The 72089-nt window shown below is 38.4% G+C and overlaps 1 protein-coding gene across 1 annotated transcript; it reads left to right on the forward strand.

Annotated features, from left to right (window-relative positions):
• Window positions 1–14039: 14039 nt before the first annotated feature.
• On the forward strand, window positions 14040–34045 carry LOC116889597 (eukaryotic translation initiation factor 2 subunit 3, Y-linked). Its single transcript, XM_032890531.1, has 12 exons — window positions 14040–14131; window positions 14701–14764; window positions 15281–15408; window positions 15496–15617; window positions 16578–16672; window positions 17385–17543; window positions 18820–18954; window positions 19103–19197; window positions 19885–20029; window positions 22545–22714; window positions 30287–30459; window positions 33674–34045. The coding sequence occupies exons 1-12, from the start codon at window positions 14063–14065 to the stop codon at window positions 33735–33737; spliced, it is 1419 nt and encodes a 472-aa protein (XP_032746422.1). The 5' UTR covers window positions 14040–14062; the 3' UTR covers window positions 33738–34045.
• The last annotated feature ends 38044 nt before the right edge of the window (window positions 34046–72089 follow it).

Raw genomic sequence — 72089 nt, forward strand, 5'->3', positions numbered from 1 at the left:
GCTCTTTCATACCTTTTCTATACATCACTCAGACCTCACATCCATGATAGCGTCTTTTTTATATCGTTTTACTGTGCTCTCATTGTTTTGTTTCATTCTTTGAACAACCAAATCTTTACTTTGTGTTGCAGCCTGAGAAACATTTTCACAAATATCATCTCTTTGAACCAATTATTTATGCTATCTGTCAAAATACATTGAAGAACTATCAAGTTTTACTTTCACAGAAACACTTTGAAATCACTATCGTCATTGCTCCCAGCACAGTGTTTTGATCGAGTCAACTTTTCTCACTCTTTGAATATGTTGAGTAACAAGTCTGGTTCAGCAACAGAACAAAGAAAAAGTTAACATGTTACAGAATTTCAGATGTAAATAAACATTCTTCTGGTAGTCACTCATTCAAATAGAAATTAGTTCTCGAGATTTAGAATTTTCTGAATATTGAAGAGTTCTAACGTCAAAATACGGTACTATATTATTTTTATTTGAGACAATGTCTGTCTTTCAAATATTTTTTTCGAGTACAAATTTCATTTTATCTCAGCAGACATACGGTTTAAATAAAATAAGTACATTCAAAAAAACAAAATAAAATCAAAATTGCTTTCTTTTTGTCTTCTCCTTTCTCTCTTTTCCTGCATATAGCTATGTTGATCAGCGTTTCTTTTTTTCGAGTTGGGACTAGTCTGCGCTGCTGTATCAAGCGCCACACGAGTTCAACTCTGTTGTCGCCGTTCTTCGCGTTTCCTGGAGCCGGGGATCGGCCTGGAGCAGGCGCCATCGCTCACAGCTTTGTCTTTTTGGCTTGTAGTCAGTCATTTGCATGTCGACTAACCAGCAACCATTATTCCAGTTCTGACCTAGAACAACAATGAATGAATGTCCACACTTCACAAAATTCACGCACAGTTTCGACTACTTGGTCCAAAACAACAAAGAAGGCCTGAGCAAAATCAGCGATTGTTTCTACAGTTTGGTTCTGTCACTCATCATCTTGTTGTCAGAGCCTTCGTTCTTTCATCACACAGGCAGTGTCACAACTTTCAAATGCACATGTCAAAACTTCAAATTGTTCAGTGTTAACTGCCATACTTTTTCCCACTGTCTGATCACACTCTCCAGATAAGTGATCCCATGTTTTGAACCCAGAACATCCAAAATTTCAATCAAAAATTTTTCATAAAAGACTCAATTTAATCAGATCTCAAGAAGTTTGTTACAATTATTCAGTCTCATCAATAAATATCCATTTATTCAAATTTCAAAGACTCATCCATCTTTGTCTGGCTCAAATGCTCTGAAAACTTTCATCATGGTCAAAATCACTTAACTGACTTTATCCCATCTGCTCTCCAACACAGCCTCTAGTCGTTCAGAAACACAATTTTCAAGAAGTGTCTTTCAGGTTCTTTTCGAGCTGGGGGACTGATCCTGGCCTGCATTTTGCAGTCACTCTATTCAACTGCATTTGTTAGCTTGTGCAGCTAATTACTTTGTTTTGGTTTGCTTTTGCTGTATGCACACACAGGCAGCGATCCGAGCATGATTCCTTGAAGGTAGTCAGAGCCACCAGCAAACTACAGCCTCAGAATAGTAAGCATTCTAAACTATTTTTCCGGTTCTCACTTTGTTCAAACATTTAATGTTGGGGTGTCACTTTAAACATTTGTAATGTGTGTCCACATAAAAAGTATATGTAGGTAAATCATATCATTTGTGAAAGTTAGAAATAATTTGCAAAGTTGTTCCTTTTCTCCGGCAGTTTCTAGAGTCGAACTGTCAGCAATGGTTTATTCACTAAATATTTTGTTGCTTACTGCAGCCAACAAAGCAGTCCTTCACCAGTAAGTTTTGCACTGTCACCATCTTGTTCCCAGCACTCTGACGGGTCTCAGACTGCAGGACACTGCCACTGCAGTCCACCATGCCTGAACTGAACTGCACCTGACCTGTGACACGCCAATCAGCTCACACCTCACTCAAGAAAACACCTGCCTGTGCCTGCACTGTGGTTCAGGACCTTCCAGCCCGCCAGCTGAGAAAAACAACTTCTCAATTCCAAAACAAACAAATGTCTATCAGACCAGACTGTGATTTCACACCAGCCTTTTTTTCAAAGAAAAATAAACACACTACACAAGAAGGAAGAAATTTGTCAATGAGTCAGGCAACTCTTGAGTGCCTGAAACCAAAAATGGGAAATGCAACCATTGTTGGTAGTCCCACACGATCAACCATGTAGCAGCACCAGTGAAGCCTGTCCGGGCTGATGGGTCAACTTTGAAATGCCCAGTGGGTCCTGTCCCGATGAGCTCACTCCTGGCATCACCCCTTCTGAAAGCCACCTCTGCCTTCTTGCATCTCACCAAGTTTACCTCGTCAAGTAAATATATCAGTCAGCCTTTCTTCTCATTTGTTTTTAGTGTGTGTATGTTATGGGTAGTATATCGATACCTTTTTGCTTGGCTTGTCCTAGATCTGTGTCTAGCCTCAATATTGTACAATTTTAAACATCTTCAGAATCCTTTCATTTCAGTCAAACAGATTCAGTGGTTTCAGCCGTAAGCAATTTCATTTTAGAACCTATTTTAAACATGACAAAGTTGATTCATGTACTGTGTCTACTAAAAATACATGCAGAACATACTGTGTCTCCTTGTTCAAAAACTTAAATTATGTGTGTCATTTTTCCATTGCTATAAGATTATCAGAATAACTGATTTGCTTTATATCTCCATTTTAATCATTGAACTTTGTCCTTCTGCCTCACTGTTCCACCCCACACATGGCATCTCATTCAAATAAAACTACAGTCTGTGTCCTGATTCTCTGGCACTTCCCATACTTCAAACCAGTGACTCCACACATGCTGACTCAGCAGACGTCTGCACTTCCATCTCCTCACTCGGCTGTTCTGTCACACCACTAAACAACCATTCTCATGATCAAAGCAATTCAGCTCACTCTCAAGCACCAAATGTCAAACAGAATCACTGTCTCAGCCAAGCCACCGTCACACCTGTGTTTCGTCTAACCGCCCTCTGCATCCTATTTGGTTCACTTCAGATCTTTCTTCCAGTGCCTATAATTCAAGCCAGGCTCTCTCCTGTAGTCTCCACCACCTCCCACGATTTCATAGCCTCACATTCTCATGTGATGTAGTCCCATCCACATCTCAAAGAAAATTTTGATGACTGAAACAAATCACACATCAGTAAACCTTGTTCATAAAATTTTGTTTTATTAACTTTAAAAGCCCTCTGAGCTCTTCTCCAGATAGAAAGCTAACCAGGCTGGGATTTAGCTCAGTGGTAGCTCAGGAAGCTGCCCTGCCCGCCCCCAGCCCAAAGAACCAAAAAAAGAAATAACTACAAGCAGCAACAAAATCTCAATCAATTTCAGGTCTCAGATGTACCATATTCATTTGCATTTTTTAATGACAATCAATTTCACAAACACTGCTTGCTCCAGTGGTGGTTCAGCAAAATATCTTTGTGTTCTTCTCAAAACTATAGATGCACACAAAGTTTAGAATACCTTTGTAACACAGCCAAAAACAAACACGTACTACAATATACCTTAACTCCACTTGCATATTTTCACATTACTCTAATTTTCATCTTTAATAAATTTCACTGTATCTTAAACCTGATATGTGCCTCATCTGATTATAAAGAATCACATTGCATTTTGTATAATACCATTTAAATGTGTCCGTAAATCTTAAACTGATGATTTGATCAACATTTCAGAACAAGTCTGCAATGAACAATTTCAACAATTGTTTCACACCAGATCATATCTTGCCGTATTACCATTAGAATAACTGTTCATGCTCGGAAAATGATGATATGACTGTTTATGACGATTATTAGCATTTTGTTGAAATTTTAAGAGTTTCACACCCAGTCACGTTGCATCAAAGTCTTCCCAAATGGCCTCACTGACTCTTGTTCAAAATTTTGAATAAATCAATTTTTATTTGATTCAGCCTTGTTATCCAAGAGATAGTCACCTTTTTTTTTTCTGAGTTGGGATCTGTGTTGTAAGCACCTTTTCACCTTTTAACTTTCAAATTATATGGTAATTTACAATCAAAGCAACACGGGCACGTCAATTTCACCACAGTTTCATCGTATTGAAAAGTACTTTTATATTATTGGTTGCTCAATGGCTTAATCCGAAGAGTATGTTGCAGATTCGGCTTATTTCTCCGACCATCAAATTCAAAAGAAACCAAGAGACTTATTCCTTCATCAGTTCCTCAAAATATTCCGTTCAGATTGTTTCTATGTTTCATTATCGCACTTTCGATTGAGTATTTGAGTCGATAATAAACATCTGTCATAAAATCACACAACTCTCAGCATCATCCCTTCCCAAACAAATCATCCATTGCCTGATTCAGCTATAATGATTTCATAACTATTGGTCTGTTCAGCTGATAATTTTTCCTGAAAAAGTCATTAATTGACGTCATATGTGTTTTTGTAATAATTGATCTTCTGTGTGTTCTGCATTTTTGAAATGTGTCAGTCGTAATTTTCTTGGAAACAAGCATATCTGATGTAATCTCCTGTTCAAGATCTGCTCCTGCCACTCTTTCCTGCATGATGAATCGTGCTTCAGATCCCGCCTTCACGGCAAGGTTCTCGTTCAGATCAAGTCTTCTTCTCTGCCATATCATCTGCATTTCATTTTCTCTTCTCTATAGATGGCTCGGTCACCATGTCGTCTGTTTTTCTCTCAGCTTGATTCTGAAATGACGTTCTTTCTGTCCTTAACAAAATTTTTTTTTTTTTTTTTTTAAACCTTATTTTAAAATTTTTTTATTATTTTTTTTTTTTTTTTTTAAAAAATTTTATTTTTTGATAAATTTTCATTTTTTAATTTCAAACACAACAACCAGCAAATGAACAAAGTTTTATTCTTGTTTACCTTTGTCATTGACAACACCATTTTAATGTTCTAAAATCTTTTACTTGGCTCTGTTTTGTAATCCTACGATCGTTCAATCCCAGCAATCACGAACACAATTCAGATGCATGAAATCTTTCATTGACCTGTCCTTTCACCCCTGACTTGGAAACCCAAAATGATCATGCTACAAACACACTTTCATGCCCTGAAAATCTGTATCAACCACAATGCTCTTCTTCCATGTCCAGTTTGAACAGATCAGCTTGATACATCAGAGTTGAAATCAAGAAAATTTCCCACACAGTCCCTTCATGACAAAGTTCTGAGTTGTCAATTGTCTCATTACCAAACATAGTAAAAGTTGCAACAGTTCACTTCCCACACAAAGAAATCACAATTTCAAAATTTTTCATGCTTCCCAAATGATCTGAAGACTGAAATCATAAACCAGCAGTTGCCCACCAAGCCCAGCCTGGTCCCCACCAGATCTCCACTCTCATCCTGGCACCACTGTGGTCTTGAACACACCATCTTGCTGCCTGAAGTCAGTATCTGCTGCAGCTCAGATCTCAGCCTCTTCTCATTTCAAGTTTGATATGCTATTCATTCTTGAGATAATATCACAGCCCAAATTAAATGTTTTCAAGTTGGGCCTTGGTGCCTGTGATGCTGTGCCAAACATTTTTTATCTTTACACGGCCATTTCCTTATTTGCTTCGATTGTTATCTCCTGGCTCTGGGCCAATATCCCCACCTCCCTCCCTTCCTTGTTGGTGTCCTCCCTCACTCCTCCCCATTAAACAGCTTCTCCTCTGTCAGCCCACCATCAGTCCAGTCTTTAGGTAGCCTCGAGTTTCTTCCAGTTTTCTTTCATTCAGGAAGGGCTGGTCATATTTTCTGAAATGTCTTGCTCTCGCCATTCCCTGGCAGAAATACGGTGCAAAGTTTAAACAGAGGCAAAAAAGGAATACCCATTCAGAGACTGCCCTGCAAGGGCCCACATACAGCCACCCACCAGACAAGATGGGTGAAGCAGCAAGGGCAGGCTCAACAGGAGCTGTGATGTCGATCTCTCCTGAGAGACGACAGCCAGATACAGCAAACTACAGAGGCTAATGCCAGCAGTAAACCACTGAACTGAGAATAGACGCTGAAGCTGTGAACGGGAGAAAAGAACTGAAGAGCCTCAAGGGGCTCTAGGACCATATGTACAACAATGCCAAGCAACCAGCCTCGGTGGACTAAAGCCACTCACCTAAAGACTATACAGCATGGATCTGGACTCTGGACCCTGACCTCATAGGTAGCAACAACATCCTAGAAGGAAGCGCACCAGTGGAAGGGAAGCCCTTGGTCCTGCTAAGACTGAACCCCCAGTGAACTAGACTGTTAGGGGAGGGCGCATGTGGAGGTGAGGGGGACACCAAGGAAGGGAGGGGAGGGGTTAGGGATGTTGTCTTGAACCAGGAAAGGGAATAACAATCGAAATGTAAATAAGAAATAGCCAAGTTAATAAAGATAAAAAAAAATGTTTCTTTGCTTATCCACGACCAAGACAACTCTCATAAGGAGAACATTTAATTTGGGCTGGCTTACACATTCAGAGATTTAGTCCATTATCATCAAGGTGGGAATATGGCACTATCCAGGCAGGTATTGTATAGGAGGAGCTGAGAGTTCTACTTCTTCATCTGAAGGCTGCTAGCAGGATACTGACTTCCAGGCAGCTAGGATGAGTGTGTTAAGTCCACACCCACAGTAACACACCTATTCCAAAAGACCACAGTATTAGTGCCAAGCATATACAAACTCTCACACCATATGGTAACCATTGGTTAGTTACAGCTGATCCAGTTATCCTGACTCCATTGGTGACTAGGCTGCTTCCATGACCAAACAGAGATGCTTTCTGTCTGAGGGAGCAGAGTGTCCTGGAGGTGTGAGAACCTGGCCTGAGAAATATAGCAAGTCCTCATATTCATGAAGGAAAAGATCTTGGAATTATCCTCAGACATTAAGGTTACAGGATTGAGACTGTACAGCAGTGGAAGTCAGAGAGTGCTGATAAAGCAACATAATCTGACCTTGAGATATATAGACTTTTGATATATGTCTGTCATTTGTCCCTTAGGAGTGTTTTTATAGCATAGGAAGCTGTTGAAGTCAGATTTTGGTGGAGGGTGAGCTGGTTAGCTTCCCTTACTAGTATAGCATTTGCAGCTATGCTACACAATCAGGATGGCCAACTGAAGGTCACTGAACAGGTGCTATACACTATGACTGAGGCCTGTATGAGGATCTGAGCCAAAACCTCCTTTGCCACCATGTGTCATAAATGAGAAGTGGGAGGAGAGATGGTTTAGTAACATCTGGTAAGACCAAACTGGGGCTCCAGTTAGAGCCTGCTTTAATTACTGGATTTTTTTCTCCCCCTCAGTTTCAGTGCAGCATTCTCCCTCAGTGGGAAAAGTGGGACTGGGCTATTTCAACAAATACAGAAATCCACACTCTGCATTCCAGATCACTGGAATTTTCATACTTGGTTCTTGTTTTGGGAAGCATGGATGCTGAGGATGGATTATGTCTAGGCAGCTCTGTTAGGTCGAGCTTTTATGGCAGAAAGGAGTCTGCTGTTTGGGAAACCTAGGAAAAAAATTTTTTTTTGAAAAATACTACCCAAATGACTGGAGCAACTGGAAAAAGATATTTTTTTCCATCTTTATTAACTTGAGTATTTCTTTTCTTTTCTTTTTTTTCATCTTTATTAACTTGAATATTTCTTATTACATTTCAATTGTTATTCCTCCCAGTTTCCAGGCCAAATATACCCTAACATCCTTCCTTCTTTATGCGGGTGTTCCTCCTCATCTCCCCCATTACTTCATCTTTTCATCTTCTGAGTGTCTTCTAATTCTCTTTCTTCAGAGTCTGTTCTTATTGTACAAATTCCTTTTACTGCTTGGTTAAAGTCACACCGAGGTACTCTTTTTATATTATTTGCCTATTAAGAAGGGTGTCATTTCTAATTTCTTTCTCGCTTGTTTCTCTTTTGTGTAGAGGAAGGCAGGATTTATTTGAGTTAATTTTACTTACCCACCACTTTGCTGAATTTGTTTATCAGTTTTAGTAGTTCTCTGGTGGAACTTTTGGGATCACTTTGAACATACCATCACATCATCTGCAAATAGTGATATTTTTGACTTCTTCTTTTTCATCTGTATCCCTTGATCTCCTTTTTGTTGTCTGATTGCTCTGGCTAGAACTTCAAGAACTATATTGAATAAGTAGGAGAGAGGGTGCCTTCTCTTCAGTCCCCTGATTTTATTGGGGATTGTTTCAAATTTCTTCCATTTTAGTTTAATGTTAGCGACTGGTTTGCTGTATAAGCAGCTTTACTATGTTTAGGTATGGACCTTGAATTCTATTCTTTCCAGGACTTTTATCATGAAGGGGTGTTGAATTCTTGTCAAATGCTTTCTCAGCATCTAATGAAATGATCATGTGGTTTTGTTCTTTCAGTTTGTTTACATGGATTACTATGGTTTTCATATTAAACCATCCCTGCATGCCTGGGATGAAGTTTATTGACTGCTGTGGATGATTGTTTTGATGTGCTCTGATTCGGGTTTGCACAGAATTTTTATTGAGTATTTTTTGCGCCGATATTCATAAGGAAATTGGTCTGAAGTTCTCTTTTGTTGGGTCTTTGCGTGGTTTAGGTATAAGAGTTGTGGCTTCCATGAAGTCGTGAAAGTTCATCTGTTTCAATTTTGTGAAATAGTTTGAATAATATTGGTAACAGGTCTTCTATGATGTGATAGAATTCTGCACTAAACCCTGTCTGACCTGGGGCTCTTTTTTGGTTGGGGAGACTTAATGACTTTTCTATTTCCTTAGAGTTATGGGGTTGTTTAACTGGTTTATCTGTTCCTGATTTAACTTCGCAATTTTTGTATCTGTCTAGAAATTGTCCATTTCCTGCAGATTTCAAGTTTTGTTGAATATAGGCTTTTGTATAAAGATCTGATGATTTTTGAATTTCTGAATCTGTAGTTATGTCTCCTCATTTCTGATTTTGTTAATTTGACACACCTCTGTGTCCTCTTATTAGTCTGACTAAGGGTTTATCTATCTTGTTGATTTTCTCAAAGAACCAACTTTTGGTTCTGTTGATTCTTTCTATGGTCCTTTTTGTTTCTACTTGGTTGATTTCAGCTCTGAGTTTGACTATTTCCTGTCTTCTGCTCCTCCTGGATGTATTTGCTTCTTTTTGTTCTAGAGCTTTGAGGTGTGCTGTCAAGCTGCTGTTCCAGTCCTTTCTCTGATTCCTTCAACAGGGGTTTGCCTCTGGCATTCACCTATGTATTTGCTGTAGTCTGGCTGTGTCTCTCAGGAGAGATTTACATCCTGTTCCCGTCTGCACTTCTTTCCTTCAAACATCTTGTCTAATAGGGTGACTGTATATGTATGGACCACATGTGGGGCAGGTTCTGAATGGGTGGAACAAGATATTTTTGTCTTTCAAACTACTACTGAGGAAGAAAAGAAGCATTGTATGACACCCTGTATCCATTGTGAGTCAACCCACATTTGCTTTACAATGGAATATCTATGCCCTTTGAAATTAGCCAGCTCTCCTGGACAGGACTAGTTCTGTCTAGGATTCAAAATCTCCCTATATATTTCTTTGGAGGAAACATTACAAAAAGACTTGTCAAGATACAGAGTGTCATACAATGCTTCTTTTCTTCTTCAGTAGTAGTATGTTGATGTTCTTCATTGTCAGCAGCTAACACAGCTATTTGTTTGGGAATGGAGAAGAAAACATCCTTAAGGTTATTCTTCAGTCAGAGGGCAGTTAAAATGAATTGATATACAGATGTAAAAAAAACTTTAAATGTTTTGAGGAGTAAAGGTAATGGTAGTAACAAATTTTCAGACAAGATGTCTTCCCAGGGCATAAAGGGAAGTGTGGAATCACTACAAAACTGTTAGTATCCTGTTTATGGCCCAACATGACAATACTTTCAGATGTGAGGTGATGGTCTTAAAGTGTGTCCATGTCTCCCCAAAGTGGTGTCTCACATTTTTTGTAACTGGCCCTATTGTAGTTTTTAAAACATAAAGTTCAGCCTCTGTTTCTTCTAACAACCTAACCAGATAACCTCCTATTGACACAGGAATCATGGTTTCTTTCAAGGTCTAATATGTTGAAGCCCTACCCTCTTCTTTCTTATTTTCTATCCTTTTTTTTTTATGGTCAGAAGGGTCATTGCTTTTCTGGCTTTGGGATGATCTCACCATTCATTCCTTTAGTGTCTCTTTTTCTTAAAATAAACTCATTGGCCCCTTTCTAATTAAATAATTTCTTATGTAATGGTGTCTCCTCATATTATTAGAATAATAAGACTCCAGGGCTTAGTGGGGCAGAAATAAAAGCAGATAACAAGTATGAAGCAAATAAATATCATGAAAGAAATAAAAGTATTCTCATTCAGGAAAACTTGGAGAAATCTGGCAGAAAGTAGTAGGCATTATGACCCTGCAGAATTTACATCTCCAGCCTCCTGGCCAAGCAGGCTCATTTTTCTTTGTGTCCAACTGTTATATCTGCTCATTGTCTAACATCTTAAAATCTATTTTTTAGGTTCTCCTTAGGATCTATGATTTGACCTGGGGTTGATGCAAATTTGCAAGAGTTTTCCAGGCCTACTATTTCAAACTGTTAACTCTCTTTAGTAAATTCATTGGATATGCTAAGTAGGAATTTAGATAGAGAATCCAAAATTAGGGGTTAGGAAATAAGTATCGTGGTTGTTTAGCTTCAGTAATCTCAGCACTTAGAAGGTTGAGGCAGGATATTTGTCAGCACCATATAGTATACAACTTATAGATAATTTGGAGCTATAATACCAATATGCTGAGAGCCTGTTTGGACAAATAGATTTTCATGATTCGATAATATAATATAGTATAAATTCAATAATATAAAAAGATGTTCATAATGTTAGCGTATATACGTAAGAAAAAGTAGAAGGCATGAACTTTTTAAAGAAGATTTATTTATTTCATGTATATGAGTACACTGTCTCTGTCTTCAGGCACACCAAAAGAGGGCATCAGATCCTATTACAGATTGTTGTGAGCCACCATGTGGTTGCTGGGATTGAACTCAGAACCTCTGGAAGAGCAGTCAGTGCTCTTAACCACTGAGCCATCTCTCCAGCCCAAGGCATGAACTTTTATATATGTCAATATTAAACAATAATTTGGGGATTATAGTCTAAAACAAAAAGAAGAAAAAGTCAGCTTACAACCCCTAGATATTAAGAGCCAATATTCTAGAAGGTAAAAAGAGATTTTAAGTTATTTAGCTTAAGAACTATTAATTTAAAGGGCTGTTATCCATATGATTATAAAAATGTGGGTGATGCTTATTTGTCAATGACTAAAAGTGGACAAATTTAAACAAAATTATTTCTAGAAAATCAGAATAAAACTAAAATATACAAACTTTTTGTTCATTTTTTATAGTTGTTTTTTGTTTTGTTCTTGTTTTTGCTTTTCAGACAGCATCACTTTATATAGCACTGGTTTGTCTTAAATTCATAGATTATATGCACCTTCTGAGTGCTAGAATTAGAGGCACATAATACCTTGTCTGGCAAACAGTTTCAAACTTTTAAATGTTTGTGTCTAAGATGTGAGAGCTATTGTAGAAATTAAATGAAAAAATTTAGTAATTGTTACAAGGAAACTTGATGCTAAAGTAATGCATGATGGTACAGACCAAATTTAGCCTTTGTGATAAATTGTCTTAAAAACAATTGTGATTGATTAATATAAGAAACACATTCTCACCTTAAAGGAGATAAAAGATAGTTTATTCTGGAGTCAAATATTTTATGGGAATGGTGCGGGAAAGAAATCTCTGAGATAGCCACTCTGTGATTAGAGGAGAAGTTTTTTGTTAGGATAAGAAAGGGAGAACATCCACAGATTTCTAGGAGAAATCAAAGCTGAGAGAAAAAGAAGCAGACTAGACATGACCAGAGCCATCTATAAGAGAAGAGAAAATAGAATAACAGATGATAGCAATAATACCAGGAAAATAGTAGAAGACAGTCAGGGCAAGGGGAAACCTTGCCATTATAAAGAGAACGGGATCTAGAACGCCTGGGTTCTAGCATCATACAGGAAGAGTGGGAGAGATAGAAGGGCCAGGAGGCTACCCTGAGAGCTTTGAGATGTAATCATTAGTATGTCACGGAGAGCCATATCCTTTCTGTTAATCAAAAAAAAAAAAAAAAAAAAAAAAGACTCCCTTTTGGTAGATGGGAACTATTTGGTATTGGAATTGGATAAGCAATTGTTATGACCTTTTTCTGGGGAAGACTTTCTTTCCCTCTCAGCATCCCAAATTTGCTTGCAGTTCTTATGTAAAGTTTAGGCTTTATAAGCTTTCCCCCTCCTTGTTCAGGTCTTATTTGGGTACCTATATTGGGGAGATTACATGGGTCTCTTATCTGACATTTCCAAGAGAAACAATCTCATAGAAAATTCTGGTATAAAGCTCACCTGCTATAAGTTGACTCAGCTTTTGAGTTGGTAGACAATTGCTAACAGTTCTAAATATAAGAGTAGGTACATTTAGGTACATTTCAATAAGTCAAGTGACTTTGAATTCACACAAGATTGTTTTCATAGTTTATTAAAATGCTAACACATCTGAATCAATGCAGTACAATTCACCTGTATCTTAAAAAAATCTATGTGATTATATTACCAATATTTATAAATTATTGAATACCAGACACACAGAGGTCAGTTACATTTTTTATTTTAAAAAACACATATGTAAAATGCAAAAACATTGATTAGTAACACCATCAACAAGTGAGTTTCCCTCTTTTTCTTTTTCTTTTATGATGTCATATAGTCAAGGATGTCTCCATGTAACCACGTGTATTTACACTTCTGATTCTTCTGCCTCCAGTTTCTTGGTGTAACAGCACTAATGTTTGACCGCATACAGAGCAAAGCACTTTAATAACTGAGTTACACTTTTAGTTCTAAGAATCTTAAGTATATGTTTGCCTTGGTTTTTGTTTGCCTTTTTTTGTTGTTGTTTTGTTTTTTGAAAGCATGTCTATGAAGTTCATGTTGGCCTGAAACTTGCTATGTAGATCAGATATGCCATGAATAGATAATTTCCAGGACACTGTATTAGGATTACAGCCATCTTTACTTTTAAACAGAAAATTGTCTCCTAAATTATCTCACCAAAATTAAAGTATCAAATATGGATATATCAAATATATATATTTCCATTAAAGTGGTTTCTTTATTTGTAGTTTGTGCCACTCCCCGCCTTGACTCCTACCTCCCCCCTATCTTTTCCTCTCTTTTTGTTTTTCAAGACAGGGTTTCTCCGTAACCCTGGCCATCCTGCAACTATCTTCAGTGACTAAATTTGTTTCTTACTACGTAGTGTTGCAGGAATTAAGGATGCAACACACCGCTAGCTGGTTTTGGACTAGTTTTCACTAGTTCTTTTTGTTATAGTTGTTTGTCTTAAATGCTGTAAACAACTTCTACAGTGTTGCATATTAACAGGAAGTTCTCCAATTGGGTTTTTTCCCTCCTACGTCTTCCCCAAAAATCCATGGGCCTTCTTGAGTCCAGAAAGACCACAAAATTTATTAAAATAAATTATCAGCTGAGCTAATAAATCAGTAAGGTAAAAACTTCCTTTTTGATCTCTCATATCAGTTAAAATTCAAGAGCCTAAGTGACTAAGGACTCTAAGACAACAGGATACCTTTTGGAGGCTGGGATGGGGTGGGGCTTATACTGGGGCTGCCTTTGATATTGCCTGAACTAATAGTTATGAAATCCATTGCAAATAGCTGCTGAACCTTTGTATGTTGTTTTATTAGTAAGTTTCCTACAACTCAATGTACAAAGTCACCCTGAGTAACATCCTCGTACTGAGGCTACAACTTTGTTTACTGTCCGTTTTTCCAGGCCAGATCCTTAGTCAGCTTGCTATCCGCCATTCTACAGCCCCGCCCATAGTATTGTGCGTTCTGTGACGCGACCGCGCAGGCCACAGACACTTCCTTCTTTCGTGAGCAAGATGGCGGGCGGAGAAGCCGGAGTGACTCTCGGGCAGCCGCACCTTTCTCGTCAGGATCTTGCCACTTTGGTGAGATTTTGCTTCCTGAACTTTTAAGTAAAGCCCATAGTGGGGAAAGCGTTGGGATTAGGTTGTCTTGGCAGTTTTGGAGCTCGAGAAGGGATACATGAGTGATACCGACAGGTTTAGACAGTCCGTACAAAACCCTGCAATTTAGAGCCTGGCTTTGAGGCTTTATTATGGCTCGATTTTTTTTTTTAACCTCTGACGGTTTGAGAGGTGATCATATGACAAACAGGTTAAACGTTAATCTTTTCATAAATAGGCAAAAAACAGTTTTTACCTTCGCCGAAGTGCGCAAGGACTGATGTAGTGAAACAATTGCTTTTGTATTTTTAGTTTTCTCGACCGCTAAAAGCCTTTAAAAATTGCTATGAAAATGTACTTCCAGACCATCTATTTCTCCCCGTACTATTCAAAAAATACTTTTAAAAGGAAGATATAGACAGGGAAAACTCCTTTTCTTAAAATAGGAGCAGAAAGGAGTTGATGCAGAGTTGTGTATTGTAAATACATGGATCTTTGGAAAACGTTGGTTTGCCTTGAAAGGCAATGGACTTAAAAATGTTTCATTGCAGGATGTTACCAAGTTGACTCCGCTATCACATGAAATTATCAGCAGACAAGCCACAATTAATATAGGTAAGAATAACTGTTCTTTAGTAGTAGGAACTGTTCTGTTCTAATTTTGATTATGACAACAGATAATTCTGAATCTTCTTTGAAGTTATCAGACTCAAATTTCTCCAATCAGAATGCTACCGATTGTAAAAGTAGTTACATAAAGAGTTCCCATCAGATATTCCAAAAACCATAGGAAACCGACATCCTACAAACGTGGGTGTTTTTAAAGGGAACTATTAGAGGATAGGATAGGATCTCACTTTGTAGTCTTGTTCCTGGGGTTTCCTTTGTAGTTTAGATGAGTTTCTCAGGCTCATCGAGATCTGCCAGCTTATGCCTCAGAAGCTCGGATTAAATGGTTGCATTTAATTTTAACCAATAATATAAAAAGTACTTTTCAGTTACATTTCAGAACAGAATTTGTGAAAAGGTGAAATTGATAACATTGTACATTATATTTATATAAATGCTTAATATAAAGTCTCAAAGTAATTGGTGTAATTGTGTGCATAATAACTTTTTTGTTTTTTGAAGGCACAATTGGTCATGTTGCTCATGGGAAATCTACAGTTGTAAAAGCCATTTCTGGTGTTCATACTGTCCGATTCAAAAATGAACTGGAAAGGAATATTACCATAAAACTTGGATATGCTAATGCCAAGGTAATGTAATATACTGTGGAAGTAGGAACTATTCTAATTAGTGATTATAGCAACTGAAAAATTCAGTCTTTTCTTTGAAATTTTCAGATTTATAAGCTTGATGACTCAAGTTGTCCTCGACCAGAATGTTACAGATCTTGTGGGAGTAGTACACCTGATGAGTTTCCTTCAGATATCCCAGGGATCAAAGGAAACTTCAGACTAGTCAGGTAATTATTTCAGTGCTTAATGAAATAATTAGAATTATTAAGTAACTAATGAAAGCTCAGCTTGATGCAAATTTATATTTTAGTAAATTGTGGGTTAAAAAAAAAGATTTGACTTGGGTTGGGGATTTAGCTCAGTGGTAGTGCGCCTGCTAGCAAGCAAGGCCCCTGGGTTCGGGTCCCCAGCTCCAGGAAAAAAAAAAAAGATTTGACTATCTTTTTCTCTCTAGCAGATGACAGTTGCTTATTAGCCTAAAAATTTTTAAGGGCTGGAGATGTGTTTTTTTTTCAAACCACCTCAAAATAAAAAAAAAAATTACTCTTCGCTAAATATAATTTAATAACAGTTTATTCAAATCTAAAACTAGTTTGTACAAATCTTAAGATTTGCTATATAAGAATAAAGTAATTAGGTAAACTTTTTTTTTTGAGATATCTTATGTTTTCCCTCAAAATTGATAGATTTAACAGTAGACAACAAAACAAATCACAAAGTCAAGAATGAAAGTGAAAATTGGGGCCATGGTGTGGTTAAATGCTTTAATCCCGGTACTTGGGAGATAGTGGAAGGTAGCCTCTCTGAGTTTCAGGCCAGCCTGATCAACATACCTTTTATTAAATAGAAAGAAATAGAGAATTAGGGCCTCTCTGACCAGCGTTATACAATTAGTAAAAATAATACATCTATTCTTCAGGAAACTAAAACTGCCGAAGACTATACAATATGAAAAAAAATATGTTAGACCTGTAATTATTATATTAATTTGGCTGAACCTGGTACCTGAGCCTGCAATTTCCATTTTGGGGGAGTCTACTAGGAGGACCATAAGTTTAAGACCTTTGTAGGCATCTGAGATTACCACCTTGCAGCAGAATTATTCCCAGTATGACCTAAATCTTTGTGTGTATGTATATGATCTGTTTATTGGTTTCTTTGAAGACTGATGATTATTTCTCCAATAGACATGTTTCCTTTGTTGATTGTCCTGGTCATGATATTTTGATGGCAACTATGCTGAATGGTGCAGCAGTGATGGATGCAGCTCTTCTGTTGATAGGTAAAGTCAGAATTGGTTTGGTTAAGTCAGTGTAAAGTCTAAGAACTTTTAAAGCTCTTAAAGACTATAGGATGATATAAATGGAAAATTTCCAACGACTTAACCAAAAATACTAATATTAATCAGCTGTCATAAAAACAGATCATGAATACTCATCCATTTTTCCAGAAGCATGGAACTTGGTTATTCTAATAGCCAAATTAATATCACAGCTTAGGGAGTATGATCCTAATTGTGTAAAACAAATACTTCTTTATAGTTCATTGTTACATGTCTGTTGCTATGTTTAAGAAAGTACTTCAAATCAAAATTTATTAATTGGGACTATAAATATAAAGTTTCTTTTGTTCAGGTATTTGGCATCTTTGCCTTGTCTTTTTCAGGCTAAAGAACAGTATGAACACAAACTTAAATTTTTGTACAAGCTAAGAACCCTTAATACTTAAGAATGTTTGAATCACTTTGATAGACAGTAGATATACTTTAAATATGCTACCAAAGTTGCAGTTATCCTAAGATTTATGTGCTCCAGGGTAAGTTTTTAAGACCTTTTGGTTTTTGGTATCACCTCTGCTTCTAGTAAATTTAGTGTCTAGTGCTTCTGTCTTGAGGCATTATATCCAACATCATGAGTAAAACAATTTAAAGTTAGTTTTCATTAGGAAATTAAGTCTTAATACCTGATTTTAATTTTTCTTTTAAATCATTTTAGCTGGTAATGAATCTTGTCCTCAACCTCAGACTTCTGAACACCTGGCTGCCATTGAAATTATGAAGCTAAAACATATTTTGATTCTGCAAAATAAAATTGATTTGGTGAAAGAAAGTCAGGCTAAAGAACAGTATGAGCAGATACTTGCATTTGTACAGGGTAAGAACCCATAATACTTAAGAATGTTTGAGTCACTTTGATAGACATTTAATCTAATATCTTAATGTAGAAGATCATCTAAACACTGAATTTATTGTCAGTCTACTATCTTTTCATACTAACTAAAACTGTTATTTGTAGACTTATATAAAGTATTAAGTGTTTCTGAATTAGATACATTATACAAATATTTAGTCAAAACATTATATTCTAGAATCATCAGTTTTAAAAGATTTTAGTTTTGATTTTAAATGTGGAGAGGTGGTATATACCACAAAATACTTGTGAAACAAACTGATTCTTTTTCTCTCCATGGGGCTGTCCAAGGATTGAATGCATATCATCAGGTTTGGCAGCAAGTGCTCATACCCACTGAGCCTATTGACTGCATAAAAGCCAGAATATCTGTCTAAACTACCACCAAGAATACAGTGAATGAAAAAATATTGTCAGTATTTTTCTTCTATGTTTTGGAAGTTTCTATTCTTTTTCATTCCTTAAATACTTATCAACGTAGCACCCAACAATGTTTTTGTCTTTATAGAGTATAACAGGAATTACATTTTGGGGAGAAAAATGTTGCACTTTTATATATGAAATATGATTTCTTTCTCTTTTTTTGTTACTTAGTGGGAGGTTGGCTGCAAATCCTAATCCTGGCAAATAAAAGAATAAATTATGGTTCTCAAATCTCACTGTTTATATGTTCGCTGCAGGCCATTCATCAGTCAACTTAATGTTTAATTAATAAGAAGTAAATACTGCTAATAGTCCTTGATAAGTAATGCTTGTGACTTTTATCTTGACATTTACTAAATAGATTAATTGTGATTTTTGAAAGCTTTTACAATTACCAGTGTTTCTTTGCTTGCAATGGGTATATTTAATCACTTTTGTTGGTAGTAAATACTAACATATCTTAATAACATTTTCTCCTAAAAGGATTTATTATTTAAAGATGAAAATATCATAAAGAGTAATCATTTCTATTTGTTAGTTAAGGTGTGTGGGTTAGTATATTTAAGTTTTTAAAAAATTTTTTATTTTTATTTTATGTATATTGGTGTTTTGCCTGCATCCATTTCTGTGTGAAGGTATCAGATATTGGAGTTAAAGACAGTTATGAGCCCCATGTAGATGCTGGGAATTAAACCCAGGTTCTCCGGCAGCTCAGTCAGTGCGCTTAACCCCTGAGCCATTCTCCTTCCAGTCATCTCTCCTACCCTATTTACTTGTTTTATGAAGCACCTAAACATGTGTGAATTTTGCCATGTAGGTACAGTAGCTGAAGGAGCTCCTATTATTCCAATTTCTGCTCAGTTAAAATACAATATTGAAGTTGTTTGTGAGTATATAGTAAAGAAAATACCAGTACCTCTAAGAGACTTTACTTCAGAACCCCGACTTATTGGTAAGGACTTCACCTTTTGGCCCTTGATTGTGTTTTTTATTGTTTTGTTGTTGTTGTTTTGTTTTGTTTTGTTTTTCTTAATACATTCATTTTTCTTCATTGGTATTTGTTGTTTGTTTGAGGACTAATTCTCCTCTTGCTTTGCCAGTTATTCGATCTTTTGATGTTAACAAACCTGGCTGTGAAGTTGATGATCTTAAAGGGGGTGTAGCTGGTGGTAGTATTTTAAAAGGAGTATTAAAGGTAAATTGTATTCTAAACTTTTTATTGTAACTCCTATTTCCCATAAAGTAGGTTAAAATCTATAGTTTTTTAAAGGAAAATTTTATTGTGTATTGTGGTTTTTATATTTAATAATTTTTAAAGGATATTTTTGTATTTATAAGTGTATGTATATGAATATATGTATACCATACATGTACTTGGTGCCAGAAGAGAAGTGTTGGATCCCTCTGGAATTTGAGTTAGTCTATTATAAGCTGTCATGTAAATTGTGGGAACCAAATCTAGTCATCTGTAATAACAGTAAAAACTTCTGTTTTCTGAGATAGGATTTCTGTGTAGCCCTGGTTGTCTTGGAACCCACAGAGACCTGCCTATCCCTACCTCTCAAATTTTGGAATTAAAGGCTTGTACCACTAATATTACCACTAGGCAAGCAGTGAGCACTTTTAATCACTAAGACATCTGTGTGGTGTCATGTATTGTCTTTTAAATATTGCAGTCTATATTTTGATAGATTTGTAAGAGGTAATTGTGTAAATTGAGTTGTCATTTTAAAAATCTGTTAACGTTTATTTTATTTTATTTTTAGAATGTACAAAATGCAAATGGGATAGATAATAGTTTAGTAATCTTCCTTTTGGTACATTTTACATTAAAAGACCATCACCATCTCAAGAATGTCATTTATTTGTTTCTTTGTTTTAGGTGGGCCAAGAGATAGAAGTGAGACCTGGTATTGTTTCTAAAGACAGTGAAGGGAAGCTTATGTGTAAACCAATCTTTTCCAAGATTGTGTCACTTTTTGCAGAACACAATGATCTTCAGTATGCTGCACCAGGTGGTCTTATTGGTAAGAATTTTACTCTTACTGATAAATATTTTTTCTTGGCTTTTTTATTACTTTCATGGAGAGTGGGATTGTGTTCAAAAGGCTGTCTGTCCATATAATTAGATAATCTAATTAAATAAGAAAAAGTATGACAGGTAAATAGTTGGTTAAGTTTTTGGTTTTATAATGTATGATTTATGAATATGAATATATTTATAAAACAAAAGGCATTCTGCTTATGTATGGATTGGCTTTTCTTTTTTTTTTTTTTTTGGTTTTTTTTTTTTCGGAGCTGGGGGCCGAACCCAGGGCCTTTCGCTTCCTAGGCAAGCGCTCTACCCCTTAGCTAAATCCCCAACCTGGATTGGCTTTTCTAATCTGAGGGGTTGTGTATATATAATGTGTTTGTGGTATGAACAAAAGTGTTAGGTGTGCTATGGCATGCATATGGAAATCAGATAGTCTTGGGTGTTGGTCTTTAACTTTCATCTTGTTGGAGACAAGAAATCTCTTTAGTGCTCTACACTCTAGGCCAGTTGGTCCAAAAGTTTCTGGGAATTCTATCTCTGACTTTCATCTTGAAATAGGAGTATTGTAATGACAGATATGTACTACTGTCCCCAGCATGACATGTTTTGGCATTCTTAAGTTTGCACAGCATCTCCTCTGCAGTTTTTCATCAATAACAAATGTAATGGCTTAGCAATGAAAATGTATTGCTATACTTTTATTTCTTTTTGAATTGGTTCATCAAATAGAATCAGGGTTTCATAAGGATATTTTTTAAAATGTCTACATATATGAGTATTTCTTTGCATATATTTATTTTTTTAAGATTTATTTATTTATTTATTTTATATAAGTATATTATAGATATCTTCAGACACACCGGAAGAGGGCATCAGATCCCTTTATAGATGGTTGTGAGTCACCATGTGGTTGCTGGGAATTGAACTCAGGACCTCTGGAAGAGCAGTCAGTGCTCTTAAGCACTGAGCCATCTCTGCAACCCTGCATGTATTTATATATACCACATATCTGCTTGTTATCTTCAGAGGCCAATAAGTAGAGGGCTTTGAATCACTTTCTTTTCACTTTAAAGTGGTACCTTTAAAGTTAATAAAACAAAATTTTTTATAGACAACGGAAAGATGCAATTTATGTTTTAATCTATTTATTCAGCTTATATCTAAGGTTTGCAGTATTATAATTGTTATTGAAAAGAATGTGTAGGTTGCAATTTTTTGGTTGTTTTATGTTTCAGTTATAGCCTCATTTGTGTTTATCTACACTGTCTTTTCTATATTTACTCCACATCAGTCCTAACTATGGCTGTCATATTCTGTTCAGGGTTGGTCTGTTGAATAAAAGTTTTTAAAACCTGTTTGAGTTGTTGAAAGTTTTTTTTCTCCCTTCTACTCGTTTTGCTGGAAATATTACTTTAGGTGGCTTTTAGGTGTCCTTTAGGACTTGGAAAACATTGCTCCAAGGTTTCATAGTTTCCTTTGAGAAATAACTAATATTCTGATAGGTTTTCCTTGGATATAAATTTTTAGTGTTTTAACTCTGATTTGCCGAATTGTCTTTCAAGTTTTATCTATGTAGTGTTCTATGTGTTCCTTATATTTGGATGGATGTGGCTTTAAAGTTTGAGGAAGTTTTCATTTGTGGTCTCTTGAAGATGTAATGCTGCTGACCTGGGATTTTTCTCTCCTGGTTTGTTCTTTTTCTAGTGTCCTACACTTATAGATGTTCTTGTGCTTTAATTTTTCTTGCCATATTCTTTGCTTATTTTTTCTTTGATTTTTGTTTAGATCAAGAGGGCTAGACCTGGAGGATTTATAATGGCCAAAGGGATAGTCAGGGTCATCAGGCTAGGCTGTTAAACAGGATGTAGGATGGGACCTACATCACATAGGAATGTAGGGTATAGGAATAGTGAAGTGGAGATTGGTCAGATTGGAACTACAAGGAGAGGGTACAACTTGAATTATAAACACTGGAAGAAGATACAAGTAGATTATGTAATAGGATGCAGAGGGTACAAGGTGTGAGTTCTAGACAAGGCCTGGAGGTTGTAATGACATTGGCAACTAGAGTATAGTGGGAACAGTAAGAAAGTGCAGTTATCCTGTCTGTGCATATGTTTTGACTATTTGGGTCTCGGGTAGGAAGCTGGGTAGCAGACTGCTTTGAGTCCTTAGGAAAGGAAATGAGCTGGTTTGACAGAGTGTGCTGAGGTGTATGGTGACAGAACTAGAAGAACTCAATAATCAGAGTGGGGGAGGATGGAAGAGTGCAGACAGTCTACTTGGGTCAGCGCCACATGTGGTAGGTGTGGATCCACTGGTAGGAAGTGAGTTTGAAGTATAGGAGGTACCAGAGGAGTCAGTTTTAGAGATCTTTGGACATATTTATTTAGTTTTATTTAGGTAAAAGTGCCATAACAAATGTATCTACTACTTTGTGTGATTTATGCTATTCATGAGTATTAAACAAATAAAATATAAAGCTGTGTACACCTACATTTTATTAGGAGTTGGAACAAAAATTGACCCAACATTATGCCGAGCAGATAGAATGGTTGGGCAGGTCCTTGGTGCTGTTGGAGCATTACCTGAGATATTCACAGAATTAGAAATTTCCTACTTCCTACTGAGACGGCTCCTAGGTGTACGTACAGAAGGAGACAAAAAAGCTGCAAAGGTAAGTTCATTTTATAGTAACTGTTTCAAAGCTATGAAATAGTTAAAATGGAATTATAAAAGTAAATCAGTTGGCATGTTCTATAAGGTAATCACCCATAGCAATAGAAAAGTAACTTTTTACATAATTTTTTAAGTTTTAAGTTTTTAAAAATTTTATTATGGTGTACATGTATTTTACATGTATTGTGGTAGATTTTTGAAATTCATAGATCAACTTTGTCATGCTGTTTAGATAGGTTCTAAAAATTAAAGTGCCACAGCAAAGAACCCTTACCCATTGAATCACCTCATTTGTCCCAAATTACAAAATAGAAGAGGTTCTGAGGTGGTGTCCTAGAACTGAAGTGATGTACAAGAACTAAAAGTACTTTTCATGCAATATTAGGAGCTAGACTTTAGATCCCTAGGACCTACGTAAAAGCCAAGCAAAAAAGACATCGATATCATCCTTTGTCCCCCTTACTCACATATGAGTTCATGTGTGAACCCATAACATACACACACACTTTTAAAAAAACAAAATGAGAGAGAGAAAGGTATTTGAATATGTTACTTATCCAGGAATTTACTTGACCGAGTTAAAAAACTTATTTGACAAGTGCAAAGAGATAGAGGTTAACTTCCAGAAGGGGGTGTCTGGGAGAGTGAAACAAATGGGTTTCTTGTGGGTTACTTTTCGGTATTTCTTACTTACATTTCAAAGTTATTCCCTTTCTGGTTTCCTGTCCATAAGTCTCCTAATCCCTCCCCCTCCCCTTTTGTAAGGGTGTTCCCCTCCCTATCCACCCCCCCTTTTATTGTGTTGCCCCTCCCATCCCCCACAATTTGCCTACACTGGGGGTCCAACCTTGGCAGGACCAAAGGCTTCCCCTTTCACTGGTGCCCCAACAAGACTATTCTCTGCTACATATGCAGTTTGAGTCCTGGGTCAGTCTATGTATAGTCTTTTGGTAGTGGTTTAGTCCTTGGACGTGCCGGTTGGTTGGTGTTGTTTTTATGGGATTGCAAGCTGCTTCAACTCTTTCAACCCTTCCTCTACCCCCCTCCAACCCCCGCCCTCAAGGGGGTCATGTTCTCAGTTCAGTGGTTTGCTGCTAGCATTCACCTCTGTATTTGATATGCTCTGGATGTGTCTCTCAGGAGAGATCTGCATCCGGTTTCTGTTGGCCTGCATTTCTTTGCTTCATCCATCTTATCTAGTCTGTTGGCTGTATATGTATAGGCCATATGTGGGGCAGGCTCTGAATGGGTGTTCCTTCTGCCTCTGTTCTAAACTTTGCCTCCATATCCCCTCCCAAGGGTATTCTTGTTCCCCTTCTTAAAGAAGTGAACCATCTGCATTTTGGTCATTCTTCTTGAGTTTCATGTGGTCTGTGGCTTGTATCTTGGGTAATTTGAGCATTTTGGCTAATATTCACTTATCAGTGAGTGCATACCATGTGTGTTTTTCTTAGATTGGGTCACCTCACTCTGGATGATATTTGCCAGTTCCATCCATTTACCTATGAATTTCATAAAGTCATTGTTTTTGATAGCTGAGTAATATTCCATTGTGTAGATGTACCACATTTTCTGTATCCATCCCTCTGTTGAAGGGCATCTGGGTTCTTTCCAGCTTCTGGCTATTATAAATAAGGCTGCTATGAACATAGTGGAACACGTGTCTTTTTTATATGTTGGGGCATCTTTTGGGTATATGCCCAAGAGAGGTATAGCTGGGTCCTCAGGTATGGGGTATATAGATCTATTTCTAATTATTTGAGGAACCTCTAGACTGATTTCTAGAGTAATCGTACCAGCTTACAATCCCACCAACAATGGAGGAGTGTTCCTCTTTCTCCACATCCTCACCAGCATTTGCTGTTGCGTGAGTTTTTTATCGTAGCCATTCTGACTGGTGTGAGGTAGAAACTCAGGGTTGTTTTTATTTGCATTTCCCTGATGACTAAAGATGTTGATCATTTCTTTAGGTACTTCTCAGCCATTGGATATTCCTCAGCTAAGTGTTTTGTTTACCCCATTTTTTTTTTTCTTTTTTTCGGATCTGGGGACCGGCAAGTGCTCTACCACTGAGCTAAATCCCCAACCCTACCCCATTTTTTTAATAGAATTATTTGGCTCTCTGGAGTCTAACTTCTTGAGATTTTTAAGTTTTGTTGAATATAGGCATTTGTAGTAGGATCTAATGGTTTGGGGTTTTTTTTGTTTGTTTGTTTGTTTGGTTGGTTGGTTGGTTGGTTTTTTTTGTTTTGTTTTGTTTTGTTTTCCTCAGGTTCTGTAGTTATGTCTTCCTTTTCATTTCTGATTTTGCTAATTTGGATACTCACTCTGTGACCTCTGGTTAGTCTGCCTAAGGGTTTATCTATCTTGTTGATTTTCTCAAAGAACCAGCTGCTGATTTTGTTGATTATTTCTACTGGTTGATATCAGCCCTGAGCTTATTTCCTGCCTTCTACTCCTCTTGGGTGTACTTGTTTTTTTTTTTTTTTTTTTTTTTTGTTCTAGAGCTTTAGGTGTGCTGTCAAGCTGCTGATATATGCTCTCTGCTGTTTCTTTCTGCAGGCACTCAGAGCTATGAGTTTTCCTCTTAGCACAGCTTTCATTGTGTCCCATAAGTTTGGGTATGTTGTACCTTCATTTTTTTATTAAATTCTAAGTCTTTAATTTTTTCATTTCTTCCTTGACCAATTTATTGAGTAGAGTGTTGTTCAACTTCCATGTGTATGTGGCATTCTTCCCTTATTGTTGTTCTTGAAGACTAGCTTTAGTCTGTGGTGATCTGATAGGATGCATGGAATTATTTCTATCTTCCTGTTTCTGTTGAGGCCTGTTTTGTGAGCAATTATATTGTCAGTTTTGGAGAAGGTACTATGAGGTGCTGAGAATTTTAGGATGGAATGTTCTGTAAATATCTTAAGTCCATTTGGTTCATAACTTCTGTTTGTTTCTCTATGTCTCTGTTTAATTTATGTTTCCATGATCTGTCCGTTGATGAGTGGGGTATTAAAATCTCCTACTATTATTATGTGAGGTGCAATGTGTGCTTTGAGCTTTAGTAAAGTTTCTTTTTTGAATGTAGGTGCCCTTGCATTTGCAGCATAGATATTTAGGATTGGGAGTTCATCTTGGTGGATTTTTTTCCTTTAATGAATATGAAGTGTCCTTATCTTTTTTGAGGACTTTTGGTTGAAAGTTGATTTATTCGATATTAGAATGACTACTGGTGGGGTTGAGTATTTAGCTCAGTGGTAGAGTGCTTGCCTAGCAAGCACAAGGCCCTGGGTTCAGTCCCCAGCCCCGAAAAAAAGAAAAAAGAAGAAGAAGAAAAAAAAAAAAAAAGAATGGCTACTCGTGTTTGCTGCTTCAAACCATTTGCTTGGAAAGTTGTTTCCTAGCCTTTTACTCTAAGGTAGTGTCTGAGGTGTATTTCCTGTAGGCAGCAAAATGCAGGGTCTTCTTTATATATCCAGTCTGTTAGTCTGTGTCTTTATTGGGGAATTGAGTCCATTGGTGTTGAGAGATATTAAAGAATAGTGATTGTTGCTTCCTGATATTTTCATTGTTAGAGGTGGAATTATGTTTGTATGACTCTCTTCTTTGGTTTTGTTGCAAGGAAATAACTTTCTTCCTTTTTCTAGGGTGTAGTTTCCTTCCTTGTTGAGCTTTTCCATCTATTATCTTTTGTAGGGCTGGATTGTGGAAAGATATTGTCTAAATTTGGTTTTGTCATGGAATATCTTGGTTTCTTCATCTATGTTAATTGAGAGTCTTGCTGTATATAGTAGCCAGCACTGGCATTTGTGTTCTCTTAAGGGTCTGTATGACATCTGTCCAGGATCATCTAGCTTTCATAGTCTCTGGTGAGAAGTCTGGTGTAATTCTGATGGGTCTGCATTTGTATGTCACTTGACCTTTTTCCATTATTGCTTTTAATATTCTTTCTTTTTTTGTGCATTTGGTGTTTTGACTATTATGTGACGGAGGTGTTTCTTTTCTGGTCCAATCTATTTTGGATTTTGTAGGCTTCTTGTATGTTTATGGGCATCTCTTTCTTTAGGTTAGGAAGTTGTCTTCTATGATTTTGTTGAAGATATTTACTGGTCCTTTAAGTTGGGAGTCTTCACTCTCTTCTATACCTATTATCCTTAGGTTTGATCTTTTCATTGAGTCCTGGATTTCCTGTATGTTTTGGACCAGTAGCTTTTCCCGTTTTACATTATCTTTGACTGTTGTGTGAATATTTTCTATGGAATCTTCTGCTCCTGAAATTCTCTCTTCTGTCTCTTGTATTCTGTTGGTGATGCTTGCATTTATGACTCCTGATCTCTTCTCTAGGTTTCCTATCTCCACGTTCTCCCTTTATGCTTTCTTTATTGTTTCTATTTACATTTTTAACTCCTGGATGGTTTTATTCAATTCCTTCTCCTGTTTAGGTGTGTCTACCTGTAATTCTTTCAGGGATTTTTGTGTTTTCTCTTTAAGGGCTTCTTCTTGTTTACTTGTGTTGTCCTGCATTTCCTTAAGGGAGTTATTTATGACCTTTTTAAAGTACTCCATCATCATGATAAAATGTGTTTTTAAATGTAATTTCTCATGTGTTTGGATATCCAGTATTTTCTTTGGTGAGAGAACTGGGTTCTGATGATGCCAAGTGGTCTTGGTTTCCATTTCTTAGGTTCCTGCCCTTGCCTCTCACCATCAGGTTGTCTCTGGTCTTAGATGACTGTGCTGTTTCTGACAGTGGCTTGACTCTCCTGTGTGGGCTTGTGTGCCAGCACTCCAGTAGACCTTTTTTTTCCTGTTTTCTTTCAGCCAATTCTGATAACAGAGTGTTCTGTTTTCAGATGTGGAGTCATTCCTGGTAGCCGGTTTTCAGCTCTCAGCAAGGGCGGGAACTGGAAGGGTCCTAGGTCCCTGTGTGCAAAGGGCACAAATGGCACTAGGTGTTTTCCTCTTGGGTCGGGGATGTGGGCTGAGAGTAGTTTCCTCTGATTAATCAGGAGTGTCCACAGTTCTGAGGGTCCAGGTCTCCTCCCTGTGGCATTTGGGTGCAGGGAGCTGTTTGACTGGTTCAGTTCAGTTCTGGGCATAGACCTGGACTGCCAGTTCCTGCAGCTGACTGCTCTTATATTCCTGTGTCCATAGGCACTATGCAATTTCTTCTTGGGATGTGGGCAAAGGCAGCAGAAGTGGCAGTGTGTCCTATCCTGCAGTCTCAGGATTGTCCCGAGATACTTTTTTAGAAGAATTAAAAACTTAGAACTTTAAAGTTAGGAATGGTAGTAATTACCAAAAACTTACTGGTGGAAAGATATTATCCCCAACAGTTCAGCTTAGTTCTTTGCTTTGTTTAAAGAAAACTGCAGTAGGGCTAGCAAAATGGCTGAGTGGATAAAAACCATTGCTTTTAACCTGAGTTCAGTCCTAGAACACGGGAGGAAAGAGAGAACCAACTTTTACAAGTTGTTTTCTAACTTTCCACAGAATAATTATGATTCTTTACCTACATACATACACTTGCACATGTGTGGACACAAACACATTTAAATGTTTTTAAAAAGTGACACCCTAACATTTAAAGTGTTTACAAGACAAAAGTGGAGCCAGAAGAATGGTTTAGAATGCTTACTGTTCTTGGGGAGAACCTTAGTTTTGTTCCCAGCAACCACATTGTGGCTCACAACTACCTGTCACTATTTCAAGGGAATCCAGTACCTTCATTTGGTTTCCATGGCCTCATGTATGTATGTAGTGCACATACCTACATAAAAGTAAACCAAAATATGTAAAAGTGAATTAATACTTTTTAAACTATAGGTACGGGGTTGGGGATTTAGCTCAGTGGTAGAGCACTTGCCTAGGAAGTGCAAGGCCCTGGGTTCGGTCCCCAGCTCCGAAAAAAAGAACCAAAAAAAAAAAAAAACTATAGGTACTTCTTTTAGAAAGCACTTTTTAAATTTAATGTGTATGGATGTTTTTCCTATATTTATGTTTGTATAGTACATGTTCCTGAACAGCCTAGAAGAGGCTGTTACTAACTACTTTGTGGTGCTGGAAATTAAATCTGTTTTCTGGAAGAGCAGATGATGGTTTTAACTGCTGAGCCATCTCTTCAGCCCTAGATTTTATTTTTATTTTTATTTATTTATTTTTTTGTCAAAGATTCAGTAATCTAAAGGATAAAAATCAGTTAAAATTCTGAATTTCTAATATTAAGTTTTTATTTGTTTTGGGGTGGTGATGATTAAAGCCTTGTTAAGCAAGTAAGTACTGTATTAGTTACTTTTCTATTGCTATAGTAGAACACCATGATGAAGAGAAGTTGTAGAAGGTTTGTTTTTAATTGTAGTGAGTTAGTCTATGATGGTGAAGTCAAGGAATGATGATAAGAACAGAAACTGAGTGTTCAGACCTTGAGCTGCAGATATGAAACACCTAACTCGGAATGTCATGTTACATTGAAACCTTTCAGCAATACCACATATTGCCCTTTCCAAATAACACAGATTATGATCTGGCAACCAAGTGTTTAAATGGATATACTATTGAATATATCTCATCCAAATTACCATAATCATTGAGCTACATTTCTATCTGTCCCCCAAGGCTTTTATTATTTCATCCATCTATTTATCCATTTAGTCACTGATTTATAGACAGTGCTACCTCCAGATTTCAGGCAGAACTGGAGCCCACTACCTTATTTTCAGGTAGTTTCAGATTTTCAACATTCTGTTGACTTAGCATTTTGAGAGCTGAACCCAAAAGATGGTTAAGATCTTTTGAGTTTGGGTAATAGGTGGTTGTGAGTAACCTTTTGTGGGTACTAGGACTTGAGCTAAGTACCTTTAATACAAACTTCTTACTGTGCCACTTTTTTGATGTTGTTGCCCAGGATTGAATCCGGAGCTAGGCATATTATCTTTCCACCCCCTGACATTTTATGAAACAAAGACCTTAAAAATAGTGATCTGAACTTATGGATTAAACTGTTGTCAACATCGCTCTGAGAATAGCAGTTAATATTTCATCTAGCTCATAATTGTTCACAAATTACATAGGGACTAAACAGCTTAAATTATATATATGGAATTACATTACTAGAACTTCTTAGGTATTTTTATGCCTTTATGCCCTTAAGAAAAATGTGTAACCCTTTTTAGAATTTTCAATTTTTTGGTTAGTGTTAAAATTAGTAATCTATTTTTAGAGGTAGACTAAATTCGTATCTTAGATTTAAAGCTAGGGTCTGTATCAGCCAGACTAGACTACATACTGTAGTGCAAACTGGTCTTCAGATATTGTCAGTCTTTGTGTATCAGCTTAAATACAGTCTGAGACACCAAGCTGAGATGGATCTTTCATATAGTCATGGAATATTATATAGATCTTTGATAGTGTACAACTTAAAAGCTAATCTTACGATAATGAAAATTTTCAGAATTTAGTTCTTTTCATTATACAGGTCTTGTCAATAAACTGTCTTTCTGCCAATGTTCAGTAAGTTTCTAGTTTATTTTGGAAAGCTTTTTTTTTAAGTTGATTTTAATTTTTTAAATAATATTTCTAGGTTCAAAAACTATCCAAGAATGAAGTACTCATGGTAAACATAGGATCCTTATCTACAGGAGGCAGAGTTAGTGCAGTCAAGGCAGATTTGGGTAAAATTGTTCTCACCAATCCTGTGTGTACAGAAGTAGGAGAAAAAATTGCTCTTAGTCGACGAGTTGAAAAGCACTGGCGGTAAGTTCTTCAATTTTGATAATGTTCAATCAAGAAAAATCAGCATATATGTTTTCATGTGGGACTCTTTAAATTAAACCTCTGATCTCACATTTTGTCTAAGTTCTGTATGACTCAGCAACATATAGCCATCTTTTACTTTTTGTTTTGACATAGGTGTTCACTAACTTTGTAATCTGTGATATAGATCAATATTGCAGCTCTAGAAATATACACATACGTTAATTTTATGTATGTATGTAACTTAAAATTGTTGCATTTTCAGATCTAAATTAGTCTCTTAGGAAGGAAAAAAATTAAAAACAAAAAGAAATACTGGTGTTAATATTGCATTTGATGTCGTAAATACTGCTTTGGTATTGTTACTAAACTAGTGTTCTGTATGTATACAATTTTTCCCTTATGATTGCTTTGAGAGTGCTTATTTTAAATTTTTAAAAAATTACTGATTGTTTAGTAGACAACCCTTTGGATTGTGCTCAGCCCTAGCATAGGATTCAGGGGTTGAATTCAGGTCATTAGGTTTGTGTAACAAGAGATTTAACTTTTCTGTAGCTAGTTGTGATTTGCTTATATTTCTGTGTTTATTTTACAGATATCTAATTATAGTTTTTGTATACAACATCTTTAAATTGCAAAGCCTATATTAAAATGAAAGCTTTTTAGGAGCAGAGGGTGTAGTTTTATCACAATTCTTTTGAAAATTAGCCTATTCTTTTACCTTGTTGAGGCAGGGTTTCTCTCATTTTGCTGCTGTGTTGTTTACTTAACACATTAGTTGACCTGTGAACACCTAACCTATATTTCTGACTCTTACTATAGGAGTGCTGACTTTAATTATTTTTATTCTATTTGTGTGAGTTGTCTGCCTGTATGGTTGTACACCACATGCATGAGCAGAGGGCAGAAGATAGGATCTGATTTTCTAGAACCAAACTTAAAGATGGTAGGTAATTTTGGGAACCAAACATAGAAATAATCACTGAGAGACTGCTCAAGGCCTTCTTTTAGTATTTTTAGTTAAGTAGGTCCAGGCATAATGGGCTTCTATTGCTTTCATTTATTGGGAAACTTTGAAGTCTCTCCTTTTTAATTTTATATGCATGAATAAATTTATTTTTATTTTGTGAATGGGTGTTTTATCTGAATGTATGTCTATGCATTGTATTGTATGCAGTGCCCTCAGGAAAATTTATTAGATCCCCTACGGCTGGAGTTACAGAATGTTCTGTTTAATTATGCAAGTGTGGGAAATAGAACTTTGGTCCTCTCCAAGAGAATCCAGTTGTTGTGCCTTCTTTCCAACCCCAAATTTTCACTTTTGAAAGATAGTTTTATCAGATAGTGAATTCAGTTTGGTAGGATTTTCTTTTTCTTTCAGTACTTACTTTAATTATTTTACCCTACTTCCTTCTGGCTTTCAGACTGGCTTCAAACAAGAATAAAGGATAATGTCTGTGGATATAGTCTTCCCTACTTAGCTTTTTAAAATATTTTTATTTTCCCAGGATCCTTACTTTGCTTTTTTGAACCTAGCCAAAACCTGTAATCAATGCCTCAGATATAGAATTCCATTTATTCATTCATTCATTCATTCATTCATTCATTCATTCATTTATTTATTTATTTATTTATATTTATCACACAGCCTCTGACACAACTCCTAGGTCAGGCAAGATAGAAATTAGTCCTTTGGGTAACTTATAAGACAAAACTTTGAAAATAAATCATTTATAGCTTTAGTTTTCTACTATACTAGTTTAGTCAGTATGCTTTTAGGTATTTGGTATTTATATAGGGCAACTAATTCCTCCTGAAGCTTTTATATTGTTCATTTTCTCCTTCAATTGTCTTGCAATTGGAGACTTGAAAACTACTTAACTCTTGGCTAAATGACAAGCCCAGCATCAAAAAGAGCAAGCTTTAAAAGACAAAGCTGTGGGAGTTGGGGATAGCTCAGGGTAGAGCGCTTGCCCAGGCAAGCTCAAGGCCTGGTTCGGGTCCCCAGCTCCAGGGGAGAGGGGAGGGGGGACGGGACGGGACGGGGACCGGGAGGAGGGACGGGGGGACGACGATTTACACGGGCAACACAAAGCTGTGATGCCCTGCATGTTAAGAAAAACCTTTTTCGAGGTTGGGGATTTAGCTCAGTGGTAGAGCGCTTGTCTAGCAAGCGCAAGGCCCTGGGTTCGGTCCCCAGCTCCGAAAAAAAAAAAAAGAAAACCTTTTTCATGTTTGATCATCAGCACTGAAAACATATGCAGGAAGGAAGGAAAAGGGGAGGGGGGACAAAAGAAAAGCCAGATTTTTTTTTGGTTTTTTTTTGTTTTTGTTTTTTTGGAGGGGGTATGAAATTTACTTATTTTTATTTAAAACCATTATCATGTGTCTGCTGAGATGCAAACAAATTTGTAAAGCACTTGCTTTCAGAAAAAAAATCAGGGTTTTATTTTATGTATTTTTTTAGTCTACTGAACTAAAGGAATCTACTGGGGAGGCATTGGCAGGAACTCTGTAAGTTCCAAGACAGACAGGAATACATAATGGGTCTCTGTCTCAAATTAAAAAATAATATAAAACAAAACCTACCATGTTTTTATTTGTTAGAATAACAATATTCAGAGAATTCTAAATCTCAGAGAATTTAGATTTTCCCTACAAACTATTTTGGATAGGTAGGCATATGTTGTTCTGGAAGAATATTTATTTACATCTAAGTTCTATAACTGTATTGCTTTTTTTCTTTTTGTTCTTTCTTCTGTTGCTGAAGAGTTGAACCCAGGGCTATATAACTGCTCTGTTACTCAACAGTATAGTTTGTCTTCTTTCACTTAAAAAAGAGGGTAGGGAAAAGTTGGCTCAGTGATTAAAAACACTGGCTGCTTTAGTCCATTCCCAGAACTTACTTAGTGACTGATAATTGTCTATAACTAGTTTCAGAGTGTCCAGTACCACCTTCTGGCTTCCAAAGGCATTACCCAAACCTGGTGGCCAAACATGCATACATATAAATAAAAGTAAGTAAATTGGTCATGTTGACTGGAACTTTGAGACTATAAGGTATCAAAGGAAATGATGTGTTCCTTTATAGAAAAGTTAGTATGACAGCGTGCTTGTACTTATAATTATTAAGTAAAACTGTTGTAAAGTGATTATATGATAATGCTGGTAAAATGGATTTAAATACATGGTTTCTTCTATTTTAATTTTGCAGTTTAATTGGTTGGGGCCAGATAAGAAGAGGAGTGACTATCAAGCCAACAATAGATGATGAATGAAATGATACATTTAGGTGAAACCAGAAATGCTTTGCTTAACAATCTTAAGAGATATTTTTCATGTCAAAAGTAGGAAATTAATTTCACAGCTTATCAGTAAAATCTATCAGGTTATTTTCATTTTCAGTAGAAAAAATTGATGTAAAAATGACAAACTTCTTAATCTACTTGATCTACAGTTCAACAAATAGTATTATCATTGTAGCTTGATAGTTAACAACTATTGCTGTGTACCATTGAACTTACAGTAAAGAACTTTTTTTTAATGCTTGAAGGATTGTTACCCTAATAAAAACTTGAAGGCTGGATTCAACTGTGCCTTATTTTTTACAGTGCTTTCAACTTAAGATAACGCAAAATAATTGGTTCAAAAATTGTCTTTTTGAGCATGAGAGCTCATTTACATGGAAAATGTCTTTAATTTTTTCTCCTCAGTTCCTTAGGACGCTCAAGGGCAGTTCTATATTTTGTCTTTGGTTATTTCTAAAAACTAACAATTCTTGAACATGCTGTTATAAAATGCTTTAAAATAAATATGTTCAGAAATCCTTTCAGATCTTATTTTACTATTTATATCAACATAAAATATGGATAAGATGACTGGTACGATGATTCAGCAAGTAAATTAATTTGCTTCCAAGCTTTACAAACCTGAATTAAATTCCCAGGCTGCATGCAGTAGAATGCTGAGTCTCTTAAGTTGTTCTTCAGTGACATGTGTGCATGTACACTCACACAAAATTAAAGAAGGCTGTAATAAAAGATTTAGTTTGTTGATTTCCTTAAAACAAAGACTCTAATTAGGTTTTTTCCAAATGTGAATTATAACAAGAAATAAATAAAAACAATAAAGGCACAGTAAAAGCAGCCATAAAAAAGACTGCTGTCAGCATTATCTTAAGCATTATCTTAAGTATGGTAAGGTATTTATTTGACCTGGACTAATGCTTTTAGTGACAGGGTCTTAAGGGTGAGTATAGGATAGAAAGAACATAAAGGTAGAAAAGCTGGAATCAGTTTTAGGTTTCTTTGGGTTTTGTTTGTTTTTTGATTTTGTTTAAGAAGTTTCTGTGTCTCACAGTTTAAGGAAGAAATGAATGGAGTCAGTATAAAACTAATTGCTTAATGCAGTGTTGTGCAAGAGGAATACAGTACCTCAAGGGCATCTAGGACCATACATAGTAGCCTTGGGACTGATAATTCCAGACTATTTGTGGGGCAAAACTCTAGTTTCCAAGAACCAAAGCCTAAATTGCTTTGAAGTCCTAGAAAGGGTACATACTAGGTTCTCATTGTCCTTTTATTAGAGCTCTTCAAAGAACTAGGATTAGACTGGCTCTCATCATTTATTGACTTACATGTATTCTGGCAGCAACTCAAAGTTGGCTAGTTGGTTAAGAACAACATTGTAACTTATATTTAAATTCTGGGTAATGTCATGCTGAAGAAATAACAATTAACACTAAATGCTCTTCTAATGGAGAAACTTCAGTTCTCAACATTCTAACAATTAACCTTCTGTGACTTCAGTTTCATAGGATCCAGATCCATGGCCCTTTCAGGCTTCTACAGCTAAGGCATGAACACATACATCATCAAATCATTAAATCTTAGAAGATTGAGAAACTGACACATACATTTAATCCTAACATTGGGGAAGCAGAGGCAGACTGATCTGTATGACTTTGAAGCCAGTTGTGTTCATCTAGTTCTAGGCCATCTATGGATGGATACATAGGCTCTGTCACAAATAAATTTGTAAAAAAATATTTTGCAATGTTATCACAGTTTGTACAAGCATGAATAGTGTTAATATTTAGGTTTTTGCATCACATTTAAGAACAATGCTTTTCTTGCTAGATAAGTTCGTTAAAGCAGTGTTACTTTAGTATCAGCACATGTGACTATAAGTCCTCCCATATAATTTAGTTATTTCATAATAGACATATCAAAATGTCACTTAGAAGCATGGGGTTTAACCTGTCAATACATAATTTTAAGACCCCAAAATCTAAAACATTATGTTTCCCCCCAATAATTTTATTATTTTTTTATTCACATCATGATCCCATTGCCACTACCTTTCACAGTTCCAACCTTACAAATCCTTCCTCTCATTGCCCCATCTCCTTTCCTCAGAGAAGGGAAACCCTCCCTGGGATACCACCCCAGGGTGGAACATCTAGTTTCAGTAGGATTAGGCACATTCTCTCCCACTAAGTCCCAACAGGCAGTACTGTTAGAGGGAAGGAATCCAGTGGCAGGGAACACAGACCCCGCTCCCCCCCAATCCACTTGTTAAAAGAATCACATGAAAACCAAGGTGCATATTGCTACAAATGTACAGGGAGTCTGGTTCCAGCCCCTACATGCTCCCTGATTGGTGGCCCATGCTCTGTGAGACCCTATGGGGATTGGTTGACTGTAGGTCAACTTAGAATATCGTTGACCCCTCTGACTTTCTCTCTTCTATCCCCCACCCTTCCACAAGATTCTCCCAGGATTTGCCTGATGTTTGACTGTGGGTCTCTGCATCTGCCTCCCTTAACTGCTGGATGAAGCTTCTCAGGTATGGCACAGTATCATTAATCAGAAATAGATAATTGTCCCAATTGTCTGACATTGGGACAGTTATTGGTTGGCTATTCCCTCAGTCTGTGCTCTGTCTTTAGCTCTGTGCATCTTGTAAGTGGAAGAATTTTGGTTTGAAGGTTTTGTGGGTGGGTTAGTGTTACCCTCCCTCTTGATGTCCCACTTGGCTACAGGAATTGGCCACTTAAGTCTATATCTACCTCTGGTAGGAATCTCAGCTAGGGTCACATCTACAGATTCCCCATATCTTTCCTACCCACCATACCTCCAGGTCTCTAACTAGTCACCAGAGATGGCTCCCACCGATATCCATTCTCAATTCTAGTCATCTCCTGCTCCAAACCTGTGCACACCCACATCCCTGTTTTTCTCCTCACCCCTTCTGCCAAGTTCCATCTCTCCATTCACCTCCACCGACTATTTAGTTTCCCCTTCCTGAGATGCTTATATCCTCCCTAGGGATTTCTTTAGGTTTGTTTAGGTCTGTGAATTGTAGCATGGTTATTCTGTACTTTATGTCCCCTTATATGTGAGTACATACCATGTAGACTTTCTGACTCTGATTTACCTCACTCTGCATGATATTCCCAAGATCCATTCATTTGCCTGCAAAGTTCATTATGTCCTTGTTTTTTGTTTTTTTTGTTTTTTTTTTTTCTTTTTTCTTTTTTTCGGAGCTGGATCGAACCCAGGGCCTTGTGCTTGCTAGGCAAGCGCTCTACCACTGAGCTAAATCCCCAACCCCTGTTTTTTTTTTTTTTTTTTTAATAGCTGAATAGCATTCCACTATGTAGATAAACATTTTATTTATCTGTTTCTCCAGTTGAGGAAGAGCTAGATTGTTTCCTTTTGGTTATTATGAATAAAGCTGCTATGATCATAGTGGAGCAAGTATCCCTGTGGGCTGGTGGAGCAACTTTTGGGTATTTGCCCATGAGTAGAACTATTCCCAGTTTTTTGAGAAATGGCAAAATTGTTTTCCAAAGTAGTTGTACAAGTTTGCACTTTAACCAGCAATGGAGGAATGTTGCCAAAGCTCCAAATCCTTACTAGTATGTGCTACCACTCGAGTTTTTTTTATCTTAGCCACTCTGATTGATGTAAGGTGGAAGCTCAGTGCCCACTTATTTGCATATTCTGATGACTGTCTTAGTCAGGTTCCTATTTCTGCACAAACATGACCAAGCAGCAAGTTGGCGAGGAAAGGGTTTATTCAGCTTAATTCCATGTTGCTGTTCATCACCAAAGGAGGTAAGGACTGCAACTCAAGGTCAGGAAGCAGGATCTGATGCAGAGGCCATGGAGGATGTTACTTACTGCCCTGCTTCCCCCTGGCTTTCTGTTCAGCTTGCTTTTTATAGAACCCAGGACCACCTACAATAAGGAGGGTCCTCCCCCCTTGATCACTAATTGAGAAAATGCCTAATAGCTGGATTTCATATGAAGGCATCTCCACAAATGAGGCTCCTTTTTCTGTGATAACCACAGCTTGTGTCAAGTTGACACACAAAACTAGCCAGTAAAATGACTAAGGATGTTAAACATTTCCTTAACTGTTCAGCCATTCAAGCAATTCCTCTGTTAGGAATTCTCGTTAGCTCTGTACCCTACATTTTAATTGTGTTTTTTAGGTTGTTGGTATCTAACTTCTTATGTTCTTTGTATATTTTGGATGTTATCCATCCATCAGATGTAGGGATAGTGAAGATCTTTTCCCAATCTGCAGGCTGCCATTTTGTCCTATTGACAGTGTTCTTTGCCTTACAGAACCTTATCAGTTTCATAGATCCCATTTACCAATTGATGATCTTAGGGCCTGAGCCATTGTTATTCTGTTCAGGAAAATTTCTCCTGTGCCAATGAGTTCTAGTCTCTTTTCCAGTTTCTCTTCTAAGAAATTTAATGTATCAGGTTTTATCTTGAGGTCCTTGATCTACTTGAACTTGAGTTTTGTGCAGGGTGGTAGATATGGATCTATTTGTATTCTTCTACATGCTGACATGCAGTTAGATGAGTACCATTTGTTGAAGATGCTTTCTTTCATTGTTTCCATTGAATGGTTTTGGCTTTCTTGTTGAAAATCGAGTGTCCATGGTATGTGGGTTTATTTCTGGGTCTTTGATTCTATTCCATTTGTCTGTTTCTGTACCAATAACTGTTCCATACTTAGATCTGTGTCTGTCTCTGTACAAATACCATACAGCTTTTATCACTATTGCTCTGTAATACTGCTTGAGGTCAGGGATGGTGGTGATTCTCCCAGAAGTTCTTTTATTGTTGTAGATAGTTCCCTATCCTGGGTTATTTATTCCAAATGAATTCGCAAATTGCTTTTTCTATCTCTATAAAGAATTGAGTAGGAATTTTGACGGGGATGCATTGAATCTGTAGATTGCTTCTGGTAAGATGATTTCCATTATGTTAATTCTAGTGATCCAAGAGCATGGGAGATTTTTGCATCTTCTGATATGTTCTTCAATTTCTTCAGGGTCTTTGAGTTCTTATACAGATCTTTCACTTGCTTGATTAGAGTTACACCAAGATATTTTATATTGTTGTGGCTATTTTGAAGGGATTTGTTTTCTTAATTTCTTTTCTGCCAGTTTATTTGTTTTAAGGAGAGCTAATGATTTCTTTGGGTTAATTTTATATCCAGCCACTGTACTGAAGGTGTTTATCAGCTGTAGGATTCCCTGGTAGAATTTTTGGGGACACACACACATAAATTTCGATATAATAGTATCATCTGCAAATAGCAATACTTGTACTTCTTCCTTTCCAATTTGTATTTCCTTAATTTCCTTTAGTTGTTTACTTTCTCTATGGAGAACTTTAAGTACTATATAGGGGAAAGTTGGTAGCCTTGTCTTCTCCCTGATTTTATTGGGATTGCTTCAAATTTCTTTCCATCTAATTCGATATTTGCTATTGGCTTGCTGCATGTTGCTTTGATTATGTATGTATGTCAGTGATCTCTTGAAACTTTTACCATGGAGTGTTGATAGATTTTGTCAAAGACCTTCTTGGCATCTAATGAGATGATCATGTGTTATTTTTCTTTCAATTTGTTTGTATGGTAGATTACATTAATGCATTTTCATATACTGAGCCATCCCAGCATCCCTAAGATGAAGCCTACTTGATCATGATGGATGATTGTTTTGGTGTGTTCTTGGATTCGGTTTGCAAGTATTTTATTGAGATTTTTTTTTTTCTCAGTGTCCCTAAGAGAAATTGGTCTGAAATTCCTTTTCTTTGTTGAGTTTTAGTATGCATTAGATGTTAGGGTGACTATAGCCTCATAGCACAATTTAGCAGTGTTCTTTTTGTTTCTAACTTGTGGAAAACTTTGAAGACTATTGGAATTAGCTCTTCTTTGAAGGTCTGGTAGAAAAGAAATCTGTGCTAAAATGATCTGGCCTTGGGCATTGTTTTTAACATTAAGAACATATATTTATTATCAGTCTTGTTTTGTTTTGTTTTTTTGCAGAGCTGGGGACCGAACCCATATTTATTATCAGATAAGTGGGAAACCAGAACTCTTAGCAAGCATTAGGAAATGTGAAGAGGAAAAAAATGCAGATACTTAGAACCCATCCAAAACTTGTGGAAAGGAGAGGACTAACTGGTTACAGTTTTAATAAGTTCCCAAATATAAAGCTGACCCACAATACTTTGAGAACCCATTCAGCATATCTGGGCAAGTGAACTCTGGGCAGAGACTGTTGACCTAGCAGAGGAAGGTTCAGGGATAGAACTAGAACAATCCTTAAAGGGCCTGTAGGGTGTGAGGAAAGAGGAAAGCATTCCTATGTGTCTTGAGGGCTTCCTAACTGTCAGCTGCTTTTTTACATATTACCTTATTTTAAATAGTTTATATCTTATATGGGAAAGTTGGGCTCAGATATGTGAAATAATTTTCCTAAGTTCACAAAACTAGTTAAAGGACAGAATTGGGATTAGTAGATATTTTCATTTTCTAGATGAAATTGAGCCATGGAGAAGTTTAGTATTTGATCTGAAGTGGCCCAGGTGAATTCAGGGATTCTCAGCCTATGCATCCCTGTCTCCGTCTTATTCTAAGAGGCGGGGTGGGGTGGGGGTAGGGTCTACATTGCTTAGAAAAAGGGATGGTACAGCATGAGTAAAAAGATTGGGATAAACAACTGAAAAGCAGGCCAGGTTTAAAACAAGATTTTTTAAAGCCATCTTTCCAGCCCCCACAGTCCAGTTCTGACTTGTGATGCAATTCAGGGAATCACACAGTAAAGATAATAATGACTTAAATTTAATGATTTAAAATAAGTTTCTATTTTAAAAAAAGGACAATTTCTTCCTATTCCAGTTTTATTTTATTTTGTATTTATGTATTTATTTATGTATGTATTTATTTATTTATTTTGCAATCAACAAGAGTGTTTATTGTCCGGACACACAGGTACCTGCGGGCGTCTCAGTCAGCTCGGAAGGACTGGTGCGCCCAGCAGAACCAGGGACGGGTTTTAGAGGGTTCTGGGGAGCAAACAGACATACAGAAACAGATGCATGGTTACAGGACTTGATTGGTGGATTCAAAATGAGGCGCTGGATCGCGTTTACACCAATTAGCTATTTCAAACATATTCAAATGAGGTTAAACACAGCAAAGAGTAGGTGCAGGCTGAAGGCCCAGAATGTCAGGGCTAGGGCTATCCCTTCTGCCAGATGGCCTATGAGGTAGTTCGATACCTCGGGCTGGTTCTGCATTCTTCTTCCTTATCTTTGTGGTCTGTTAGTTTTAACGGCGGCAGGTTTCACAGGCCTGGACCTGCAGGCCTGTTTCAGCTCTGAGTCTGTGAATCTTAAGACTTACTTTTTTTACTTTTATAGTTGGGACCTTAAGCTCCCTATAATTTTTCTTTGGCAGGGGGGTCTTTCATTCCCCCATTTTTCTTTTAACATTGAGTGAAATCTTTTTACTCAACTTGGTTAAAAATATCTCTGTCTCTTGTTGTCTCAACCTTTGATATTGCTGGGTTAATACAAGAGTCTGGATAACAGAGAGCCTGTCTTTCATAAACTGTACCAACCTATTTAAGATGCAGGGTCCAAAAAGGAGGATTAGGAGAAGAATAACTAGGGGTCCCATCAAGGTGGACAGCAGGGTAGCAAACCAAGGGGATCTGTTAAACCACCCCTCGAACCACCCTTGTTGGGAATCAAACAACTTTTGTCTCTGGGCTAAGCGTTCTCGAGCTTAGCGATATTATCTCTCACTATTCCTGTCTGATCTGCATAGAAACAACATTATTCTTTTAAGGCGGCACACAGATTCCTTCTTTAAGGAATATCAGGTCTAATCTTCTCCTTTTCCGAAGGACTACCTCTGAGAGGGAGGTTAGGTATTCTTGGAGGTCAGCTAAAAAGTCTTTTTCACTCTTTTTATATCTGAGTCAATGATAGTTCTGAATTTTCTATATAAGCCCTTGCATTGCAGGGGCAACAGCAGATGTCCTATGCTGCCCTTTGCAGCACCTAGATAGCCTTTAAGTAATTCTCAACTCTCTTGGTGTCTTACTAAGTCTTTTTAGCATCAGGATTCCAATCTGGACACTATCTAAACCTACACACCAAGGTCATGACTGTCTGAGAACTTCTAAACTTATGATCCCTGAGGCACAGTCCCAAGAAGTGTTAGAAGTACTAACGCACATAATATCTTCATAGTGAGGGTATGTTACATCATTTGCAATAGAAATTATATACCTATTTGAGGGCCCTATCTCGATAGAACCCAGGGCAAACATAAAATTCTTGTTTCTAAAGTACACTCTTCAAGTGAGCATTATAGGAACGCCCTAGTCACATCTCTGATATATCAATTTATCTGATGTGCAAGTCTAGGGAGCTTTTTGAAGATCTGAGTGTCCCTCTAGGTCCCAGCTCTCAGCCACAACAGCTAGTACATGGCTGGTGAGGGTTGAGACTTGATGGCTGTCAGGGTGGTCAGCAGCACCAGGTACGGTCCTTTCCAGCGAGGCTCGAGTGTCTGGGCTCCATGTCGTTGTATGTAGCTACAGTCTCCGACCTGGAACTGATGAGATGTCTCGGAGGTCCCTAGGGCATAGGCTGCTGCCAGCTGTGAGCAGATTTCTTTTTGGTTCTTTTTTTTTTTTTTTTGGAGCTGGGGATCGAACCCAGGGCCTTGCGCTTCCTAGGCAAGCGCTCTACCACTGAGCTAAATCCCCAGCGTCAGATTTCTTTCTGTATCATCTGTAGGTCTTTTAGTCTGGCATACAAATCATTATTACTATGACGTGTTGGTTCAGTAACATCATCTAATACAGTCAGAGGAGCTAAGGCCCCATATAAGATCTCAAAGGGGGTAAGGCTGAATCTGGAAGGGGTATTTCTTGCTCTGAAGAAAGCAAGAGGGAAGGAGTACCACCCAGTCTGTGCCAGTCTCCATGGTCAATTTGTCAGGATCTCTTTTAGAGTTTTATTTATTTCCTCTACCTGTCCTGAACTTTGAGGTCTGTACATACAACGTAATTTCCAATCAACCTCTAAACACTTGGCCACACCCTGGCTTACCTTGGCAACGAAAGTAGGGCCATTGTCTGACCAGATTACCTTGGGCATTGCAGACAAGGGGAATTTCTTCCAGTATCTTCTTGATGACTATCGAGGCCGTCTCTTGTTCGGTGAGGAAAGCTTCTATCTATTCAGTTGTTGGCTTCACCAGGGCATCCAAGAGATGGCAAGACATCTGCAGTTTGCTGATGTGCTGGGGGTGAGGTTCCAGCCATTCCAGATGACATTGTATTTGTCCACCATGGCAGCAATCCACTTATCTCTGACCTTCAAGGAAGAGAACTGTTCCCATCTGTAGACAAGTTAGCCTCGGCCTTCAGCAGGGGTCAATCAGCCAGTCGAGAGGTCCTTTTTCCTCCACCCATGGACTTCTGCAGTGCTTGACACTTGTGCTATGTGGCTCAGGTCCGATTGGGCAGCAAGGTGATCAGATTGTCCCCTGACAGATGGAGAATCTGGTCATGTCAGCTGGGACCAGTGGTCCCATCTTTGGGACGCTTCTATTCAGAGGCAAAACATCAGCCACTCTATCATAGTTTAAGTCCTAGATTGGTGATAATTGTTAGTGCCCTGCTGGCAGGGAGTGATGTGTTCCAGGCAGAACAGCACTAAGCCACACATCTCCCAGCATCAGGTACTGTGTACTGAGACAGGTCTTAAGTTCCACATACACAGTCTGTAGATGTGTATATACATGGCCTCACCCAGCCATTTCAGCCCACGCGAAGTCGCTTTTGAGAGCAAATTTCATGAGCAGGGGGATGGGGCAGGGGATGACCATGAACCAGGGGTTACCCACCACCACCAAGGTCCACTGTTCTTTGGGCAGTCCAAAGTATTGTTTGTTGTCAGCCCCCCCTTGTACTAAGGTCTTTTGGACACTGGGCCCATGGGGCATAGGAGCACAGAGTGTTGGTCCCTGTATCCACAGAACAACTGGGCGGGCTTCCTTCATCTCAAGACAGCCAGCACTCTAGGACTGGGAGGCTGGTCCAGTGGCCCTCTTGTTCTTCTAAAGCAGTCCCTGGGACCCAGTGTCCTTTTCTTGGTATTAGGCACACTGATCTTTAGCCAGGAAATTCTCTGTTGCCAGGTACTGTCTTCCCAGGTTCCCCAACTACTGTGGCCAATATATGTTCCCTCTCTGTCTTTTTCTCTCTTTTAGCTCTCTAATCTTCCTTTTTTTGTCTTCCCTAGCTTCCTGCTTCTTTTTTGCTTTTTTTTTTTCTTTTTTAACCCTTTAAATTTCTGTAACTTTCTCTTCATATCCTTTCCATCTTTTAGCCAGATTGGTAGGCATTTTCCAGCCCTCAGAGACCCACCCTGAGCCTGGCGCCCTACCAGGCGATTGAATCCAACAGGCAGAAGTGAGGGTCCATCCATGTCTGGAACATTCTTTCTGGCCTTTAGTAGGATTCTGTCTTTCTCAGTGGTAAAGAAGACCTCAACAGTTATTAACAGAAGCATCTCAAGGGATGGTGAGAAACAAGAAGGGAATCTAGAGAATAGGAGGTCCACTGAAGAGGACAAATAGCATTTAGTCACACAGGCTAAATTAGGAGGCCTTTGGGAAAAAAGGCCATTGTAAAAAATAAGCACAAGCTTTGTCTATGAAAACAGAAAGGCAAAGCAGAGGGGCAGCCTATCTGTTACCACTGTCTCTCTGGTTCTTCCTTTATGGAGCCTCTTCATGTCAGCTTGGTGGCTTTGTCTCTCAAGAGAACCAGCCTCCAAAAATGACACTGGGCTTCTAGTAACAATTAATAACAAAGGATGGAGAGATGGTTAGACTCAAAGATGTCAAGGGCTGGACAAAGAATTGTAGGGTTCACCTGGGACTTTCTGACCTCAGTAGTAGCAAGGCCTTACCAAACTGTCTTAGTGGGTTAAAGGTCCATGAAAAGAAGACATTAACCGACCTTGGCCACAGCCAAAGCCTGAATTCTAAATTTTGACTGGCAAAACACAGTTCTTTCACAGTTTGTTGTAGCCTCTTTGAAACTATTTTAGGCTGCCCCATCCTTGGGCATTCTTCTCTTGGGAGAGCTCTGCAGTAGGTGAAACCGGCAGAAAAAACAATTTCTCTGCCAATTGTATTTTTTTTCTTGTGTTCTCCCCACCCTCCCCCCATTGTCAGCCTCCGGTTGTAGGTCTAGTTCACTGGGGTCTGGGCTCCTAAAGCAGGACCCAGGCTTCTTCCACACTGGTGCTCTGCATTAGATATTCTGCTACCCATGAGGTCAGAGTCCAGGTCAGTCCATGTATAGTCTTTAGGTAGTATTAGTCCCCTGAAAGCTTCTTGCTGTTACATTGTTGTACATTAAGGGGTCCAAGCCCTTCAAGCTCTTTCCTGTTTTTCTTCATTCCTTCAAATGGGGTCCAAGCCTCAGTCTAGTGAGTTTGCTGCTTGGCATTCGCCTCTGTATTTGTTGTATTCTGCTGTGTCTCTCAGGAGAGATCTACACTTCTGCACCCTTTGCTTCATCCATCTTGGTTTGTTCAAGTGGCTGTATATATATGGGCCACATGTGGGGCAGGCTCTGAATGGGTGTCCTTCAGTCTCTGTTTTAATCTTGCCTCTCTTTTCCTTAAGGGTATTTTTGTTCCCCTTTTTAAAGAAGGGAAGCATTCATATTTTGATCCTCCGCATTTTGGAGTTTCATTTCTAGGCATCTTAGGGTACTTTCAAGCATTTGGGGGCTAATAGCCACTTATCAATGAGTGCATACCATGTATGTCTTTTCTGTGATTGGGTTAGCTCACCAGATGATATTTTCCAGTTCCAACCATTTGTCTATATGAATTTCAGAAAGTCACAGTTTTGATAGCTGAGTAATATTCCATTGTGTAGATGTACCACATTTTCTGTATCCATTCCTCTGTTGAAGGGCACCTGGTTCTTTCCAGTAGCTTGGTATTATAAATAAGCTATGGAAATGAACATAGTGGAGCACGTGTCTTTTTATATGTAGGGGCATCTGTGGGGTATATGCCCAAGAGAGGTATAGCTGGTCCTCAGGTAGTTTTAATGTCCAATTTTCTGAGGAACCCAGACTGATTTCCAAATTGTGCATCAGTCTGCAACCCCACCAACAATGGAGGAGTGTTCCTTTTCCACATCCTAGCCAGCATCTGCTGTCACCTGAATATTTGATTCAGCCATTCCTCACTGTGTGAGGTGAAATTCCAGGTTGTTTTGATTTATTTCCCTGATGACTAAGGATGTTGAACATTTTTTTAGGTGTTTTCAGCCATTCGGCATTCCTCAGCTGTGAATTTTTGTTAGTTCTGAACCCCTATTTTTAAGAAGGCTTTTGTCTCCCTCATGTGTCTAACTTTTTGAGTTCTTGTATGATTTTTGGATATAAGGCCTCTATCTGTTGTAGGATTGGTAAAGATCTTTTCCCAATCTGTTGCTGCCGCTTTTGTCCAACCACAAAAGTCCTTTGCCTTTACAGAAGCTTTTGTAAAGTTTTATGAGATCCCATTTGTCGATTCTTGATCTTAGAGCATACTCCATTTGTGTTTTGTTCAGGAAATTTTTTCCAGTGCCCATGTGTTCCTTGATGCTTCCTTTTTTTCTTCTATTAGTTTTGAGGTGTCTGGGTTTGGATGTGGAGGTCCTTGATCCACTTTGGATTTTAAGCTTTGTACAGGAGATAAGCATGATCTAATCTGCATTCCTTACATGTTGGACCTCCAGTTGAACCAGCACCATTTGGCTGAAAAAATGCTATCTTTTTTCCATTGATTTAGTTTTGCCCTTTGTCAAAAATCATGAATATAGGTGTGTGGTTCATTTCTGGGTCTTCACCCATTCCATTGGTCTATCTGTCTGTCTCTGTACTAATACCATGCAGTTTTTATCACTATTGCTCCTGTAATTGCTTGAGTTCCCTGACAAAGCAATTCCCCTGAAGTCCTTATTGTTGAGGATAGTTTTAGCTATCCTGTTTTTGTTATTCCAGATGAATTAAGCAATTTATTTTTAACTTTTAACTTAAGCACCAAGAGGACCAAGTAAAACTCTTTGACGAACAAAGCAAACAGTTTCATGATTTCCAAGATTTCAAACACAGTCGTCAGTCCAAATTCAAAAACGAAACAAAAACCAAAAAGACACTCGACAATACCACAACAAAACAAAACAAAACAAAACAAATCAGACAAAGAAGACCAAGACAAAGCATCCTCTAACCAATTTCCACAGATGTCCGGAACCTCCAGCACCCGGCCCAAACTGCAGCCCAACCCCAGGTGCTTCTGGGATACCAAACACAGAAACAGAATACAGACAACAGACAACGTCCAAGCACACTTGTCCCTACCTGTTTGTATCTTCCTGTATTTCTTTAATGGATTTATTTATTTCCTCTGTAATGGCCTTGATCATCTTTATATGGTTGGATGCTTCAGTTATGTTAGAATATCCAAGGTTTGCATTTTCTTTAATATATTAATTTCTTCTATGACTGAGACTCTCTTGTCTGTCTCTTGTATTTTGTTGGGTAGGAGTACCTGTGCTCTGAATGTGTCATGTTGCCCTGATTTTTGTTGACTATGATCTTACTCTGATCTTTAATTGTTTTTTCCCCTCAATGTTCCTGATGTAGGAGGTGTTGGGATGGAACTAATCTTGATGTTCCAGTGTGGCAGATCTTTTTTAGATATATTTTGGCTGGAATATGGATCTTAGGGGGCTGTGCAAGTCTCCCAGAAGTTGGGTGTGCCCCTGGGAGCAGGAAGGTAGGGGACTGGTGGGTCAACATGGTCAGACATGTTGTGATACAATGGAGCTCATTGGGACACTAAGCCACTCTGGGCAGTTGGGTCTGACCCTAGAGGACTTGGGGAATGTGGACAGAGGGAGGGAATCTAACCTGTATGGTTCTGGATCAGCAGGTATGATGAAGGTGGGCAGAGTGGTGGCTGGACAAAAGAAACCCAGGAAACAGCAGGCTACATGCTTATATTCTTTCATTCTTTTCACTTTTTTAAAAACCAAAAATATGGGCTGGAGAGATGGCTCAGGGGTTAAGAGCACTGTCTGCTCTTCCAGAGATCCTGAGTTCAATTCCCAGCAACCACATGGTGGCTTACAACCATCTATAATCAGGTCTGGTGCCCTCTTCTGGCCTGCAGGTGCATACATGCAGGCAGAAAGCTGTATGATGTATACATAATAAATAAATAAATGTTTAAAAATAACCCCAAAAATATTTTTTCTCATGTAGTATACCCTCAGTACACTTTCCCCTCCTTCTACTCCTCACAGTTTCTCCCTTCTCCCTTGCCTCTTGTTGATCTTAGAGCCTGATAAATTCACAAACCCTTTCTATGTCTCATTAGCAAAGAACTGGCTTCTAAGGTATAATAATAAAAGAGAATATAGCAACATAAAACAAAAGCTAACATATTGGAGTGGACAAAATGAACAGACTGAAAAGAGCTCAAGAGAAGGCACAGGAAACCAAGACCCACATGTTCATACATGCAGGAATCTTATAAAAACACTAAGTTGGATGCCAAAATACATATGCAAAGAATTTGTAGTAAAAAGCAACAAAAGAAAAATAAAAATAACAATAAAATTAAACAGTAAGATTTTTATGTGTATATGTTTCATTTGTTCTAGGCATCTAGGGTAATTCAAGCATTTGGGCTAATAGCCACTTATCAATGAGTGCATACCATGTGTGTTATTCCATTGTGTAGATGTACCACATTTTCTGTATCCATTCCTCTGTTGAAGGGCATCTGGGTTCTTTCCAGCTTCTGGGTATTATAAATAAGGCTGCTATGAACATAGTGGAGCACGTGTCTTTTTTATATGTAGGGGCATCTTGTGGGTATATGCCCAAGAGAGGTATAGCTGGATCCTCAGGTAGTTCAATGTCCAATTTTTCTGAGGAACCTCCAGACTGATTTCCAGAATGGTTGTACCAGTCTGCAATCCCACCAACAATGGAGGAGTGTTCCTCTTTCTCCACATCCTTGCCAGCAACTGTTGTTACCTGAGTTTTTGATGTTAGCCATTCTGACTGGTGTGAGGTGAAATCTCAGGGTTGTTTTGATTTGCATTTCCCTGATGACTAAGGATGTTGAACATTTCTTTAGGTGTTTCTCAGCCATTCGGCATTCCTCAGCTGTGAATTCTTTGTTTAGTTCTGTACCCCATTTTTAATAGGGTTATTTGGCTCCCTGCGGTCTAACTTCATGAGTTCTTTGTATATTTTGGATATAAGCCCTCTATCAGTCGTAGGATTGGTAAAGATCTTTTCCCAATCTGTTGGTTGCCGTTTTGTCCTAACCACAGTGTCCTTTGCCTTACAGAAGCTTTGCAGTTTTATGAGATCCCATTTGTCGATTCTTGATCTTAGAGCATAAGCCATTGGTGCTTTGTTCAGGAAATTTTCCCCAGTACCCATGTGTTTGAGATGCTTCTCCACTTTTTGTTCTATTAATTTGAGTGTATCTGGCTTGGCGTGGAGGTCCTTGGTCCACTTGGACTTAAGCTTTGTACATGGTGATAAGAATGGATCAATTTGCATTCTTCTACAGGCTGACGTCTAGTTGGACCAGCACCATTTTTTGAAAATGCTTCCATTGGATGGTTTTGGCTCCTTTGTCAAAGATCAAGTGACCATAGGTGTGTGAGTTCATTTCTGGGTCTTCAATTCTATTCCACTGATCTATCTGTCTGTCTGTGTACTAGTACCATACAGTTTTTATCACTATTGCCCAGTAATACTGCTTGAGGTCAGGGATGGTGATTCCCCCAGAAGTTCTTATATTATTGAGTATAGTTTTAGATATCCTGGTTTGTTGTTTTTTTGTTTTGTTTTGTTTTGTTTTGTTTTGTTTTTTTTTTTTTTTTTTTTTTGGTTATTTTACAAATTTTGTAAGTAGATTTGTTGGAGTTAATTTTTTACCCTGACACTTTGCTGAAGTTGTTTATTAGGTTAAATAGTTCTCTGGTGGAATTTTTGGGATTACTGAAGTATATAATCATATCATCTTCAAATAGTGATATTTTGACTTCTTCCTTTCCAATTTGTATCCCTTTGATCTCCTTTCAATGTCTGATTGCTCTGGCTAGGACTTCAGGTACTATATTGAATAAGTAGGGAGAGAATGGGCAGCCTGGTCTAGTCCCTGATTTTGGTGGGATTGCTTCCAGTTTCTCTCCATTTAATTTGATGTTGGCTACTGGTTTGCTGTATATGGTTTTTACTATGTTTAGATATGGGCCTTGAATTCCTGATTGTTCCAGGACTTTTTATCATGAAGCGGTGTAAATTTTGTCAAATGCTTTCATTTGATCATGTGGTTCTTATCTTTGAGTTTGTTTATATAGTGGATTACATTGATGGTTTTCTGTATATTAAACCATCCCTGTATCTCTGGGATGAAGTCTACTTTATCATGATGGATGATCGTTTTGATGTGTTCTTGGATTTGGTTTGCAAAAATTATGAGTATTTTTGCGTCAATATTCATAAGGGAAATTGGTCTGAAGTTCTCTTTCTTTGTTGGGTCTTTGTGTGATTTTGGTATAAGAGTAATTGTGGCTTCATAGGAAAAAAATGGTAGTCTTCCTCCTGTTTCTGTTATGTGGAATAGTTTGGTTAGTATTGGTATGAGGTCTTCTATGAAGGACTGATAGAATTCTGTAATAAAATCATCTGGTTCTGGGCTCTTTTTGGTTGGGAGACTTTTAATAACTGCTTCTATCTTTAGGAGTTATGAGGTTGTTTAGATGGTTTATTTGTTCCTGATTTAGCTTTGGTACATTGTACCTGTTTAGAAAATTGTTCATTTCCTCCAGATCTTCCAGTTTTGTTGAATATAGGCTTTTGTAGTAGGATCTAATGATGTTTTTAATTTCTTCAGATTCTGTTCTTATGTTTCCCTTTTCATTTCTGATTTTGTTCATTTGGATACACTCCTGGATCCTCTGGTTAGTCTGGCTAAGGGTTTATCTATCTTGTTGATTTTCTAAAAGAACCAGCTCCTGGTTTTGTTGATTCTTGGTATAGTCCTTTTCATTTCTATTTGGTTGATTTCAGCTCTGAGTTTGATTATTTCCTGCCTTCTACTCCTCTTTGGTGTATTTGTTTCTTTTTGTTCTAGAGCTTTTAGGTGTGTTGTCAAGCTGCTGACATATGCTCTCTCCTGTTTCTTTCTGCAGGCACTCAGAGCTATGAGTTTTCCTCTTAGCACCATTTTCATTGTGTCCCATAAGTTTGGGAATGTTGTACCTTCATTAAATTCTAAAAAGTCTTTAATTTCTTTCTTTGTTGACCAAGTTATCATTGAGTATAGCATTTTTTTTTCTTTCTTTTATATGTGGGCTTTCTGATTTTTTTTTTTTTTTGTTATTGAAGATCAGCCTTAGTCCATGGTGATCTGAAAGGATGCATGGGATTATTTCTATCTTCCTGTATCTGTTGAAGCCTTCTTTATGATCAATTATATGGTCAGTTTTGGAGAAGGTACCATGAGGTGCTGAGAAGGTATAACCTTTTGTTTTAGGATGGAATGTTCTATAAATATCTGTTAAATCCATTTGGTTCATAACTTGTTAGTTTCTCTGTGTCTCTGTTTAATTTCTGTTTCCATGATCTGTTCATTGATGAAAGTGAGGTGTTGAAATCTACTATTATTGTGTGAGGTGCAATGTGTGATCTGAGCTAAAGCTTCAAAGGTTTCTTTTCAGAATGTAGGTGCCCTTTGTATTTGGAGCATAGATATTTAGGATTGAGAGTTCATCTTGGTGGATTTTTTCCTTTGATGAGCGTGGAAATATCCTTCTTGTCTTTTTTTGATGACTTTTGGTGGTAAGTCAATTTTAATCAATATTAGAATGGCTACTCCAACTTGTTTCTTCTGGCCATTTGCTTGGAAATTTGTTTTCCAGCCATTTATTCTGAGGTAGTGTCTGTCTTTGTCTCTGATGTGTATTTCCTGTATGCAGCAAATTTCTGGGTCTGCTTTACATATCCAGTCTCTTAATCTGTGTCTTTTTATTGGGGAATTGAGTCCATTAATGTTGAGAGATATTAAGGAATAGTGATTGTCGCTTCCTGTTATTTTTGCATCTATAGGTGCGATTATGTTTGTCTGCTTCTCTTTGTTTTGGAGCAAGATTACTTTCTTGCTTTTTCTAGGGTGTAGTTTGTCTCCTTGTGTTTGACTTTGCCATTTATTATTCTTTGTTTGATAGATTTGTAGAAAGATATTGTGTAAATTGGTTTTGTCATGGAATATCTATCTTGGTTTCTCCATCTGTGTTAATTGAGAGTTTTGCTTTATACAGTAACCTGCGCTGGCATTTGTGTTCTCTTAGTGTGTGTATGACATCTGTCCAGGATCTTCTGCCTTTCATAGTCTCTGGCGAAAAGTCTGGTGTGATTCTGATGGGTCTGCCTTTGAATGTCACTTGACCTTTTTCCCTTACTGCTTTTAATATTCTTTCTTTATTTTGTGCATTTGGTGTTTTGACTATTATGTGACGGGAGGAATTTTTCTTCTGATCCAATCTATTGGAGTTCTGTAGGCTTCTTGTATGTTTATAGGCATCTCTTTCTTTAGGTTAGGGAAGTTTTCTTCTTTGATTTGGTTGAAGATATTTACTGGCCCTTTAAGTAGATCTTTCTGTATCTGTTGAGGCCTGTTTTATGACCAATTATATGGTCAGTTTTGGAGAAAGTACCATGAAGTGTTGATAAGAATGTTTATCCTTTTGCTTTAGGATAGAATGTTCTATAAATATCTGTTAAGTCCATTTGGTTCATGACTTCTCTTAGTCTGTCTATGTCTCTGTTTAATTTCTGTTTCCATGATCTGTCCATTGATGAGAGTGGGGTGTTGAAATCTCCTACTATTATTGTGTGAGGTGCAATGTGTGTTTTGATCTTTAGTAAGGTTTCTTTTATGTATGTAGGTGCCCTTGTATTTGGAGCATAGATATTTAAGATTGAGAGTTCATTTTGGTGGACTTTTCCTTTGATGAATATGAAGTGTCCTTCCTTATCTTTGTTGATGACTTTTAGTTGAAAATTGATTTTATTTGATATTAGAATGGCTACTCCAGCTTGCTTCTTCCGACCATTTGCTTGGAAAGTTGTTTTCCAGCCTTTCACTCTGAGGTAGTGTCTGTCTTTGTCTCTCTACGGTGTGTTTCCTGTAGGCAGCAGAATGCAGGGTCCTCGTTGCGTTCCAGTTTGTTAATCTATGTCTTTTTATTGGGGAGTTGAGGCCATTGATGTTGAGAGATATTAAGGAATAGTGATTATTGCTTCCTGTTATATTCATATTTGGATGTGAGGTTATGTTTGTGTGCTTTCTTCTCTTTGTTTTGTTGCCAAGATGATTAGTTTCTTTCTTTTTCTAGGGTGTAGCTTGCCTACTTATGTTGGACTTTACCATTTATTATCCTTTGTAGGGGTGGAGTTGTAGAAAGATATAGTGTAAAATTGGTTTTGTAATGGAATATCTTTTCTCCATCTATGTTAATTGAGAGATTTGCTGGATACAGTATCCTGTGCTGGCATTTGTGTTCTCTTAGGGTGTGTATGACATGTGTCCAGGATCTTCTGGCTTTCATAGTCCCTGGCGAGAAGTTTGGTGTGATTCTGATAGGTCTGCCTTTATATGTTACTTGACCTTTTCCCCTACTGCTTTTAATATTCTTTCTGTATTTTGTGCATTTGCTGTTTTGACTATTATGTGACAGGAACATTTTCTTTTCTGGTCCAATCTATTTGGAGTTCTGTAGGTTTCTTGTATGTTTATGGGCATCTCTTTCTTTAGGTTCGGGAAGTTTTCTTTGATTTTGTTGAAGATATTTACTGGTCCTTTGAAGTGGGAGTCTTCACTCTCTTCTATACCTATTATCGTTAGGTTTGAACTTCTCACTGTGTCCTGGATTTCCTGTATGTTTTGGACCAGTAGCTTTTTTTTCTGTTTTACATTATCTTTGACAGTTGTGTTGATGATTTCTATGGAATCTTCTGCTCCTGAGATTCTCTCTTTTATCTCTTGTATTCTGTTGGTGATGCTTGTATCTATAGCTCCTTGTCTCTTCCTTTGGTTTTTCTTTATCCGGGTTGTTTCCCTGTGTCATTTTGTTATTGCTTCTGTTTCCATTTTTAATTCCTTCACCTGTTTGTATTTTCCTGGAATTCTTTCAGGGACTTTTGTGGTTCCTCTTTGTAGGCTTCTACTTGTTTATTTATGTTTTCCTGCGTCTCTCTAAGGGAGTTCTTCATGTCTTTCTTGAAGTCCTCCAGCATCATGATCAAATATAATTTTAAATCTAGATCTTGCTTTTCTGGTGTGTTTGGATATTCCATGTTTGTTTTGGTGGGAGAATTGGGCTCCGATGATGCCATGTAGTCTTGGTTTCTGTTGCTTGGGTTCCTGTGCTTGCCTCTCGCCGTCAGAATGTCTGTGGTGTTACTTAGTTCTGCTATTTCTGACAGTGGCTAGACTGTCCTATAAGCCCATGTGTCAGGAATTCTGTAGACCTGTTTTCTTTCAGCCAGTTATGGGGACAGAGTGTTCTGCTTTCGGGCGTGTAGTTTTTCCTATCTACAGGTCTTCAGCTGTTCCTGTGGGCCTGTGTCCTGAGTCCACCAGGCAGGTCGCTTGGAGCAGAAAAGTTGGTCTTACTTGTGGTCCCGCAGCTCAAGTTGCTCGTGGGGGGCTGCTCTTGAGCTCTTCATGAGGGTGGCAACCAGGAGGGCCTGCGCCGCCTTTTCCGGGAGCCCCCATGCACTGGAGTCCCAGATGGCGTTAGGTGTTTTCCTCTGGAGTCAGAAATGTGGGCAGAGTGTAGTCTCTTCTGGCTTCTCAGGCGTGTCTGCCCCTCTGAAGGTGCAGAGAACTGTTGACAGGTTCCTGACTTCACGTCTGGGTGGTGTCTGGACTGCTTGTCCTGCATTTCTTTAAGGGAGTTCTTTATGTCCTTCTTAAAGTCCTCCATAATTATAATAAAATGTGATTTTAAATCTAAATCTTGCTTTTCTGATATGGTTGGATATCCAGTATTTGCTTTGGTGGAAGAACTGGACTCTGATGGTGTCAAGTATTCTTCGTTTCTGTTGCATAGCTTCTTGCTCTTGCCTCTCGCCTTTGGGTTGTTTCTGGTGTTTCCTTGCCTTCCTGTTTCTGAGAGTGGCTTGACTCTCCTGTAGGCCTTTGTTTCAGCACTCCTGTAGAACTGTTTTCTTTCAGCCTTTTCTGATCACAGGTGCTCTGATCTCCAGTGTGTAGGCACTCCTGGAGACTGTCTTTCAGCTCTAGGCATGGGCAGGAATAAGAAGGGTCCTGCCCCTTACAGCTCCTAAGTTTTGCACCCAGGGAGCACAGTTGACACTGTGCTATTCCCTCTTTGGTTGGGAATGTGGGTAGAGGGTAGTCTTCTCTGACTTCTCAGGAATGTCCACACTCCTGATGTTTCACTCCCAAGTGATTTTGGTACAGGGAACTGTTTGGCCAGTTCAATTCAGTTCTGGGTGCAGACCAGAATTACAGATACCTGCTGCTAACTGTTACTATATTCCTGTGTCCAGAGGCACTGTGCAGTTTCTTCTTGGACCAGGGATGCAGGCAAAGGTGGGCAGAAGTGGCAGTCTGTCCTGTGGTCTCAGGATGTGTGCACTTCTGGGTGTTCAGCTCTCTTCCCCATGCGATTTTTCCCAAAGCAACTCTTATAAATTTAACATTTAACTGGGGCTAGCTTATAGGTTCAGAGGTTCAGGCCAATATTGAAAGGAACAAGTTTTAAAGTTGGCCCCCTAGACACATAGTTAGAGCAGAAGAAACAGGTTAGGTCTCAGAATTGTATGTTCCAAGAAGCTTCTCCTAGGAACTAGTATACCATAGAGTTAATCTTGAGAAGGAGGAAACATCTTTCTCCCAGAAGCTAGCTGACCATAAATCTTAGAGAACAGTCTTGAGAAGCAAGATGCTTTTCCTAGGAATTAGCAGACCATGAAGTTAAACAATCTTGAAAAACAGAGTTTTTCCTTGTGATTTTTTCACTGTTATTCTACACACTTTCCAATGATGCCATCCCTGCCCCCTCGGTTGTGGTTTCTCCCTTTAAATACCCTTTCTCCCAGCCTCTGGGGGTTGAACTCCACTGCCCCTTTGTGGGATACAAGTCTCGACCCCAGTGCACTGGTTCCCGTTAATAAACCTCGTGTGATTACAGCAAGGATGGTCTCATGTGAGTTCTTGGGGGGGTCATGTCATCCCAAGACTTGAGTGAGGGTCTCCCTGCTCTGTGGGGTCTTTCAATATCATGAATAGGAGAGCATGGTAGCATCTAGGTAGGCACGGTGCAGGAGGAACTGAGAGTTATATATCTTCTGAAGGCTGCTAGGGAAGGACTGGCAAGCAATACATGTTCTTGACCACTGAAGTCTTTATCCAGCCTCCAAGCTCTTTCCTTTTCTTTAATATCCACAGCCTTTGTTTTAGGTGACTGCAGATCTTGTCAATTTGACAATCAATATGAAAAATAACATGAGAGCACTGACTACGTGAACCAGTCACAAGAGAAGCAAAATTGAATGATTGCATTAAACAAAGTCCCTAAAGAAAATAGATACATAGGAGAATAGAGAATATTGTCAGGGAAGAATGTAGTCTTGGAACAATGAAAATCTTAGAAAGAGTCAGGGAATGAATGATGGGCAGAATGTAGACTTGAAGATCTTATGAGTATGGGTAGTGGATCAATTACGTAGTGTTACACATTTTAATAATAAATTACATCTTCAAAATAGTGGGAATAGCAATATAGAGTTTTATGTGTGCGTAGACCTGAATTTAAGCTTCAGCACTGGTATGAGGTGTAGCAGGGGAGGACAAGAAGGAGAAGGAAAAAAATATAAAAAAGAAAATGGAGAAGGGGAAAGAAAAATAGAAGGGAACAGGTAGAGTAGAATGGGGGAAAGAGAAGGAGAGAATGGGAGGAAGAGGAAGTGGAGAAAAGGAAGGAGGGACAAGAAAAGGATGGAATAGATAGAGTAGGAGACAGTGGCATGGACTAAGATAACAAATGTTATATGTGATTTTTTTTTTATTTTTAAAATTACATTTATTCTATTTACTCATTTCATTGTGTATGTGTGGCATCCTTACTCCTAGATAAGACAGTACTGCCAATGGATCATCAAAAGGTACAGAAATGAACCATTTCAGAGATGGTATCAGGGAATAACATCTGCTTTATTTTAAGTAAACAACTATGTATATAGTGGAAACCTATTGACAGTGATTTCTTTTTTTTTTTTTTTCCGGAGCTGGGGACCGAACCCAGGGCCTTGCGCTTGCTAGGCATGCGCTCTACCACTGAGCTAAATCCCCAACCCCGACAGTGATTTCTTAGCACATTGCTTTGAATTGGAGAGTGAAAGATCATAACACCAGGGTCTCTATGCAGAAGATGCATATATAAGGAGACATGGAGAGGGCAGATTCATGAGCAGACCAGGTACTGTGTTTTCATTTCTGGGAATACTCAGAAACACAGTGTGTCATCCTTCTCATATAGTATGCCAGGTAGCCTGGCTGTGGGGTCATGCTTGCATTTTCCCCACATTGTGTATGAAAGTGTGTGTTCGTATGCATGTAAAAATCTGAGTCTGTTCTCTGTACTATATGGGTCCTGCATTGAACTCAGGCCATCAGTTTTGGAAACAGGCACCTTTACCTACTCAGCCATAGTATATTTTGTCACTTTTTAAAAAAACTAACTACAAGAGCAAGTTCTACTATATCGAGAAACCTAAGAATAGTGCCATCACTATCATATATAATTCAAGATCATAGTCAACTGAAGAATAGATTTTTCAACTATCCACCATGCTCCCAGCATTCCACTTTGCTCATAATGAGCTGAAGAAATATGAATTATAAAGAGGAAAGTTTCAAATGGTTAAATGAAAACTAATAACTTGGCCAGGAATTAGTGGAGTGTGCTACTAAATTTCTTCAAGTCTGCATTGGAAAAAATGATCGGTGATGTATTTATTACCTCAATACCTTTGTAGGATTACTCAAAATTTGAGTAATAGACGTTAGAAAATGTATTTCAGCCCTTGAATGTTTTCTCCTGCCATTGGAAAGAAAGGGAAAGCTATGGCAGCTATAAAAAAAAGTTCTGGCAACTGCTTGACCTGCAGCCATTTTCCTCCTGGCAAAGGCACCATTATCATAATGAGAAAGAAGCATCAAGAAATATTGACATAGACCCTATTATAATCACAATTAGCTCTGCTCTGACCTTATAGATAATAAGTTCAGAAGCCAATACTGATCACCTGTGCAATCAAAATGTAGAGAATTTATTTATCTGAATGGGGAACAGCAAATAAGCCACCAATGCACACTATCAAAGTATTCTGTGTTAATGCTTAGTGAAATAAGAATTATGCAACACTCAATATTCAGTGTGTTTGTGTAATAACCTGTAATGAATAATACAGCAACTAATAAAGTGCTTTAAAAACTATGAAGGCTATATAGCTTTATGTTACCATAGGGTAAAGACTGCCTATGATTATTTACTACAGGTAACTTTAATATATTAAAGACAATGCAACTGTGTGTCTTAAGAAATAGAATCCATGATGTTAAACACTCAGAGACTCATTGCTTTTCCTCAGTGTTTTTTACTCATACTTATCTCTGATGTCTACAAAATGACTGGTAATACATTACTTTGGGTACAAGAGAAAAAGCTCAGACAAAATGCTTGTCATGCAAATATAAAGACTACAGTTTAAGCCCTAAACCTTATGAGTCTTATTTACAAAAGCCCAGCCTGTAATCTCAGGGCTAAGCAGTCAGATCCCTGAAATAAGTGTATCCATTTGATAAACCAGTCTAGCCTAATAGATGACCTGCTACACACACACACACACACACACACACACACACACACACACACACACACAGGGGGGGAAGGAGGGAAAAGGATGGATGGACAGAAGGACAGACGGACAGACATGGGAGGCACTACTCATCACTATCATGCACTCAAGAAGAAAAAAATATCCTACTCAGTATGTAGCTTAGTGGTAAGAGTGTTTTGCACAACATGCCCAAGTTCCATTTGTGTTGCTGTGACAAGCACCATGACCAAAAGTAACTTGTGGAGGAAACAGTTTGATTCAGAGGGTAGTCTATCATCCCATATGAGAGAAGTCAGAGCAGAAACTCCAACACAGAAAACTAAAGGAAAGGAACTGATACAAAGGCCTTGAAGGAACACCACTTACTAATTTGCTCTTCAAATTTTTTTTTAAAGATTTATTTAATATATATAAGTACACAGTAGTTGTTTTGTGACAGACACAAAAGAAGCAAGCACCAGATCCCATTACAGATAATTGTGAGCCACCATGTGGTTGCTGGGAATTGAGACCTCTAGAAGAAGAGTCACTGCTCTTAACCACTGAGCCGTCTCTCTAGCCCTGCTTTTCAAGTCTGGCTCAGTCTACTTCTTCATACAAGCCAGTGCCACAGTGAGCTAGGCCCTACTCCATTAGTCATTAGTGAAAGAAACTTGCCCAATAAACCAATCTGATGAGGCATTTTCTTAATTGTGGTTTCTTTTTTCAGATCTCCCAAGTTTGGGCTAAGCTTACAAGAAAACAAAAACTACACAGGTTCTCAGGTCAATCCAGACACTCATAACACAGACAGACAGATGGATGTACGGACGAACGGATGGACACACACACATCAGAATTAGAATTAGACAACTACCTTTAAAGTGTTTTGTTTTAAAAACTGTTTTAAAGACCTATTTGTTTCTTATTCTCTTTGAAGATATCATGAAGAGAAGAAATCCTAAAACATCTAACTTTAATAACTGAGATGAACATCCAAGACTGCCAAGAAAAGCAAAGATTAGTAGTCATTTCAACAAGTAATCAAAGTCATGTTCTATCATCTAAAAAGAGAAGACATAGTTGTTCTCAAAATAACTGTGTTGTTCTCACAGGAGAGAAAGGATGTCCAGGGTACACAGACATGCATGCCTGAAGGTGGAATTTAGATTTATTTGCAACTAAAATTCAGGAGGTGAAAATATCCGTTTCTCTGCCCATGCCTAAGATCAGTTTTCTCTGAACAGCTCTTCACTTGACGTTCCTTATTCCCTCTCTCCTTTTTTTCTTCCCTCTTCTCTTCCTATGAGAAGACTGAATGATCTCACCTCCATCACCCTGAGATACTTTGCCTCTGGCAAGTAAGTAACCTACTGTGTCAAAATGGAAAATGTGTACACATGTCCTGTGCAGCAGTGTAGTTAGCAATAGCTTGCATAAAAGTGTTATTATTAAGAGTTCTTCCTATAGTTTGAAAAGAAAAAAAAATTCCAGTAAGGTCCTATTATGGGAAATAAGGTTCCAAAAAGATAGTAACTTCCCACATTATGGCATTCCTAGAATGCACAAGTTCCTGGGGTTTTTGCACATACACATCCAAAACAAACAAAAACAGGAACATACACACTATATTTACATTGCCAAATCTGACATGACCATGGTGGGAATGGTGTGACATGGTTCCCATCCCTGGAACAGAGGCAACAGGGCTTGGGCCTCCATGAGCATTGATGGTTGCTACAGGCGTTAAGGCTTGTTTGTATAATAGTGTACATATTTTTCACATTCCTCCTTCAAGGAATTTCCCTTCTTCCAAGGTTAGTGACTACATGATAATCAGAGACAGCACAAGTCCAGGTTTCAGGTGCATGTCTATGTCTTAGAAAATGGTAGAACACTTCAGGTCAGCCCTTAAGGCTGTGGAAAAGAACACTGAAAACATGAGTTCAAAAATACATATTTTCTCAAATATGTAAAATATAAGGATTCAATATAAATTGTATAAGGAGCTTTACAGATCTAAAGGAACATATGCTGCTGAACACTGAGCCAGCTTGTCAGAAATATATTAAGAAGGAAATAAAAGATTTAAGGAGTGGTGACTGCAGGACAGGATTCCACCCAGCTAAGTATTTTTTGTTGTTGTTTGTTTGCAAAGACAAGTCGATTCCTGAGTTCAAGATAATCTTTGGGGTTGGGGATTTAGCTCAATGGTAGAGCGCTTGCCTAGCAAGCGCAAGGCCCTGGGTTTGGTCCCCAGCCCCAAAAAAAAAAAAAGGGAAAAAGAAAAAAAAAAAAAAAAAAAAAGGAAGATAATCTTTGGACAGAGGGATTTTAAGTCTGGAGTAGTTTCAGGACTGGGTCCCACCCAGCTATCTGTGCTTGCTGTTTCTGAGAATCAATGAGCTAGGGTCATGTGATACTGATTCATGGAATAATCAAAAGGGAACCTAGGGTAATGACTGAATTGATTTGTAAATAAAAGAAAACTAGGCTTTTGACCTGAAAGAGATAAGCTATCCAGGGAAGTTTTAGAATAGAATAGGAAGAGAAAGCTATGTTGAGCAGAGCACACAGAGGATGGTCTGAGAAGCTATCTTGAGCAGAACAGAGAGAGAGAGAGAGAGAGAGAGAGAGAGCTGGAAACCTGTCTTGAGCAGAACACAGGTTGTCAGCTTGTCTGGGAGAGACTCAAAGTCAAATTGACTTTGAGTCTCTCCCAGACACCCCTTCTCTCAGGAACCCATCTCTTGCAGGCATAATGTTTCATAGTTTCATAGATATGAGAAACAAAGTTGTAAAAACAAGGTTTTGAGAAATACGTCTGGTGGTCAGGATGCCTATGACAAACTTGTGACCTTTCTGAGAAGATACATCTGACATCAGGTTGCCTATTGTTATGACAAAGTTTTGGTGATCAAGATATTGAGTCAGAAGACCAGGCTATTCTGACTGAGCTAAAGTTAAGACAAAACAAAAACAACTGTTCTTGGAAAGACACCCTACCCGTCCCTGTGGTAGATTCCAAGAACAACTGCAAGATGTCATCCTGACCCTGCCCGACCACCCAGTTTCACCCCCACATCTAAGGGACATGCCAACTTAGCCTTTTCCCAGCGATTCTCCAAGGCCAGGTGCAGGGCTGGATGAGGAAAGTGAGCCAAGAACAGACCCTTGAGCAGGCCGGCCAATACTTGATCAGATCCTTTGTCCTGTGTACCACCAATAGAATAGGTCAGCTAACCCTGTTGCTGAATTCTGCCCTCTGTAACGAATAAAAGTTGTGTGATTTTGGGTTCAGGGTTGCCTCTCCCTGTGCGGATGAGCAACCCCACGTATATGGATTAAAAACCTTATACCGTCATGCTATTGCAGTGATCACTTTGTCAATCTGTGCTGTGTGGGTTGTGCTCTTGAGGTAAGGCCACTATGGGGTCTTACAGCACTCTAAGCCAAAGCTGGTCCTTGATAGTACAGTTCAAATGGGTGTACATATATGCCTGTGAGTCACAACTCAAAACTGATTTCTAGCTCCCTTCCATTCTGAGGATTAAGTCCCTGTCATGTTGTGCTAGTATGTGATATAGTTGCCTACAATATAAAAATAGATGAGGAACTGCATGTCTGTCATCCCAGCACTTCTGGCAGGAGAACAGGAACTCCTAAATGATCCTCAGGTATGTATTATAAATATACAAGTTAAACTATTAAAAATGGGGGCCCTGTTCTCAGTCAATGGTTGACTGTGAGCATCCACTTCTGTATTTGTCATGTTGTGGCAGAGCCTCTCAGGAGACAGCTATATCAGGTTCCTGTCAGCATGCACTTCTTGGCATCAGGAATATTGTCTGGGTTTGGTGACTGTATGTATATGGGCTGGATCCTCAGGTGGGGGCAATTTCTGTATGGCCATTCCTTCAGTCACTGCTTCAAACTTTGTCCTCATATTTCCTCCTAAGAATATTTTCATTCTCTCTTTTAAGAAGGACTGAAGCATCCATAATTTGGTCATCCTTCTTCCTCTGGTCTGTGAATTGTTTCTTGGGTAATTTGAGCTTTTGGGCTAATATCCAGTTATCAGTGATTGTTTACCATGTGTGTTTTTCTGTGATTGGGTTACCTCACTCAGGATGATATTTTCCAGTTCCCTCCATTTGCCTATGAATTTCATGAAGTCGTTGCTTTTGATAGCTGAGTAGTACTCCATTGTGTAGGTGTACCACATTTTCTGTATCCATTCCTCTGTTGAAGGGCATCTGGGTTCTTTCCAGCTTCTGACTATTATACATATGACTACCAACCAACCAGACCTTCCAGGGACTAAACCACTACCCAAAGACTACACATGGACAGACCCATAGCTTCAACTCCATATGTAGCAGAGGATGGCCTTGTTGGGCATTGAAAGAGCCAGCATTGAGGTCAATTTAAGGCCTGTGAGAGAATTCCACCCCAAATCTCCAAGCACAAAGACCCCTTCCTTCCAGGGAGGGTAGGGCTAGTTTAGTTCCTGTTGCAACTGCAAGCCAAACTGTCAAACAAAGCTACCTGTGACTCCCAACAGCCCCCTTTGACTCTCAACCACCCGCCCTGGAAAGTCCAGAATGGTCCACTGACCATGACTTTAGTTTGAAAGTTGCTTCGCCCCATCAATAGTACCCTGCCTAATTACTATTGTTTGAATTCTGCCCCAATTGTTTGCAAGGTATAGAACTCCCTGTTAGAGTCTGCTCAGGGTTGTCTCCCCTTGAAGTGGAATGACCCGCCCCCCCACACACACATGTTGGAATTAAACTCCTCTTGATTTTTGCATCAATCACTGCCTCCCTGAGTCTCATTCAAGAGGTCCTAAATTTGGAATCAATTTGGACCTCACAGCATCAATGGGAGGAGAAGCCCTTGGTCCTGTCAAGGCTCAACCCCCCACCCCCACCCCACCCCTATTGTAGGAGAATGTCAGGGCAGGGAGGCAGGGAGGGGTGGATGGTTGGGTGGGGGAACACTCTCATAGAAGAAAGGGGTTGGAGGATGGGATAGGGAGTTTATGGATAAGAAACAGGGAAAGGGGATAACATTTGAAATGTAAATTAAAAAATCCAATTTAAAAAAAAAAAGAGTTGGCATTGGGGATTTAGCTCAGGGGTAGAGCGCTTGCCTACCAAGTGCAAGGACCTGGGTTCGGTCCCCAACTCCAAAAAACAGATCCCTGCACCTAAATCCCACAGGGAAGAGAGCTGGACCCTCAGAAGTGTGGATATTCCTGAGAAGTCAGAGGAGAATCGCATAGTGCCAACTGTGCCTGCTGGGTGCAAGGACCTACACGAGCAATCAGGTGCAGGACCCTTTGATTCCTGCCCACACCTAGAGCTGGAAGACAGTCTCCAGGAGTGCAGCCACAGCTGAGAGCAGAGCACCTGTTCTCAGGAAAGGTTGAAAGAAAACAGGAAGACAGTTCTACAGGAGTGCTGACACAGAGGCCTACAACAGGGTCAAGTAACTCTCAGAAACAGCAAGACAAGCAAACACCAGAGACAACCCAATGGCTAGAGGCAAGCACAGAAACCTAAGCAACAGAAACCAAGACTACTTGGCATCATCAGAGCCCAGTTCTTCTACCAAAGCAAATATTGGATATCCAACCACACCAGAAAAGCAAGATTTAGATTTGAAATCACGTTTTTTGATAATGATGGAAGACTTTAAGAAAGACATAAAGAACTCCCTTTAAAAAATGCAGGAAAGCACAAGTAAACAAGTAGAAGCCCTTAGAGAGGAAAAACAAAAGTCACTGAAAGGATTACACGAAACCACAACCGAACAGGTGAAGGAATTGAAAATGGAAATAGAAACAATAAAGAAAACACAAAGGAAGACAACCCTGGATATAGAAAAGCAAAGGAAGAGACAAGAAGTCATAAACACAAGCATCACCAACAGAATACAAGAGATAGAGGAGAGAATCTCAAGGGCAGAAGATACCATAGAAAACATTGACACAACTGTCAAAGTTAATGTAAAATGAAAAAAGATACTGGCCCCAAACATACAGGAAATCCAGGACACAATGAGAAGATCAAATCAAAGGATAATAGGTATAGAAGAGAGTGAAGATTCCCAGCTCAAAGGACCAGTAAATACCTTCATCATAGAAGAAAACTTCCCTAACCTAAAGAAAGAGATGCCCATAAACATACAAGAAGCCTACAGAACTCCAAATAGATTGGACCAGAAAGAAACTCCTCCCGTCACATAATAGTCAAAACACCAAATGCACAAAACAAAGAAGGATATTAAAATATTAAAAGCAGTATGGGAAAAAGGTCAAGTGACATATAAAGGCAGACCTATCAGATTTACACCAGACTTCTCATCAGAGACTATGAAAGCCAGAAGATCCTGGACAGATGTCATACAGACCCTAAGAGAACACAAATGCCAGCCCAGGTTACTGTATCCAGCAAAACTTTCAATTAACATATGTGGAGAAACCAAGATATTCCATGACAAAACCAAATTTACATAATATCTTTCTACAAATCCGGCCCTACAAAGGATAATAGATGGAAAACTCCAACACAAGGAGAGAAACTACACCATACAGAAAGCAAGAATATAATTTCCTTGCAATGAAACCAAAAGGGAGACAAACATAATTCCACCTCTAACAACAGGAAACAACAATTACTATTCCTTAATATCTCTCAACATCAATGGATTCAACTCCCCAATAAAAAGACATAGACTAACAGACTGGATATGTAAAGAGGACCCAGCATTTTGCTGCATGCACGAAACACACCTCAGAGACAATGACAGACACTACCTCAGAGTAAATTGCTGGAAAACAATTTTCCAAGAAAATAGCCAGAAGAAATAAGCTGGAGTTGCCATTCTAATATCAAGTAAAATTGACTTTCAAACGAAGAGAGTCATTAGAAAAAGATAAGGAAGGACACTTCATATTCACAAATCTACCAAATGAACTCTCAATCCTAAATATCTATGCTCCAAATGCAAAGGCACCTACATTCATAAAAGAAACCTTACTAAAGTTCAAAGCACACATTACATCTCATACAATAATAGTAGGAGATTTCAACACCCCATTCTCATCAATGGACAAATCATGGAAACAGAAATTAGAGACAAAAAGAAACAAACAGAAGGTATTAGCCAAATGGACTTAACAGATATTTATAGAACATTCCATCCTAAAACAAAAGGATATACCTTTTTCTCAGCACGTCATGGTACCTTCTTCAAAACTGACAATATAATCATTCACAAAACAGGCCTCAACAGATACAGGAAAATAGAAATAATCCCATGCATCCTATCGGATCACCATGGACTAAGACTGGTCTTCAGTAACAATAATAATGACAGAAAGCCCACATGTACATGGAAGTTGAACAATGCTCTACTCAATGACAACTTGGTAAAGGAAGAAATAAAGAAAGAAATTAAAGACTTCTTAGAATTTAATGGAAATGAAGGTACAACATACCCAAACTTATGGGACTCAATGAAAGCTGTAGTAAGAGGAAAACTCATAGCGCTGAGTGCCTGCAGAAAGAAACAGGAAAGAGCATATTTCAGCAGCTTGACAGCACACCTAAAAGCTCTAGAACAAAAAGAAGCAAATACACCCAGGAGGAGTAGAAGGCAGGAAATAATCAAACTCAGAGCTGAAATCATCCAATAGAAACCAAAAGGGCTATACAAAGATTCAACAAAACCAGAGGCTGTTCTTTAAGAAAATCAACAAGATAGATAAACCCTTAGCCAGACTAACCAGAGGGCACAGAGAGTATATCCAAATTAAGAAAATTAGAAATGAAAAGGGAGCCATAAGAAGAGAATCTGAAGAAATTAAAAAAAAAAATCATAAGATCCTACTACAAAAGCCTATATTCAACGAAACTGGAAAATCTGGAGGAAATGGACAATTTTCTAGACAGATACCAGGTACCCAAGTTAAGTCAGGAACAAATGAATCATCTATACAACCCCATAACTCCTAAAGAAATAAAGCAGTTATTAAAAGTCTCCCAGTCAAAAAGATACCAGGTCCAGATGTGCAGAATTCTATCAGATCTTCATAGAAGACCTCATACCAATACTATCCAAACTATTCCACAAAATTGAAACAGAAGGAGCAGTACCAAATTCCTTCTATGAAGCAACAATTTCTCTTATACAAAAACCCCACAAAGACCCAACAAAGAAAGAGAACTTCAGACCAATTTCCCTTATGAATATTGATGCAAAAATACTCAATAAAATTCTTGCAAATCAAATCCAAGAACACATCAAAATGGTCATCCATCATGATTAAGTAGACTTCATCCATGGGATGCAGGGATGGTTTAATATATGAAAATCTATCAATGTAATTCACTATATAAACAAACTCAAGGATAAGAACCACATTGTCATTTCATTAGATGCTGAGAAATCATTTGACAAAATTCAACACCCCTTCATGATAAAAGTCCTGGAAAGATCAGGAATTCAAGGTCCATATCTAAACATAGTAAAAGTAATATATAGCAAACCATAACTAACATTAAACTAAATGGACAGAAACTTGAAGCAATCCCACTAAAATCAGGGCCTAGACAAGGATGTCCACTCTCTCCCTACCTATTCAATATATTTCTTGAAATCCTAGCCAGAGCAATCAGACAATGAAAGGAGGTCAAAGGGATACAAATTGGAAGGGAAGAAATCAAAATATCATTATTTGCAGATGATATGATAGTGTATTTAAGCAACTCCAAACGTTCCACCATAGAACTACTAAGACTGATAAACAACGTCAGTAAAGTGGGCAGGGTATAAAATTAACTCAAACAAATCAGTAGTCTTCCTCTACTCAAAGGATAAACAGACTAAGAAAGAAATTAAGGAAATGACACCCTTCACAAAAGTCCCAAATAGCATAAAATATCTTGGTGTGACTTCAACCAAGCAAGTGAAAGATCTGTATGATAAGAACTTCAAGCCTCTGAAGAAAGAAATTGAGGAAGATCTCAGAAGATGGAAAGATCTTCCAGGCTCATGGTTTGGCAGGATTAATATAGTAAAGATGGCCATTTTGCCAAAAGCAATCTACAGATTCAATGCAATCCTCATCGAAATAGAGATAGAAAGAGCAATTTTCAATTTTATCTGGAATAACAAAAACCTCAGGATAGCAAAAACTATACTCAACAATTAAACTTCTAGGGGAATCACCATCCCTGACTTCAAGCAGTATTCCAGAGCAATAGTCATAAAAACTGTATGGTATTGGTACAGAGACAGGCAGGTAGATCAGTGGAACAGAATTGAAGACCCAGAAATGAACCCACACACCTATGGTCCCTTGATTTTTGACAAAGGAGCCAAAAACATCCAATGGAAGAAAGATAACATTTTCAGCAAATGGTGCTGGTTCAACTGGAGGTCAGCATGTAGAAGAATGCAAATTGATCCATTCTTATTACCCTGTACAAAGCTTAAGTCCAAATGGATCAGGGACCTCCACATCAAACCAGATACACTCAAACTAATAGAAGAAAAAGTGGGGAAGAGTCTTGAGCACATGGGCACTGGGGAAAATTTCCTGAAAAAAAAAAACACCAATGACTTATGCTCTAAGATTAAGAATCTAACAAATGGGAACCTCATAAAAACTACAAAGATTTTGTAAGGCATAGGACACTGTCATTAGGACAAAACGGCAACCAACAGATTGGGAAAAGATCTTTACCAATCCTACCACAGACAGAGGGCTTATATCCAAAATATACAAAGAACTCAAGAGTTTAGACTCCAGAGAGCCACATAACCCTATTAAAAATGGGGTACAAAACTAAACAAAGAATTCTCAGCTAAGGAATATAGACTGGCTGAGAAACACCTAAAGAAATGATCAGCATCCTTAGTCATCAGGGAAATGCAAATCAAAACAACCCTGAGATTTCACCTCACACCAGTGAGAATGGCTAAGATCAAAAACTCAGGTGACAGCAAATGCTGGCGAGGATGTGGAGAAAGAGGAACAGTCCTCCATTGTTGGTGGGGTTGCAGACTGGTACAACCATTCTGGAAATCAGTCTGGAGGTTCCTCAGAAAATTGGACATTGAACTGCCTGACGATCCAGCTATACCTCTCTTGGGCATATACCCAAAAGATGCCCCAACATATAAAAAAGACACGTGCTCCACTATGTTCATAGCAGCCTTATTTGTAATAGCCAGAAGCTGGAAAGAACCCAGATGCCCTTCAACAGAGGAATGGATACAGAAAATGTGGTACATCTACACAATGGAATATTACTCAGCTGTCAAAAACAATGAATTTATGAAATTCATAGGCAAATGGATGGAACTGGAAAATTTTATCCTGTGTGAGGTAACTCAGAGCCAAAATGACATACATGGTATGTTTTCACTAAAAAGTGGATTTTAGCCAAAAGGTACAGAATATCCAGGATAAAAACCACAGAAGGTTAAGAAGCTGAAAGGCCCAAGTGAGGGTGCCTCAATCTCTCTTGGGAGGGAGAAGAAAGCAATCACGATGAGAGGAGGGCCAGAGGGAAGGAGAGACCTGAGCAGGAGAAGGGACAGGGAGGGTGTAGAGGTGGGAGTGGGAGTGTGGGGTGTGGCAGGAGTGAAGCTCTGAGGGTCAGCAGAATGAATGGAAACTCTGAGGGCCAGCAGAATGAATGGCAGCCTCAGGAAGTAGGAGGTGGGGGCGATGCTCTAGAATGTATCAGAGACCTGGGAGTTGAGAGATGCTCAGGACTCAAACGGAATCCATAGATGAAATATCCAAAAGTAGGGAGGGGGAACTTGTGGAGTCCACCTCCAATAGAAAAACAGGGCATCAAGAGGAGGAGGAAGTTTTGCCATCTCACAGTCCAAAACTCTAACCCAGACATTATTCTTGTCTAAAAGAACTGCAGGGACAGAAATAGAGATGAGACTGAGGGAAAGGAGGCCCAGTAATAGGCCCAAATTGGAATCCAGCTCAAGGGGAGGCTTTAAGGCCTAACACTGTTACTGATGTACTTACAGAGAGGAAACTAGCATGGTTGTCCTCTGAGAGGCTCAACAAACAGATGAATGTTAGATACAGAACTTAAACCCAACCAATTCACAGAAGCTGGGGACCCCTGTGGTTGAATTAGAGAAAGTCTGGAAGAAGCTGAGGAAGAGGGCGAGCCCATAGGAAGACCAGCAGTCTCAATAACTTGAACCCCCTGAGATCTCTCAGACACTGAGCCACCAACCAGGCAGCACACACCAATTGATATGAGGTCCCCAACACATATACAACAGAGATCTGCCTGGTTTGGCCTCAGTGAGAGAAGATGCACCCAACCCTTGACTTAAGGACCTAGGCAGTGGGAAGGTCTGGTGGGTTAGGAGCTTGGGAATGGGGGAGAGGAATGGTTACAGGAAAGTAAAATGTTGCGATCTGAATAAAAATGGTGACCAGAGGCTCATAGGATGTGACAATATTTGAAATGATTAAGAGGTGTGAAATTTTTGGAGTAAGTGTGACCTTGAGTGTGGGCTTTGAGGTTTCAGAAGCTCAATCTAGGGAAAGCATTTATTCCTGCTGCATAATCCAGATGTATAGCTCTCAGCTACCTCTCCAGCACCATTACTGCCTACATGCTATTTTGTTTCTATGAATAATTAATCAACCTAATCTCAGCTGCCTAAATGTTATTGGGAAAAAAAAAATCACAATTAGTGAAAGAGTCAGGGCTTTATGTCTCCACTAGAGCTCAAATATACTACCAAAGCTGGTCTGGAATATCCCAAAGTAGCTGAAACACAAAACAAAGGAAAACAACCAAAACCAACAAAATTAACAGTGCCTGTATTAAAGGAAAAAGTCACTAAGGAAAAAAATCACCTTATTCCTTACGGGAATTAATTTCTGCCCAGAAAAACAGAAATAATAAGAGGGAATAAATAATTCCCTAAGAGAGCTAAACCTTCAGAGAGGCAGACACGCCTGGGAAACCAGAAGAGACAGCACTCTGCACACATCTCTGACGCCAGAGGAAAACACCAAACGCCATCTGGAACCCTGGTGCACGGAAGCTCCTGGAAAGGCGGCTGGATCTTCCTGGTTGCTGCCGTGCAGAGAGCTCCTGGGCAGCAACACCCATGACAAACATGAGCCTCAGAACCACAGGTAAGACCAACTTTTCTGCTGCAAGTGACCTGCCTGGTGAACTCAAGACACAGGCCCACAGGAACAGCTGAAGACCTGTGGAAGGAAAACTACATGCATCGAAAGCAGAACACTCTGTCCCCATAACTGGCTGATAGAAAACAGAAAAACAGGTCTACAGCACCCCTGACACAAAGGCTTATAGGACAGTCTAGCCACTGTCAGAAATAGCAGAAAAAAGTAACACTAGAGATAATCTGATGGTGAGAGGCAAAGGAACCCAAGCAACAGAAACCAAGACTACATGGCATCATCGAACCCAATTCTCCCATCAAAACAAACATGGAATATCCAAACACACCAGAAAAGCAAGATCTAGTTTTCAAAATCATATTTGATCATGATGCTGGAGGACTTCAAGAAAAGACATTAGATGAACTCCTTAGAAAAGCTGAACAAAATAGAAGCCTACAAGAGAGAATCGTAAAAAATCCCTGAAAAATTCCAGGAAAATCATAAATAAACAAGTAGAAGCCCATAGAGAGGAGACACAAAAATCCTTGAAAGAATTCCAGGAAAACACAATCAAACAGTTGAAGGAATTAAAAATGGAAATAGAAGCAATCAAGAAAGAACACATGGAAACAACCCTGGATATAGAAAACCAAAAGAAGAGACAAGGAGCTGTAGATACAAGCTTCACCAACAGAATACAAGAGATGAAGAGAGATCTCAGGACAGAAGATTCTATAGAAATCATTGACTCAACTGTCAAAGATAATGTAAAGCAGAAAAAACTACTGGTCCAAAACATACAGGAAATCCAGGACTCAATGAGAAGATCAAACCTAAGGATAATAGGTATAGAAGAGAGTGAAGACTCCCAGCTCAAAGGACCACTAAATATCTTCAACAAAATCATAGAAGAAAACTTCCCTAACCTAAAAAAGATACCCATAGGCATACAAAAAGCTACAGAACTCCAAATAGATTGGACTGAGAAAGAAAACCTCCTGTCACATAATAGTCAAAACACCAAATGCACAAAATAAAGAAAAGAATATTAAAGCAATAAGGAAAAAAAGGTCAAGTAAC

Source organism: Rattus rattus, chromosome Y (assembly GCF_011064425.1).
Source record: "Rattus rattus isolate New Zealand chromosome Y, Rrattus_CSIRO_v1, whole genome shotgun sequence".
Taxonomy (NCBI): Eukaryota; Metazoa; Chordata; class Mammalia; order Rodentia; family Muridae; genus Rattus; species Rattus rattus.

What these genes read in the sequence shown, in the direction of transcription:
- LOC116889597 (XM_032890531.1), top strand. Translation starts at nt 14,063, where the DNA reads ATGGCGGGCGGAGAAGCCGGAGTGACTCTCGGGCAGCCGCACCTTTCT. An exon ending in TTGGATATGCTAATGCCAAG is followed by an intron (nt 15,409 to 15,495) that starts GTAATGTAATAT and finishes TGAAATTTTCAG; the next exon opens with ATTTATAAGCTTGATGACTC. An exon ending in TTCAGAACCCCGACTTATTG is followed by an intron (nt 18,955 to 19,102) that starts GTAAGGACTTCA and finishes TTGCTTTGCCAG; the next exon opens with TTATTCGATCTTTTGATGTT.